This window comes from Morus notabilis, unplaced genomic scaffold, assembly GCF_000414095.1.
Source record: "Morus notabilis unplaced genomic scaffold, ASM41409v2 Scaffold69, whole genome shotgun sequence".
NCBI lineage: Eukaryota > Viridiplantae > Streptophyta > Magnoliopsida > Rosales > Moraceae > Morus > Morus notabilis.
Genome location: NW_010364208.1, coordinates 434,460 through 504,959, shown reverse-complemented (window position 1 = coordinate 504,959; position 70,500 = coordinate 434,460). Strand labels below are relative to the sequence as shown.

Here is a 70,500-nt window from a genome sequence, read left to right as displayed (position 1 = left end):
TAACTGACTCGGTAAGATTCTTCCTTTTTTTTTTAATTTTACGCATGATTTTTTTTTTTGTAACAAATCTGATATTTTTTTTTTTTATTTTGATAGCATATTGATGTAGCCACATATTATTTGCGGAGTGTTACAAAAACAGGCCATACATTAGGTGTTTGGTTTTGGACTCACATTTTTTCATGAGAATTAGTGGCTTATGGTGCTCTAAAAACCAAAAGGATTTTGATTGATCTCGTTTTGATTTCTCTTCACATAGTGCTTTTCAAGATTATGTGTTGGGAGATTATTTATTTTGTAGCTTGCCTTTTTGTGAGGTGGACATTATTCTTGTACCTATTTTTCTTGAGCGTAGGCAGCATTGGATTTTAGGTTATGTAGAGTTCAAAGATCATTGTAGTAGGTTATATGATTCTCTTTTTTCAAAGAGGATAAAGAAGCAAGTCCGTGCTTCTGTGCAATCTTTGGCAGTCATTCTCCCCCACTTGCTGGAATCTGTTGGCTACTTTGATTCTCATGCGAAAAAGTATTTCACAAGTCAATTTGATCATCTTGAACCTTTTGAGATCATATTTGACGATTGTCCAAGACAAGAGAACGGGTTAGTTTGTTTTTTTCTCTTTAAATGTTTTGTTATTTTCCCTTTACTTCATTCATTTTTGCATTTATATTTGTTGTTTCTAATTGTTAGATTTTTGGTGGTTGTTTTTTGTAGTGGTGATTGTGGAATTTTTATGCTCAAGATGGCTGAGATATTAATGGAAGCCAGATCTGATGATTGTTTGAGAGAAGAAGGGGCTGGAACATTGTTCCGCAAGAAGATGACAGTTGAGTTGTTCAAGCATGGCTTGCGGAAGCAGCAATTGGGATATGAAAGTGATGATAACAGGGCTCCAAATGCCCCAAAAATGAATTTTATGACGCCAACAGATGCCATTGAGTGCGACTTGGATGATTATATGGATTAACTTGTTGGTTTTCAGATTCGTGTTTTATTTCTAGTTGTGGTACATATTATATTGGTTTTTAACTTGTTGATGATTATATGGATTAACCTGTTAGTTTTCAGATTCGTGTTTTATTTCTAGTTGTGGTACATATTATATTAGTTTTTTTAACTTGTTCATGATTATATGAATTAACTTGTTGGTTTTCAGATTCGTGTTTTATTTCTAGTTTTGGTACATATTATATTGGTTTTTAATTTTAATTAGTAAACAAGTTTCAAGTTATTTTGCATATTTTTACATGTAATTCTCGTCCATAACTTGTCTGGTTATGACAAGTTATTGACCTAATTCAAAGTTTTTGTCCACAACTTGTACGGTTATACCATAAGTTGACTGTTTATGGTCCATTATTGAAAATTTTTTCATAACTCGTCCGAATATGTATCATAATTTGACGGGTTATGGTGCAAATTTGACTGTTTTTACAATAACTTGTCCGGTTATGCAGCATAACTTGTCTGGTTATGCAGCATAACTTGTCTGGTTATGCAGCATAACTTGTCTGGTTATGCAGCATAACTTGTCTGGTTATGCAGCATAACTTGTCTGGTTATGCAGCATAACTTGTCTGGTTATGCAGCATAACTTGTCTGGTTATGCAGCATAACTTGTCTGGTTATGCAGCATAACTTGTCTGGTTATGCAGCATAACTTGTCAATTTTGACATGTTTTTATATAGATTTTTTCATAACTCGTCCGCATATGTATCATAATTTGATGGGTTATGGTGCAAATTTGACATGTTTTTACATAAATTGTCCAGTTATGCAGCATAACTTGACATGTGATTAGCATAACTTGAAGATAACCTGAACAAGTCAAAAGATTATGATCATAATTCGATCATCATTACCTGACCATAACTTGATAGTGCAGCTGCACTTGTAATTTTCAGATTCAACAGCATGAAATTGATAAACCCTGGGTTTACATTCTTTTTTATTCAAGGAACAATCTCAAACATAATCTAAAATTCTTGTCAATGAATATTAACATTCAATAGATTGTAAGAATTAGTGTAAATCTCAAGTCATCATTTAAAATATAAGACTAGTCTTTAGAAACAGTAGTCATATCATCCAAAAGGTTGTATTCTAATATCATCCCATTTTTACGAGTCTGTGTTGTTAGAACTTTGGGTGAAGAGGATGAATGAAGGAATGCCAAGCTCTTCCATTTTTTCCCTCTGTTCCTTTGCACTTTTTCTTTTGTTTCTCTTCATTGATTTTTCTTCTTCCTCATTTTCTGTTTCTTCATAATCTTGTTCCTGCAGTAATAAGTTTTTGATTAGTATTAATGTGGGTTTTTTTTTTTTTTTTCCTTTTTCCCAAGTAGTATTAAGAAGATTCATACCTTTTTGATTCCTTGAGCAGCAGCTTTTCTCATTGCTATTATCTTTTCAGCTTCTTCAAATGTTCTGTCCAATGTTTGTTAACTGATATCAAACGAGTCTGTGAGTGGAGTATAACCGAATTCTCCCTCATATTCTCCTAGCTCTGCAGATAATTCTTTTTCTCTATCTTCCTGTTCATTGAGGTACAAATTAGTATATCATTAAGGAAACATTGCAAAAACAAAATCAACATTATTTTGCGTTGTTTCATTACCTCAGAGTCTGTGAATGGATTGTTTTGTATTTGTTTGAGAAACAGAAGCACATCTTTTTGAATGGTTCTCATAGTGTCCACAGAATTCACAACCATTGCCTTTATTTCTTTTAGATCCTATTTCATGGCTGCTTGGTTGGCTTCAAAATGTTGTACTTTGTTAAGCAGATTAGTTAGATCAATTTCCATCTTGTCCAGTTTTCTTGATGTTGCTGGTGGCATTTCACTTTGAACTTCATCGTCATTTATTTCTCTCAAAAAAACCATAACTTGACAATGATTTATTTTCGACAATTTGAATAATCTGACTTGCACTTGTAATTTTCAAATTCAAGAGATGACATAACTCGACATGTTATGATCAAAACCTAACCATAACTTGATTTTTGAAGCCTTAAATTTATTCAACATGCTTACTATATGATAGGTTTCCAATTACATAATCTTTTCATTCAAAATTTCAATTCAAGAAAATCAATATTAACATACTCAAATGAATTCGTGATTTTCCAGATAGTGATTAACGGATTTACCTTGTTCTTATGTTACCTTCCATGTTCTTCGATTTCTCGTCTAACGACACCGGCGGACCTAAGAGAGAGAATCGGTGGCGGACCTTCCCTGTTCTTCAGTTTTTGGGACTGGTGAAGGGATGAGAGAGAGATAGAGAGAGATTCAGAAGGAATAGAGACAGATTGCGGAATAGAGACATATCGCATTATAGGGCCGGAGGGAAGAGAGAGTGATCATAGGAGAGCGGCGGAGGGAAGAAACAGTTCGCCGAAGATCACCGGAGGGAAGAGAGAGTGATCGTGGGAGAGCGGCGGAGGGAAGAAACACTCGCCGGAGAGCACCGGAGGGAAGAGAGACAAAGAGAGAGCGGAGGTCGGTGTGAGAGAGAACTGAGAGAGAGAGGTGTTAGGGTTTTTTGAGTGAAAATGGCAATTTTGGAATTTATGTATAGATAAATCTGAATGTATCTTAATTTGGTGGCCTATTTGTTAACTTATGTAAACTATTGACCTATTAATTTTAATTCATCTCAAATATTAGCCTATTTTCCTCCTTCTCCCAATTTTTTATATAAATTTCAGGCCGGCCTGAATAGACCTCTACTCAATCAGAATAGGACCGACCTAGATCGTTAAAAAAAAAAAAAAAAAAAAAAACTGGTGGGTCGAATTGGACCAAATCAGGCTACTGAGATGGATCAGGGAGGCTCAATTTTAAGACTCGAGCCAGCTAAGCTGGGCCAGACGACCCGCTTTCACAATTCGGGCCACCCAGCCGACAACACAAACTACCACCTTAGTAAGAAATGAGTGCTTTTTTTACTAGAAAGAGAAAATTATCAAATAAGTATATGAACATGCATTAAAATGGTACTAGTTTAAGAAATCGCTTCTTTCAAGTGGTACATAAGGAATACAATCTACCAATTCACTCTTAGTACAAGCTTGCAATTTGAGGACTACAAAACACCTGCACTTCTTCAAGAGTCGCCTTATATTGATCTCCAAAAATTGAGTCCTTCCCATCTTTCCTCTTAGCATATGACAATCCTAATCTTGATTTGGCTTGCCTTAGATCCCCAACACCCGAATTTGTATCCGGACCCGCAAACCCGCCCATAACCGGTGCAAGAGGAGGCCCAATAAGTAGCCCATCAGCCCCAAATTGCGGCCCGCCACGAGCATAATCGAAGAGGGCCGCACCACTCCCCCCTACTTTGGGCAGAACAATGGGCTCATCATCAGGATTTGCATTGTCCGCCCAGTACAAGAGAAACGCATCAAAAGTGTCATAGTAATCGTCTGTGCTTCTATAGCCCTCAGGGTTAAAAGCTCCAAACTTGAAGGACTTGTTTGTGTAGCCAATTATCACACAAGGACCTTTGAAATCACAGAAATTATGAAAATCAGTTGCGCTAAATCCATCTATTGTGGCCTTATAGCAACATTTCAGCTCCCTACCTGCTTGTAAAGTTGTAATATTACAACCATGAATAAAAAAGTAACAAGAAAATTAACAATTGAACTTGCACCAATACAAAAAGGAGAGTTACATGGTAGGATTGTCACGGAATCATACATTTTTTTGGGTGGGGCATTATGAACGATACAAGAGAGAGTTTTTTTTTACTAGATATTGATAGAATTTTAAATTTCATTAGTGGGGCACAAGTAGGAATTTTCCTCATAATATGAGAGCATAATTTTAGTTTTAAAAAATATTTTAAGTATATAAACTTAAATTTCAAAAGTTATTACGCCCCACTAAACTATACGTGGTTCTGTCACTGCGGTGGAAGTATTAAAATGTACGATACATATAGGATGAAATCACGAGTGGTTAAATCACATGAGAATCGTGTTAGATTAAAAAAAAATTAAGACAGTTTAAGAATTTGATGAAAATCGGACGGTCATAAATTGTCTCATTTGAATAATAGTAGGGTATTTTTTAATCCTCCGCTTCAAAAAATTTTATTGAAAAACGCTTCACAGCTCGACGACAACAAAATCACAATTGGGCTCATAGATTTTGTGTTGTAAAATGCTAAGAGCAACTAATAGAGAGAGAGGAAGAGCAACTAATAGAAGAGAGAGAGAGAGAGAGAGAGAGGAGAGTACCTCTTAGGAAAGTTTTGTTAACCAGAGAAAGTGAGAAAGGAAGATCAATATCATGGTACTTGGTCTTTGATATATCCTCATTGTTTTGTTTGCCAATGTTCCAGCCAAACAAGTTATAAGGGCTTATTGCCTGTCTCTTATTCTTCCCATGAAAAATAACACTGTTTGAGACGTAGCAAGCCATCTGAATTATGTGACTAAGCCATAACCAAGAATACTAATGTCACTCATCAGCTTCTCACAGTTTATTTATTAATATCAAAGGAGAAGCAGAGCATATATCTTATCTTCTTTTCTCATATCTCTCTTCTCAACCATTGACTTGTGTCGGCTTCTACTAAGTTTATTATGATTAAAATGTATTTTTTTATTAAATTTTATTTATCTGTTGATCTAATAAAAACATTGGGTCCATAGCTCAGTGGTAGAGCATTTGACTGCAGATCAAGAGGTCACCGGTTCGAACCCGGTTGGGCCCTAATTCAGGTTTGTTTTAATTTTGGGGTAGCATAATTCGGTGTTTTTGTCTAAATATTATTTTTGTCCCTCTTATTACGTGTAAATGGATAAAAAAAACCCAACGTTCTTATAAAATTGTACTCAAAATAAAGATTGAGAAGGGTAATTTTGGTACTTTAAAAAACACTAACAATCTTGGTATTATTCTATTTTTTTTAAATGATCATATTTTCAAATTGTAAAAAATTAAATAAATAAAACAATACACAAGCACAAAATCACATGTAAAACAAAAATACAGACAGTTTTCTTTCTCTCTCTCTCTCTCTCTATTTATTTATTTATTTGTTTTCTTGTTGCTTTCTTTCTTAGGGGTGGATGGCTGAGGAGAAGAAAGCAACAATCCAACAGCACCCTTCAAGATCAAAATCCCATGCAAATAAACACAAATAATAAACAATATTTATCAATTTGAAGCCAACATTTTGCGGTATAGGTTAAACTCCAAGATTACCCTTATAATAAAAAAATAAAAAATTCAAGATGAATATAATCGCAAAGCAGGAGGAATTGACTACCCTCGCATATGAGATGTGTCCGTGCCTATATGTACAATTGAAATTGCCAAATAAATATTCATAACATATTCAAAGGGCTCAAGAAATTACCATATCAAAACATTATCCTCCTAGATAACTAAATAACGCTTCCATAACCAATTACCAAAAAAAAAAAAAAAAATCCACAAAAAAAAAGTAAATAACGATACATAACATTACGTAATCAATAGTAATAATAATCCTATCGGCAGGGAAAAAATGGTTAAAAACAGATATTATTTGTTGTGACCACAATCTCAATAGTAAACTATTCCTTCCTCTTGTACAAGACTTTTTCTTCAACTTTGTCGTCCCAATATTCTTTTAAAACTTAAAGGCATTTCCTTGCCCAAGTATACATGAACATTATGAACATTATGACCATTATGACCATTATGAAGGGACACTGGAGACAACAAAGTCAAAGAAGAAGACTAGTTTGGGTTGTTCTTTTGCATTTTTAAGTTAGGGTGACTTGAGTGATGATCTTGAGTTGAATTTGAGTTATAACTTGAGTTGAAGTTGTAACTTGAGTTTGTGTTTAGATGTGCATATTTGAGTTATGATTTGAATTGAGAATCTTTTTGAGTTTGTATTTGGGTGGGTCAAACTTAAATTTGTATTTAAATAAGTATTTTACTAAAAACTCAATGGTAATAAAAAATTTTTAATAGGGTATATGAGTGGAGTTTTATTCGTCTTTTCGTTGTGAATGCATAGAAAAAATCATCTCAATCAGAATTAAAATGAAAAGGTTATGGCATTTTTAAGAATGAAAAAAATAATGTTCATTAACTTGAGTTCGAGTTTATGAACTCGAATTGAAAGGAAAACTTGAACTCGAGTTTAACCCCAAACTCGAGTTCAAACTCGAGTTCAAATTCAAATTTTATAAAAAAACATGAACTTGAATAAAGTTGTAATTCGAGTTCAAATTTTTTCTGAGTTTTGTTGCAAAAGAACAACCCTAACTTTTAACTAACTCAAATCACAACTCAAACTTTTTGCTACAATATTTTCTCTCACAAAAATTCAAATACAATTTTTTTACTATATTGTTTTGTCTCACATACTAAACTCAAATTCTTTAACTCAAGTTCAAAAAAATAACATGCCTTAATTTCTTGAAAAAAGTGAATATGAGAATGGGAGAGATTTTTGGTTTAGGGAGATTTGTATAAAGGTGGCTATTTATGATCAAAACTAAGTAGGCATGTGAATGTGAGTTGAATTAGGTTAGTAAATTATATTCTATATTTTTTTAACGAAATTAAAATTTGACCTTGATGAGGCGAAATTAATCCTTCTTTCATTTTCTCTTTCTTTATTTAATTCAAATATGACTATAGTTCAGTACTTAATCAGTTAGGACTTACGTATGGCCCCGGACTAAATAACGAGAATTTGATTTTTATTTTTCTTTTTCTTTTCTTTTTAAATATATTGATCCATTGCTTTAGTAAAAAAAGAAAAAAAATGAAAATTGATGTATTTTAAATATTGAGACGTGATAGACTTGCAACATCTCTAATAAAATTTTCCAATACTATTTTTTGTTCTTTTAATGAATATGGTAGAATTTTAAACATTTTTAAAATATCAAAAACATTCCCTGTGTCTCTTTCAAAAAAAAAAAAAAAACCGTCAAAATATCATCTTTCTCACTTTAAAAGAGAGAATCCGTTTTTCCGGTGGTGGGGCCCCCTTCCCGCCGTTTTGTTGCATGTTTTTTTTTCCCTGTTTTAATTTTTTTCTTTTAATTTTTTTTTATTTTCTTCTTTTTCATCCGTTACCTTCAAATATCTCCCCTACAAATACTTATTTTATGGTTATTTAAAAAAAAAAATTTTCTAATTACCTTGCTAAATTTTTTTTTTTTTCAATTTTATCCATACATAAGCATCATTTACCAGTGATCCTTATAAATTACAATTTCAGTTGCGAAACATATCACATAAATTTTTTTCTTAAGTTTTTTTGGTCTTTTTTACATGTATTTTGCTTCTTATATGTTTCCCGCTTTTGTCTTTATTTCTTTTATCCTTTCTTTTCTTTTTAGTAATTTGTATAATTGTTGTTTTAATTGAATCATGCGCACTTTGCGTACATTTTTTACTAGAATACCATGCGATTTTTATAGTCCCGGAAAATTAAAACAACATCCAAGAATATTCCGTTAATTCTTTCCAGAAAATTTTGAAGCTAGCAAGGGGACTAAATGGACTCATATAATTTATTAGTGTGTGTATATAGCGTGTTTGTAAATTTCAAATTTTCAAATCTATACTAGTATACACATTTTTTTTTTTGAGGAACATTAGTATACACATTTCAAATTACTGAGAATTAATAAATGGACAAATATGCCAAAACATTAAAATACATCGTGTGTTGCGAGTTCTTCTTCAATATAAATGGGAGAGAGAAAGGAAAAAAAAATACTCCTTTGTAAATACTCAACTGAAAAATAAATCAATATATATCGTTTAATAATTAATTGTAAGGATAAAATCATTTCGATAACCTGTGTTATAGTGAAATATGTTTTTGGTATCCTTTTGATAATATTAAAACGGTACCTCAATGTTTTTAAAAACACCTTTTTGGTACCCTACACTGATTTTAAGATGTAAAATGACCTTAATACCCTTTTATTTAATCAATTAAAAATAATATATCTAGAAAAAAATCATGAACTTTTTTATTTTGTTATTTTCTTTTGAATATTTTAATGTTTTAAAATACTTTTAGATTTTTTTTAAAAAAAATACCTATTTCTATTTAATTGATAAGAAAGGTAGTTTAGACATTACATCCTAAAAATGAGCTTTATATTACTAGAAGATGTTTTTAAAAACCTTAAGGTTACATTTTAATATTATAAAAAAATACATAGTACTGAGATTATGTTTCGCTATAATATATGGTACCAAAATGATTTTATCCCTTAATTCTATTACAACATCTTACCCCCTTTTTTGGTGAGTTTTTTTCTCATCTCACCTATATTTATTTTGTGACTAAAATTTACGGGAAATTATATATGTGGGGAACATCCTACAATATGGATAGGGACAGATGAAACTAACCTTAATATTAAATTATATGACATTCTAATGAACATCCAACAATGCTTGTGCTTCGGGTTTTAGTTTTAATCTAATAAAAGCGTCGATATTTTCATCTAGTTTTAATATTATATTTATAATAATAGAGGTGGTTCTTTCACCATTTGAATTTATTTGTGATCCATTAGATTTATGTCTTGGCAAGTTACAAGTTCCGTTAGCTATGAGTCTATATAAAGATGTTGATAGTCTTAGAGCTACACGTTACATGCTCTCGATGGATTAAAAACTTCCATCGATTGTAGTGGTTTCAAAAAGAGTCTTATGCGTGCTCAAATTGATATGTCGGGGAACTTTCTCAATATCGGATCTTGTCTTAGATCGTCTTCCTTGTGCTTCATCAAAATTGACTGATTGAACCGATTTTTATTGAGTGTTTTGTATTGTATGCCACAAAATCATCCGCATTATTATTTATGTCTATAAGACCTTTTAATTGAATGAAATTTTACCTTAAAATCATGCTCATTCTAATTAACCTACACTATGAATTATTTGATTTTAATTTCACGGTTTTGATTAATGACCTATAAAAAAAATTCAAGATGAATATATTCGAAAAGCAGGAGGAATTGACTAACCTCACATATGAGATGTGTCCATGCCTATATGTACAATTCAAATTGCCAAATAAATATTCATAACTTATTAAAAGGGTTCAAGAAATTACTATCAAAAACATTATCCTTCTAGATAACTAAATAATACTTCCATAACCAATTACCAAAAAAAAAAAAAAACATTCCATAACAAAAAGAAAACGTAATAACTATAAATAACATCACGTAATCAACAGTAATAATAATTCTATCCGCAGGGGAAAAAAAAAGTGGTTATGGTAAACAATAATGACCAAAACCATATACACAGCCAGAAAAACATATATTATTTGTTGTGACCACAATCTCAATAGTACACTATTCCTTCCTCTTTACAAGACTTTTTCTTCAACTTTGTCATCCCAATATTCCTTCAAGACTTAAAGGCATTTTCTTGCCCTAAGTATACATGATCATTATGACCATTATGAAGAGACACTGGAGACAACAAAGTCAAAGAAGAAGACTTAATTTCTTTAAAAAAAAAAAAAAAGTGAATATGAGAATGGGAGAGATTTTTTGTTTAGGGGGATTTATATAAAGGTGGCTATTTATGATCAAAATTCAGTAGGAATGTGAATGTGAGTTGATTTAGGTTACTAAATTATATTCTTTATTTTTTAACGATATTTTTTACCTTGATGAGGCGAAATTAATCCTTCTTTCATTTTCTTTTTCTTTATTTAATTCAAATATGACTATAGTTCAGTACTTAATTAGTAAGTATTTTCCAATTAGGACTTACGTATGGCCAGGGGCTAAATTAAATAACGAGAATTTGATTTTTATTTTTCTTTTATTTTTAAATATAATATTGATCCATTGCTGTTAGCAAAAAAAGAAAAAAAAAAGAAAATTGATGTATTTTAAATATTGAGACGTGAGGAATTTTAAAATAGATTTGCAATTTTCATAATAAAATTTTCCAATATTATTTTTTGTTCTTTTAATAAAAATGGTAGAATTTTAACATTTTTATAGCGAAGCATATCGAAAACATTCATGTCTCTTTAAAAAAAAAAAATCCCTATATCTAGTCAAAATACCACAACCGATATAAAACACTCCCCATGTCTCTTTGAAACTCGGTCATGAATAGACACAACCGATATAAAACTTTATAGTTCAGGGGCAAATTAAAATTGGTGCTATAATTCAGGGGAAAAAAATAAAATGAAAAAAAGGGAAAAAAAAAAAAGAACAAAAAAACAATGCAAAGAGGATAAAACGAAAAAAAAAAAAAAAAAAAAAAAAAAAAAAAAAAAAAAAAAAAAAACTTTATAAAAGCACTACACGCACAATACCCCATTTAACAAAAATTGCCCAATTAAAGTACGCAAAAACTCCTAAAAAACCTATGAAATGGGAAGGGAAACAAACCTGATTATTATTCTGGGAAAATTACTCTCGGTGTCTCACAAGTTACTCTAACTCTATGATTATCATTTTCATTGTTATTATTATTATTATTATTATTATTATTACTCTCATGATCATGACCACCATTAATGCTACCACGGCTACTTTGGAACTCCTTGTAATAACGAGCCCTCTTTCCCAACACCTCAACTTCGTCAATCACATGATCGAGCTTGACAACCGCCTCCACAAGCAAGGAAGCGAAGGCGGCCAGCGGAAGCGCCTCCGAGAATTCGAGGCTCGTCACGGCGATTCTGCTCGGCTGCTTCTTCAACATGATCTTTCTCTCGCCAGCTGACTTATTGTTGTTGTGATCATGATGATGATGATGATGATCATCACCCTTTGACTCATCATGAGGCTGATGATCATTTGGCGGCGGCGGCGGTGAGGATTTCATGGCGGTGTTGAGGTCTCGCAAGGCCTCGTGGAGGTCGCCGGAGAGGATCTCCGGAGAGAAGCGGCGGCGGCTTCTTATGCTGCTGGCTAGCTCCATGAGCACCCTTGAGACTTCTCCTGAGAGACGAGTGCAGGGGTTCTTGAATAGAGCTCTAACGGGTCGTGGGGTCTGTTAATTAAGATATTAATGGATCAGTTGATCAGTTGAATGTTACGCTTGGTCCTAATTAACAAATAGGAGAATGCTGTTTGAAAAAATTATAATAATAATAAATAAGAGAATTTTGTGGTAGAGTATGAAAAAAAAAATGTAAAACCCCTAACACAATTCTAAACAGCCAAATGACATTATAATTATAAAAAAAATGTCTCTAGATAGACACCTCAATCAGTGAAGCACTTGTAAAGTTTTGCGTTCGTCATTGAAACATCGCTCACATATTCATATATAGTCTGACACTTATAACATTGAATGTTACACTTAAACAAAATATATAATCAAACACTTATAATATTGAGCGTTAAACAAATTGAGTGTTACATAAATGTATGAAGAATGTTCAAATGGCGAATGAAAAATGTTATAAATACTGAATTGGTCAAAGTGCCGGAAAAAAAGTGATTTGATAAAAAAAAAAAAAAAAGACCGGTTTTTATTAAAATAATGACCATATTTTGGGCCGAAAAAAGCAAAATTTTCAAATTATATATATATATAATAAAACTACAATTTTTGTCAAATTATATATATAATAAAACTAATTAACACATTTGAGAAAATATCATCTTTAATATTTATTGACTAAAATAATTAATAAATTTAAGTAAATATCAAATTTACTGACTAAATTAATTGTTAAAGCTCATATTAAATTAAGAAAATTATACCATGTATTCAAACAAAAAATAGACTATTTAATATGATCTCTTTTTTCAAAAAAAAAAAAAAAAAACCAGATAGAGAGAGGAGTTTGCTTTTAAAATGGGCGCTATAATGTAATGTTTGTGTATTTACCTGGATTTCGTTTCTTAAACATCCATGTAGAGCTACAACTGTGTATCCAAAATTGCGAATAGCACCTCCAAGTTTAACATATTGCTTCCATGGATATTTGTAACAGTGTCTTGAGTGCCTTGGTTCCCAACTCGCATGCAAAGCCTTCTCAAATATTTAAAGCACCAAAAGGAAAAACATCGGTCATCTCAAAATAATAAGCCTTGAACAAAACTGAAAAATTATCCAATATTAAAAATGACAAATTACTAATTATTACCAGTGTCTCATCATTAGATTTGGAGTCTAGAACAGCCTTGTAACCTTCATATATGAGATCCTGATCATCATCATCACCATCCTCTGTGGATTCATCGTCAGTTTCTTCCGATTCAATGTCGTTGAAATATTCATCGACACAAGCTATAAAACCACATTTTTGAATCATATTTTCGTTAATTATATCGATAAAAAAATCGCTCGCAAAAGTTTAACAAAAATCGCGACACGTAAGAAGGCGATAAGTGATGTCGGACGGCAATAATATTGTTATAATCGTTCTTCTTTTATGCTAAAAAAAAACGTGAATAGTGGTGACTGCTGAGTAGTAGTGGTCTGATATCATGTTATAAAATTCCGACTAACTTGTAAGCGTAGGAGTACCTTCAATGGATTTGGCTAGGCCTTCGAGCTTCGACGCTGTAAAATTGTGCAAAGTCTCCCCCGACCAGTGAGGAAATATCAGCAGGCTCATGAGAAGGCAGGTAACGCAGCCTATTACAATGGTGTAGAAGCGGTCGCGCGCAATCTTCAAGATGTTGTCGACTCGGTAACTCGTCACGGTTATCAGATTAAACGTCAAGAGAAATATGATAACACCATAGTCGTAGTTCTTCTTTATGTGGGGAAAGAACCTAAGGTATGCGCTTGCAGCTCCTGGCAAGGTTGAACACATTGGCACAAAGTTTGGAGTTCTAATTTAGAAAAATCATACATACATCATGAAAAAAAAAAACAGTTCTATGGTGTCATAAAACTAAAATCTAACAAAAAAAAACACACACACACACACAGGCAAAACATTAATTTTACTTTTACAGAAATCAAGTACTAAAAACTCTTATCAATTTTTGATTAACCTCATAGCTTACATGAATTCTTAACATTACTATGATACAGAATATACCCCCGAGTAATAAACCATCCAGGGACGCTGGTAGCTTGGCAGGTTACCATCAGTAACCTATCAGACCACTCAGGGATTATTAGTAATCTGCCAGGTTACGTATTTTCTCAATTGAAAGGCTACTTTACCTATCAGAAAAACAGCAATTCCAATGAAAATGGCGTGAAAAATCCGATTGGATTCGTTGACGACGTACTGTATGTAAAACCCCAAAGATCCTGCTAGCAGTGTCCCCAATCCTCTGTTGAATCCTTTGCATAATGTTGCCCCTAAAACAACCATACAATGTAAGAAATGGTTTTTATAGGCCATGTTGTTTTTATTTGTCATAGAAAAATGGCCTGTTCTAAGGAGATCAAATCAACAAAACTTACGAAAGCAAAAATGTTGTCAAGAAACTAAACCTGCCGTGAATTCGAGAACGAGAACGACGGTCATGACGGCCCAAATGGTGTTCTCTCCGATCCCTTCAAACAAGGGCTCCATCAGATACAACAATGAAGCCAATGTGAGAGACACGCCAACTTTCAGTGCATAAATCACCCTCTTTGGATCCTCTTTCCCCACTTTCCATGCTGTTCGCCACGCCGAACCCGGTAACCTTTGCGTTTTCTTGAGAAAATTCTTCGTCTTTCTCCTTCCTTTCCCTTTTTTAACTTTCCCGGGATTCGCTTTCCCAGGCAAGGAAATTTCCACTTGATCTGTTTCCGCATGAACTTTTGCAAACATTTCTTGTTATGTTCAATATAAAGAGGAAAAAAAGAAAAAAGGAACTAAGATGTAAAATGATTGTGTAAAAGAATGGCTGGGGAATTGAAAATATGATATATGAACTAGTAGTTTTTGTTTCTCCCATGAAAGAAAACTTGATGGTGCAAAGAGGTTGATATAGCTTCTAAATAGGAAAGGACTAATGGTGATCATTTGCTGCGTTTTTTTTTTTTTTCTTTTTCTTTTTTCTTCCTTTGCATAATTACCAAAACATCCCTTTAATTGGCAATTTATTCTAAAAGACATTTTTTCCCCTCTCTCTCTAAGGTTTTGGTTTTATTATTGGAAACAGCACTTTAGTTACCATTCTAATTTAAGAATTCTTAAATAGACATTTTTAAAGTTGTCTGAACCAGGGAAAAACATTTTAATAAGACCGTTACTAATACAATAGTTACCTCTAAAACCTTGCAACACTATTGTGCAATAAAGACACATAATTAAAATCTCAAAAACTTTCACAATCTAAAATAATTGAAAATATATTTTGTTTCCTCCATAATAAATAGCGGGTAATAAATTAATAACATGCTGTTTGTATATTTCTACACCTGGAAAATTTGCCTCCGCACATTTTTACATATTCGACTCAATAATCATCTTAAGAAAGAAAAATTGTATACAAATATAAAATATCAATAATAGTTTAAAGAAATTGACACCTACAGAAAAGCAAAATCACTATTAGTGTTGTAAAAAATTTCGATGCAAGTGTACGTACACTATCGGTAACAAATAATAAAGTGATGAATAGAGTGTCGAGCACGCGAGAATTGTGTTAATTCTATTAAGTACCGAAGTTAGTTAACCTTAAATATTATTTGAAGGAGAAAATAACTTTATTTTATAGAGTTATCAATTATTATTATTATTATTGTTGTTGTTGTTAAAATTACAATACAGTATGTAATTCGAGACGAACATCATCTCATTTTTCAGTCAATTGAATGATGGAGAAACAAACGATCTGAATCATTGAAAAATAACCGTCAGTCGTTACGAATAAAAGCTAAAACAAAATTTCAACGAATATATAGAAGATTGTTTTTAAGCCTCCTTCAATGACTAAAATTTGAGCTGCATATATCATCCCACTATTTTAGTCAGTTCCATGACAAGGCAACTGATTCTGAACAACATCTATTCTCGGAATCTCACAAGTGACACTAACATTATTTGCATCATACTCCTTAAAACAAGCCATTGCTCCCAACTCCTCAACTTCCTCGATCACATGATCAAGCTTGGCCACAGTCTCCACTAACAAAGAGGCAAAAGCCGCCAACGGAAGCGCCTCCGAGAATTCGAGGCTTGTGATGGCGATTTTGCTCAGCTGAGGCCTCAACATCTTTTGCTGATTATGGTTCTCCCTCTTTCTCTTCCACTCCATTAAGGCCGAGGAGTCGGTCTTCACGCTTGATAGCGCATAGTTCTTTTGTTGGGCGGCACCCGGCTGCACTTCACGCCTCCCCCGCGGAGGATTCTCAGTGGCGGCGGCTGCATGGGCTGCGGCTAAGGCCAGCATGGAGGAGTGGCCCCCGCCCCCTTTTCCTTCGGAGCCAAGGAAGAGGCGGGGCTGCGACTTGATGGCGGTGTTCAGGTCTTGTAAGGCCTCGTGGAGGTGGTCGGAGAGTAGCTCCGGCGAGCAATGGCGGCGGTTTCTTATGCTGTTGGCGAGTTCCATTAGTACTTTTGAGACCTCGCCGGAGAGGCGGATGCAGGGGTCCTTGAAGAGAGCTCTTACTGATCTTGGGGTCTGTATGAAATAAGATGTTTTAATGTGCTAGTTTTATGATTAGGAAGAAAATAAGAGATAACGAATTGATAAAGTTGGTTTTATTGAACATTTCACCAATATGTTTATAAGTTTTGGCCACCAACAATATGAAATTAACTTATCAATTAAAATATAAGACAGAAATAACTAACTCAAATTTTATAAATTAATGATAACATGATAAACTAATTATCACATCAGTTAATGGAAAAGACTGTTAAAAAAAATGTTGACCGTAGTAAAGAAGTGATTTATTTTTATTTTTCTAATTAAAGAAGGGTTGTGAATGAATGTATGTGGAATTTTTTTTTTTTTTTTTTTTTTTTTTGACGTGGAAAAATAGAAGTAACAGAGCAAACAATCTATGGTTGGCTATAACAAAAGTTTTAATTACAAAAAGTACCCCTTTATTTTTAAGATTTTTCACAAATAACCTTTTCTTTCTGAAAATTACATTGAGGTACACATGAATTTCAGTATATAAGTTAGTGTTATTTATACCTGAATTTCTGTTCTCAAACACCCATGTAGAGCTACAACAGTGTATCCGAAATGGCGAAGAACAGCTCCCAATTTTACATATTGCTGCCATGGATATTTGTGACAATGTCTTGAGTGCCTTGGTTCCCAACTTGCATGCAAAGCCTGCTCAATTTGAAGAACAAAAGAATTAAGCAAGTATTAGTGATAAAACTCATATCTAAACTTCAACAATGAAACAAAAAGTCACAAAGAGTTTATTAGTTGAAAACTTGAATTAAAAAAAACCAAGTATTTACTTACCATTGTCTCATCATAGGATTTGGAGTCCAAAACAGCCTTGAAACCTTTGTATATGGGGTCCTGGTCTGGTGATATGTTCTGAGTTTCTTCCATTTCAGTGTCATTGAAATATTCATTCACACAAGCTGCCAAAAATAATAACCCGTAGTTCGTGTAAATTACTATTCAGTACTTTCTACTCTGGTATCATATTAAAAATTCGGCTAATTAGTTGGTTACAGACTAATTTTATTTTTAAGATTATTTTTATTTGTGCCCACAAATTTAAGGGTCATTCCCAATTTATCCTCAAACTTTAAGGCCCTTACTTTGTCCCCAAATGATGTATTACTTCAACTTAACCCTCTCTGTTATAATTATAAAAAAAAGTGAATTAAGTGTTGCCATGTGGTCTTATTGTTAGAATTTATATTAAAAACAAACGGAAAAAATCATATGACACGCTTAATTCAGGTGCAAAGTTGAAATTTTTTTAGTTTGAGGGGCAAAGTGAGAATAATTTTAAAGTTTGGAGGCACGAGCGAGATTGATTCGTATTTTTATGTTTTTAATACAAATAAAAAAAATTATTTTATTGTAATTAACCACTTCAATACACCTTCTATGGATTTGGCTAGGCCTTCAAGCTTCAAAACAGTGGAATTGTGCAGGTCTTCCCCTGACCAGTTTGGGAATACCAGTAGACTCATAAGAAGGCAGGTACCACAGCCTATTGCAATGGTGTAGAACCGTTCATGGGCGATCTTCAACACGTTTTCGACTCGGAAACTCGACACGGTTATCAGATTAAATGTCAGGAGAAATATCAGCACACCATAGTCATAGTTCTTCTTTATGTAGGGAAAAAATCTAATGTATGTTGCTGCAGCTCCTGCCAAGACAAACAGTAGAAAATTCAATAAAAATCAAAGATCAAGACAGTTTTGAATTCGTATATTTGATATTGATTTGTTAAGGAAGTTTTAAGGATTTTGAGAGAATATTTGGGAGTACAAAGATATATAATTGTTTTTCTTATATGGGGTTATTAGTACAAGAATCTTACCTATTTAGTCATGACAAATATCAAATGGTGACAATATTGTTTACCGAATACAGAAAGTGTCACTAATAAGATTGCTTAGTTTACAGAATTCTAAGCTCACCTATCATGAAAACAGAAGCTCCAATGAAAACAGCTCCGAGAATCCGACCGGATTCATTAACAACATACTCGATCAGAAATGCCAATGATCCTGCCAGCAGAGTCCCCAATCCTCTGTTGAGTCCTTTGCATAAAGTTGCCCCTATATGACATGGCTTTGTTGATCATATTTGTCATGAAAAAGAAAATTAATAAAGAGTTTTTAGAAGGGAAAAAAATTATACCTGCAGTGAACTCTAGAACAACAACAACAGTCATGACAGCCCAAATGGCATTATGTCCAATCCCTTCAAACAAAGGCTCTATCAGATACAACAATGAAACCAGTGTCAAGGCCAAACCAACTTTCAGGGCATGGATCACCCTCCTTGGATCCTCTTTCCCGACTTTCCACATCGTCTGCCATGCCAAACCCGGTAATCCTTCTGCCTTCTCGAGAAAATCCATCATCTTTTTCCTTCCCCTCTCTTCATTTTTCCCAGAATCCCCCTTCCCAGCCATGTCCACTTCCATGCCTGCATGAACTTTTGGAACCATTTTTTTTAATTGATGTAATGTTGGATTGTAGGTGAGGATATCTCTACATATATATATGGCTGGCCCAATTGCAATGCACCAAGTCTTTGTTTTTCTGATGCAAGAAAATTTTAAATTTATTCAGCTATGAAACAAGCATGATATACTGATGTTGGTTCTGATAGAGGACTAATAAATGGTGATCAATATGCTAGGCTGGGAGCTTTTTTTTTTGGTTGTGTTATGCAAAACCCCAACTTTCTCTAATGGGCTTGAGTTGGTATTTTATAGATACAATCAACAGGTGTCTTGCTGTATTCACATGTCTTTTTTATTAAAAGTAGACCATGATAGTAATTGTTTGTGGGTTGCTTTCACAAATGGCCAAGAGTCAAAACAAGTGGAAAAAAAAAAAAAAAAAAACCCCAGCTTGATTGATGTAAAAGAATTTGTTTAACTTTTTGATATATAAATAAAAATATTTGTTTATTGATTAGCCGAGGAGGTTTCTATTATCTCCTAGTAAAAAATTGAGATTATCATCAAGTGATCAAATTGTTTTTATTGGGATGCCTAGTAAGCAAAAGATAAAGCTCACAATATTTTAAAAAATAATAAAATAAAAAAACTAATGTTATCTTACCTTCAAACAGTTTTTGTTTTCAGAATCTATGGTTTTCTTACATGATATGGTCTCACCCTTGTACCTTAATCATATGTATTACTTGACAAAAATCTTATAGAAACAAAATTTAGTAGTATTAATTAACATGCTTGACATCCCTTTCAAAAACAAAAAAAAAATAATGATAAAAAAAAAATAAAAGTTGACATGATTTACATTAATGGTTCATATCTGCCACTAATAAGCAAACCATCCCTGTGATTTCGATAGGTTTAATTTCACCTACTCATAGTAAATGGCATGAGTGGGTTTTGTTTTTCTTTTTTAGAAAATACACTAAATAACATATTTTAAACATTATTTTGAAGAAGCATATTCTTTACTATAATTATCCATGTTAGGGTTTCAGAGCCTCATTTATTTTATTAATTTAATTTTAAATTTTAAATTTTATTAGAGTAAAAAAATTTTAAAAATAATTATATTTAATTTTAGGCGAAATGTTTTTTAGGCTAAATGTATAGATAATCAAACTAGAGAAATAATATAGATAATCAAACTAGAGAAATAATATAGATAAAAAAATAATTATATTTAAAAAATTGAGTTTGTTTTAGGCGAAATGTATAGATAATCAAACTAGAGAAATATAATAATTGGAAATTACAAAAACCAGATTACAGCAGATACACAAACAACAAAAATAATATAGAAATTTGAAAAATGTAATCAAAATTTTGGACGAGGAAGAACCCAGAACTGCTCTCATACAAAACATGTATTCGCACCTAGAAATACTCTTATACGAAACATACATATTTCCAAAATTTCAATTAACAATTAATATTATCTAAAATTCCTTTGGTAACGTTTACGTAGCCTAATTTTCTCGACATTTTGCTAAGAAACGTTGCAAGAGATAAAGCTATATATACTCATTTTCAATTATTGATGAACGTAGATTTAAGATGATTCTACACTTTATACTAATTATTAATCAACAGCAGAAAACAAATAACTGTTTTTTTTTTTTTCTTTTTTGCTCAATGAAAACAAATAATTGTATTTGCATGTGATAAGACACATCAAAAATTGGTTTTTTTTTTTTTTTTGGTCCAACTAACCAGGAGAAGATCTAAGTAGTGGCCGTACCGATTTTGACACATTGACATGATGTTCATGTGACATGGTTAGATGAGCAGTACTGCAGCGTTTGCTGACCAATAATGAACCCCACAAAACAAAGTGGTGTCGCAAACTTCTCATGCATTAAAAAACTGCAGCTTATAAGTATGAGGAGTTACAATTTGTCAAGGTCACGGAGTTTCGGTTATAGGCCAGACTATGACTTTCTTCTTTCTTCTCGTAGAATAACTTTAAGATTCGATATTTTTTAACTCTATAAGGATTTCGTCTTGATTAATAAATTATGAAGGCGTCATTCAGTTCACAGATTTGAATTTTTAATTTAAGTTGAAATGTGATTTTATATAAGAATTTTTAACTGTATCGGAAAAAATTAAATGTTACTTTTTATGAGAACTTTTAACTGTAATAAAATTAAAATTAAATACTTAAATCGGTAAAATGAACGAAGCCGAAGTATTAGCTTGTAGCTTGTGATAATCATCAGTACCACATGTGCTCTATAATAGTGAAACAAATCTTTTGAGTAGAAGTAGATCAAATTCTTTTTGTTCTATTGATGAGTTCTTAGATTTCAATTAAAATGAAGAGAGGCCTGAGGAATACGATGATTTAGGGTCTGTTTAGTTCGTTGATTTGAGTTTTTAATTCGAGTTAAAATGTGATTTTATGTGATAACTTTTTACTGTAATAAAAAAATTAAATGTGACTATTTATAAGAACTTTTAACTATAGTAAAATTTAAATTCTAAACTCAAATCGATAAAATGAACGGGCCGTTAATAATTCATTATTTTTTTTTCTTGGAAAGAAAAATAGGTGAGTAAGTAAAATACCGTGTGCTTTGCTACAAAAGGAAGTAAGAGCTTTGTTGTTAACCTAACGTTTTTTTCATTGACCACTTTTTTTGTTACTTTTTGGCGATCTTTAGCTTTGGGCATACATTGGCTGTTGTTCTCAAACAGCTGGGGTCTTTGATTTTTTGAGTTGCAATAACTTGCATCTCCCGTGCATTCTCAACTTCTTCACTTGGGGTCCAACTTAAGCCACGTGGCACACCTGCCCACAACTATTGCTATTGGGGCACTTTTTTTTTTTTTTTTTTTGGCTAAAGATTTTTCTCCTTGACACGGTTCATCAAGATTTTTCTCTTCTGGTGGGTATTTTTTAATTTGTTAGTTTTCCAAGTAAAAAAAATGCTACCACAAAAATCCTCTTTTTTGTGGTGGAGAATATAGAAATGAAATCTTCAACTTTATAAGGGCCAAATTTTTTTTTTTTTTTTTATGATGATGATTTTTCCATAAAAACATGGGAACCTTTTGCAAAAATAAATAAGAGGTGATATTTTTCACGAAATCAAGAATCCAGGAACCCAAATGGACTAAATTTATGGTAAATCAGATATGCATATCAGGATTTGTGGCTCTAATTATTTAAATGCCATAGAATTTCGGTGGAAAAAAAAAAGACTAAATAATATCCACCAAAATAAATCATGAAGGAATAAACAAAGTAAGGTTAATTATTTGACAGATAATAAATCATGAAGGAATAAACAAAGTAAGATTAATTATTTGACCGATTTCAAGTATCCAATAATTGCCAAACATTATTAAGGTTAATTATTCTTTCTTGATGCATATCATATGCATGTACACTTATAGTTTCAAACTTAAAGTAAATAATTGCAATGTCTTTCTTATAGACCCTAAATATATTTCCAGAAAAAGAACCCCCAGCCAGACATATAACTTAAATGTTTTGATTTATAATCCTTCAGTATTTGCCATTGAATTGCATTTAACCGGAGAAAGTGAATCCATTGGAATTACATTGCTTAAGAATTATTATTAGAACACCTAACTTTTTTCTGCACAATATCGTTATTGAATACAAAATAGTGACAGTCAACTCCAATTGGTAACAAAGGTTAAATTTTAATTAAGGATTAATTTTATAAATGCCCCCTGGACTTTGTACCTTGTTTTAACATGTCTTTAAATTTTAAAAAGTATTCATTTCACTCCTTAAAGTATGAAAAACGGTTCAAAATACCTTTTGACCTAATGTCTTTTCATAAATACCCATTGAACTATTGATTTTGTGTCAACTTGTCCCCTGATCTTTTAAAAAGTTAGAGGGTAAGTTGACACAAAAGTAATAATTCAGGAGGTAATAGTTGACTTAAAATCAATAGTTTAGGGCATATATAAAACATACATAGTTTCATGTCTCATTTTGTTAGTTTTATAAATATAGAGGACATTTTGAGTTGGGGTACATGTTTCAGAGCGCGAAATGAACCATATTCAAAGTTCAGGTGGCGTGTTGAAACAAAGTACGAAATTCATGCGGCATTTTTATGAAATTAGTCCTCTAATTAACAATAATCTTTTAGCATTCATTCTCCCAGAAATTCTCGTAATTCGGCAGTAGAATTGCTTCTTTTGTTTTTGGTAATTTAATCCATGAAATAGTCATAGAGTTTCCTTCCGTTAATAATTAGGGTTAATCCAAAGAAATTGCAAAACTAGATCCAATCACATTTAATATGTCCGGCACAAAGTGTTTAGAGGATAATCCTAAGTGCTCTATTTCATAATATCAATATCTGAATATTCTCCGTCGATGAATTTTCTAAGCTCCTTAACATAATAGTCATCAGAAGCAGAAGGGACAATATCGACAGAAGCGCGAGCGGTAGTATTAATAGAAGCTCTAGCAATATTATAGAGGAGCCAGTTACATCCTTAAAAATGCTAACATTAGTTATGGGTAAGGGAGGGGCTTACAATAAAAAAAGCTAAACTTAGTAGAGACTTACAATAAAAAAAGTTAAACTTAGTAGAGACTTACAATAAAAAAAGTTAACATTGTGTTACTGAAATATAATGCTAAAACCTTTAAGTGTTCTTAGAGTACGTTTGCTTCATGTATTTTGAGAGAAAAACACTGTAACAAAAAAGTTGAATTTGAATTAATTTTTCGAGTATTGAAATTCCTGAATTTCATGTCATAGATTTCACACACACTTTCGTATTTGTATTTTAAAAATTTTAATATGGTTTTTAAATGTCATTGTATATCAAAGTTTCAGCTGACATTTTTCTTAAAAATGAGACAGATTTAGATTAGTTGACGATTTTCAAATCATAAGAGCGTAATGAGGCTTATGATGCTTCGCCATAACACATACATAAATAACATCAGCTAATTTATAAATTATACGAGAAAAAAAAAAAAAGAACATATGCATGTATATATCAAAAGACTCGGTCCAAACTTTATCTAACATATGCATGAAAGAAGGTTATGCCCTCACAAAGAGAATACCTGAAATCCCTAGGAATAAAAATAAAGACACTGACAGTTAAAATGAAAAACAAAATACACCCACAATACAAAATATTTGTTTGCACACTCTCGAATACCCTTCAGACAAACACAACACTAACATATCTCGCTATATATAATACCTACATAGAAAACAATGTAAACAAAGGAATGTTCAATTTGCGTATGAGTCACATATATGGTTCAAATATGGATACTCCTGCAAAGACGTCTTTTGTAAAATCATGCTTACTTCCAAGTAGGTTTTGAAAAGCATTAAGTTTAATACAAAAAGCATTTTTTTTTTTTTTTTTAGTTATTCAATATAGGATTTGCTTCTAAATAATGGGAGGTAGAAAACATATCAAAACAGTCTTATCAGAAACCTCGGAGTAGTGAGGATCTAGCTAGATTTGTCACCGCTTGTAACAAATATAAAAGTTATTAGTATCTTAAAGGCCTCTTCGTTCTCAACAACGTCATAATAGGGGCATCTATTTGACTAGCCTAAGGTGTAAATCTGTTTGTCAAAATTGAAAAATTTTGGTTGTCCAATATGAGGCACACGTGGATTCTTTGGATGCAAAAACTCTATTAGATCTCGTACAAGCAACATCTTTTTGTGTAACCCGACTGATTACTGAGCGGTAATCCGACGTAATTTTGTCGACAAAATTTCACCGTCAACACGAACCAAAGACTGAGATGGTTCAGTATGTCAAATAGTCGACCACTGAGTTCAGCATACGGATGCACTCCTTGAAACAATAGACAGTGCAAAACACATTTTACCCTCATTGTGCGGGCTCCATCCCAAATTTTTCACAGCTACAAATTTTTTCTTTTATAAAGAAACATAAGAATTAATAGGTAATAATTTGCAAAAATTAATGTAAAAAAGCCATAACATAGCATCAGAAAACTATTGAGAAAATATCTAAACTATCTTTATGACAAATATTGCATTGGGAAGTTTTTGAAAGGATCTTCTGGCAAAATCACACAAAAAATTCTACTTTGTCATAGTAAATATTGGTTCTTCATTGTTCCTAAGCTCCAACACTAGATCATAACCTGTTGGAATTCTTTTTTTTTTTTTTTTTTTTTTTTTTTTTCAGGAGGGGGGTTGGAAATCCTTTTTCATCAACCTTTCCCTAAGTTCTCTATTTTTTTTATCTCCTAAACATCGTCCAATCTACCAATAATTTTGCCCTTAATACGTCATTAAAGATAGCTGTACCAGTTTGAATAAACCTTCAAGACTTGTTCGTTAGAAAGAATGTCAAAAGACTCAAAATCTACCTTTTCTTGCATAAGGAATTTCAACTACTTTACATGCCTAATCCGCAACAAGAGATACTCTCGTATGTAAAAATAAAAAATAAAAAATAAAAAATAAATCAACACGACATATTTACTACATGCGGCGTCAAAATTCCCGACTTCTTGATCAAATGTAAGGAAGCATTTCTTATTTTCCCATATTCTTTTTGATATATTGACTGACAGATTACAATTCTCTTATGATAATTGCTTTGATTAAATCTTACTGTCATAAACTATAATTCTCTTACGATAGTTGCTCTGATTAATTATCCTTGACATAGACTAATTCTTATCCATGAGTTTTTACTTCCCTTGTAACTTTTCTAAGATAGCCTGTGCTTTCATATTTCCTTCTCTTTCCTGACAATTATATCCATCTAAATTTAGGATTTCAGTTTTCTTGTAAGTTACTACTTCATGCTCTATGACCTTTAACTCACATGACTGTTATCTTAGCAAAATTTATTTATGTCTAATGATTCCACTTAATTTATTATTATCAAAGTCTATTTTAATAAGAGTTTAAACAGTTGTTACTATCAAAGTCTCTTTTACAGTCAAAGTCTCTTTTAATAAGAGTTTAAACAGTTATTATTACCGAAGTCTCTTTTAATAAGAGTTTAAACAGTCATATATATATATATATATATATTCATAAAACAGGTCTTCTCTTTGTAGAAGTTTAAATAACCATCATTATAGTCATAACTTTTCTTTTATCTCTAATATTCAATTAATCTTCACTCATTATTTTATAATCTACAATATGTACCCTCTTTCTACTAAAACTACCATCTGGACCCCTTGTTTTCCTAATTATTATATTACTTATATCTTTTCTTCTTCATGTTTGTAAACTGTATTCAAATTTGTCAATTCTAAGTACACAATATATAAAATACTTCATCAATTGCTCTGTTATTCTATTTTTGATCTCTATGTTTCAAATCCGTATCTAATTTGAAATTTTGAACTGATTTCTTATAACTACTTTATACTTGAAAATAAAAAATAATTGCGAATTCTCACTTTTCTCCACACAAAAAAAAAAAATGCTCTTACACTTATTCTCTAAAGACACTCGCATCTATTTCAAATAATTCTCACGTTTCAAAATAAAAACTATTCTTACGGTTATTCTCTAATCACAATGACATGCTTAAAAACTGTAAAAATTACAATTGTAATTTATCGCACGTGCTTCTACCTGTAAATTACGGTTGAATTTCCTCCTTTATAGCATGTGCTTCTTATCTTCCCACCAGCATAATTCATTTTCACTTGTGGAAACGGGTTACGAAACCGAACTAAGCACTTCAATTTCATGAAATCAAGGAGGAATAAACCTGTTCTTCGACGCTTTAAAAAATTAATCACCAAGTTTTCCAGGAAATGTAATCGTAGTTATTCCGATTGACTGCATAACAGAGCATGAATCATCTGATTCGGTTATACAATCAGCAAGTATGCCGATATTCCTAATCTAATGCACACAGATAGAAAGAGAAGAGATGGGTTAGACAAAAGAATCTACATATAAACACTTTTAGACCACAGCAGACCTTTAGAAACGATTTCCACAGAGTCGGCATGCTTCCGTTTCCGATGAAATCACGGTCTACTGTCCCGTATGGGATTGGCAAATCAGTTTCAAATCTAAGCATGGCGTACCAGTTTCTTCCCAACAAGTGAACAATTTGGGCCTGAGCAAAGTGATGCATTGATAATTTGCTGAAGGTTACAACAGAGGCTTTTCTTTAGCCTTGCTGCAAAAGAAAAGTTCATTTTTGCATTCTTAAACCAGCAGACAATGAGAAAGAGATGACAGGTTGACAAGATTCATCCCTTCTTCAAAAACTTCTTCGCTTTACTCGAGAAGTTTCTGGTCATACTTCTGTCAGCGAATGTCAGAGGTAGCTCTTCCTCGATGGCTTCTCTCTGATCAGACCATCCTGTGGAACCACTTTTGTCTTTTGAGTTACTTCCATTACATTCTTCGTGTGAGTTGGAATCTTCGGGATCTTCAGGTATATCTCGATACAAGTGTTTTAATATGAACAAGGCGGTATCACAATCCCTCCAATAGTTTCTGCGGTCCAGGATGCAAAGCTTGAAAGAAGTCGATGGATGTATATAATCTTGAAACGGCAGTATGCATGCGTGCACATGCACATTTTCTTAATAGAACTGGAAAAAAAAAAAAAAAAAAGAAGCAAAATGTATACGTACGTATGTGATCCAATAGCAGATATATATGGATGTCGGAATGTTTTATCCTGTATGATCAACACAAAAGCTCACATTGAGGGATCAAGTGTATGCTAATAATATTACCAATAACAAGTGATAAAACCCTAATCCTTATTTGCAGCTCGGACATCTGTTTGACCATATAGATAGAGCTTGCTTTTTGAAGGCAGCTGAGCCAGCACCACAAGCAGCATCAGCTCAAATCTATATCCTTGGTTTGATAAGAATAATGCAATCAAAACACGAATAAAATCAAAGAAGACCATACCAACTTAAATTCATAAGCATTCAAATTTCACCGAGTTAATTTATTCATGGTTCGTGATATACAGTGACATCTAAGCTCAAAAAGAAAAGGGTAAAACAAATTGATTATGCATACAGGTCATATTGTAAGATGAAGTTACAACTCTGACATGCTGTTGAAATTGAAGTTTCTCCTGCATGACTAAACCAGTGTTACAAGTTTCTGTTCCAGATATAGGGAGAGGTGCATGGATGTCATTTTCAAAACCAAATTGATAACTTCATTAGTAATAAAAGTCCACCACAGTAACGGTAAACATGCAAAATTTTTGCAAAAAGTTAGTTTGCAGGGTAGATAGATAAAGGAGCATATAAATGAGTGAACCAGCATGAGCTCGTGTGGGTGAAGCTACCAACCTGAAGCACATAATCAAACCGTCCTGTGTTTCCAGTTAATCTTTCCATCATAAGAGAACCATAAGATTGCTCTTCCTTTTCTTGCACAATTTCATTTTCATCTGCAATCCAACAAAAGAACAGGGCACGCTTAAAAAATAGCTTTATCTTTGACCCCGCCGCGCTAAAAAAAATGAGGTAGGTAGAAGAAAAGATGGTTCATCTTTGCCAAAGCAAAGGTAAATAACTAGGTACTAGAGCAAAGAGAATAAAGTAACGCGGAAAATAAAGCATGATAGCTTAAAGGATAAAGAATGAAACTACCATCCATGTTATCTGCGTTTCTCGACTGACAAACCGTGAGAACTTTAACCTGTTCAATAGAAGTTATTTAGTACTATGATAGCTGCTCGCATATTGCCAGAAATTGAAGCGCAGTTCCCTTACGGGTCACATTAGGGCTTAATAAATAAAGTGAAACATAGGTATCATGGATAGACCGTACCAGACTTGAAAACAAAATAATAATAATAATAATAATAATAACAAGAAATCGCAGAGAAGACCAATAATGCAATGTATATGACCAGAAATTTTGAAACAACTACTGCATCAGATGTAATCAAAGATCTTTTAAATATGTAAAAGACAAGAATTAATTCATGAACAGGACCCTACCCTTATGGAGTATAGACTGTCCTTAATAGCTTGAGACCGAGCAGCTAAATCTTCAGTAAATTCCTACAGCATTCAGTGTCTTCAGAGAGAAGCAGAGAGCGGAAAGAGTGACAACAATATATGCTTCAAGCGTTTTACCTGAAATCCAATATATAATCTCTTTCCACCCTTGTGGTAAGGTACAATAACAGGTCGTTTGCTGATGTATTCTTTACACACAAGTGGTTCTATTCTGTAGAAAAATACAAGAAAAATATTTTTCTAAACAGAACCCAGAAAAGAGTATACAAGGAGGAAAGTAATCTATGCACTGTATGCAAACGTCTTATAAATTGGCTATGTGTGCAAAAATTGGCCTCTAATAATTTTTTAGCACTATATTAAAGATTGTAACGGTTATGAGCAATTTGACAGGCCACCAGGTGGAGCTTTCGCTTGTGTATTACAGAGTGAAACTAATAGAAAATAAATACTTAAATCACGTGAAGGTTAGTAATGGTACTATGATGCCTTACGTAAATCAATATGCAAAAAAACGAGCTTACACCTCCCCTAGTTGATAGGGAGGAATGGTAACATCAGCAATGGAAAAGTATTCCACCCGGGCATAAATTTAAATGTTAAGCAATCCAATTCTTAGAACATGAAGCTTAAGTGTTACATCCAACGGAGATGAAATTGACTAGTTATCTATCATGTCGCTGAAACCCATATAGCTAAAATCATTCTAAACACAAGTAGAAGAATAGGCTGTTGGATTAAGTTCAGACTGGTTAACAGAAGTTCAACTCTTTTATATGGTAGGGCTGCCTACTTCCTTTGACACTTACCTATTATTCACCTTTCATTAAACATAACTTTCTTTTGTCACTATTCTTATATAAGATGTCCCTTAGCATTAAAACTTTGTATAACCAAAATCCTCTTTGGTCAAAAGAAGATAAAAAATAAATATTTGCATCACGAGAAAGAAGCCAAGTATACCTGTATGCCACAGGATCGAAAGGGTGAAAGATGTTGAACATTTGCCGGCAAGCAGGCATTTCTTCATTGATCTTTTCCTCGGCCCAATATTCTTGCCCCTTACCTGGAATAGAAAAATAAAACATGTTAAATCTGGTAATACGAGTCTCAAAATCCAAAAGCATATTTGGATCTCTACAAATGATTTTTTTATTTTTTTAAATTGAAGACAAAAGGAAGTACAAAAGTAAAGACACAATCATAGATAAATGCACCAGACACCTTGAAACATCCGTTAGCTACCCATATTCGTAATTCTATTTTAAAAACAAAACTCTGTTAATTCTAGCTTTCTCATTTTCCCAGATAAGTTAAACTCTGTTGCTTCATACAAAACAAAATTACTGTTTTTGTAAGACTTAAGTAATTTGGTTGATATAATACATATAGACCTACGTACTCCTAAAGGAGAAGCATGAATAGCACGTAAAGAATATAAAACTCCAGTCCCAACAACTACTATTACCAAACAACCCTCTTATGAAAGCATATATTACCAATCCCGATTCGAATATTGCGAAGAGCAAGGAAGACTCCAAGAGGTGATCCAACAGCGAAAAAGGTGTCAACCTGAAAATGATTTTCAAGAGAGAAAAGTCTTGTGATTCACATGATTTACTAAGAATACGCAGAAAGTTAGAAAAGATCCGACCAAAGTAATTCACGAGATTGTATATGCTCTAAAAAATTTAATCCTTTTCCACCTTAAATTCAAGTTTTGTGTATCTGATATAAGGTGTATAGCTCTTTGATGAATCATCTTCCTCAGGTGGCAGCTGCTCAGATATCGGATCCTTTATCATAGCTGAAAGCACCTCCTTCTTTTCTGTTTACGTTTTAACACCAAAAAAAAAATATATATATATATATATATAGATATATTATCAAGTGCATGAAAGCCCGTGCCCGTAGGCTAGGCCTAGAACAAGAATGAATGAAAAAAGATATAGCAAAAATCAGCAATTACCTTGGTGTACTTTTCTACTACTGTCTCCATCACCACATTGTGATTCTAATTCTGCTATTTTGACTCCTAGAGAATTAACCTGAAAGAAGCAGATGTTCGTTCTGTAAGAAATATAGACAATGCCAACGAAAGCTATAAAGAATAGACAACATGAAATATTTAACCTCTTTCTGCAGTAAGTGTATCATTTTATCTTTATCAGTTATATCTTCAAAATCTTCTTCAGCCATGTTTCCTAAATCGTCATTAGTGACTCCACCATTGATGCTTGTTGCTTTGTCCAAACTATCACCTTCACATGGAACCTTCTCGTTAGAATTAGAAACTGACTCACGCACATCTTCCTCATCACCTGGTTGCTTGGGATCGATAACCCTTGTAGTGAACTCATCAAAATCAGACGTAACAGGACTCGCAACAGCAGAAGCATCTCCGTTAGTTTGTTCAGATCCATCTTCATCGTGTACGAAAAGAGTTGCTTGTGCATTCCTCTTGCCATCATCATCATGGCTCACCATGCCCTCAATTTGACCAATTTCAGAGGACCCTTTATCCCCCAGATTATTTTCAGAGTCACAAATGGAAGCTTGATCATTCATATTGGAGGAAGGTTTTTCATCTTTAGGTTGTTCATTGTACATCCACTCCATTGGAAATGGGGAGGACAGATTTTCCTGATGGCAAAGAATATCATAGGAGAGGACACTCCCTAAAGAATGACCATATATGGAAACCTGTATCATTGGCAGAATAAGATAAGGATATTTACAGCAATTCAGAAGTTGGTCATACCATGAGCTTAAAACAAAAGTAAAAACCTCTTTCAAGTTTCAACCATGCACCTTTCCATTATAACCAGGATTTCTCTTGAGAAACTTCAGATACAAGCGATTCAGCTGATTAGATACCTGGTCCGAATGAAACTGTACATCAGTTCATGAGACATTGTGATCAATGACTCTAATGAAGTGCGGCATATTTCACGTCAACATGCACAAGAGTGCACCTAATAACCAGAGACCGATGATGATTAAAAAAATTGACACCAACACCTAAAAGACATATATCTTCATCACAAAACCCAATATTGCTCTTTGAATATATCGCACCATTCAAAATTAAAATCAATAATTAATACCTCAAACCAAAACCACATCTACTCTTAATTTTCAATTCTTAATTCTTCGACGTCTATTACATTTCAGCCGCCACTAATTGCATAAGCAAGAGTGAATATATATGTATATTATGGGGAAGCCAACAGAAATACTTTATGCAAAAACGCTCTTTCATGAAACAGTGCTAAATAACAAATTTAGACTACAACATTAGTTTCCAATAACATCACTGTTGCCCCCCTTTGAAGGCAGGCAAACTGACCTATTTGCACTTCAGTCAAAGTTAAATACAGACGCCATCAAGAGATTTATTTCTTTGACTCTGATTTTATGTTATCCCTTTGTTCATCGAATCGTTTTCTTGCAAAAATTAATCAAGAGAAATTTTAGAAGGTATTTCTGCCAATCAGTAGATCTAGAATAAATGGAAATTTATTCATGAAAATTTTCAGTTGTAAACTATCCTACTAAAAAATAACACAAACAACTTCATTACGTGGAAGAGACAAGAATGAAAGTCACTAGCGTGTGTGCACACATACACCATAGACATATATGTATAATGAAGCTTTCATCTTCATCTAGAAAAACCAAAATTAAAAAAATAATTGATTCTACAAGAGATTTAAAACAAAAAGGCACATAAATACATAGCAGAACTAAGAATGCACTACCGAGTTGATAATATCCTGACAGTAGATGGGGCTCATGTAGTATAATACATCATGAACAGTTGCACTCAGCATAACACGAAAACCCCTCACACCATCTAAAGTAATTTTCTCGACTGCACTTTCCCCGCTGAGTTTCAAACCCTTTCTCCACTGAAACACAAAAGTTTGGATTTAATAGTCACAATTGTGTACGTCATAATGCACAGAGTAATACATAAGTTGATATGCATGAATCCGTAACACATCGTTCAAATATGCAAAAACCATAGCTAATCAATCACCCAAGTCAGAGATGGGAAAACAAAAACAAAGCAGCTGGCATTAAGCAGATTATCCAAATCAATACATATGGGTGGTTTCTCATAGATACACATGAATTCTTAGTTAGACATGTTATTGTTAACATAAGCACTTCGCTAGCTCCCTCTTTAAAAATCTGCCACCGTCAGCTTATCTCCATGACTAGAAAAGTACTTACAAAGCAGCCATATTAACCATCTAGAGCCGACTGTGAAATCAAACCATACAATTCAGAACTCTATGTTAATAGCTTCAATAATATTGTTGGAAAATAGGAAAGAACCCGGATATTGGAGATTAGGAAAGAATCCGGATATGTTTTGTATGTTTTAGGAAAGTAGATAGTTGACTTCCTATAATTGATGTGTAATTAATTCCTGTTTTGAATAGGTGATTTGTTTCCTTTTTTCTGCTATAATCACAGCTGTAATGACAGCATGTATACCGTATATCCTTGTGTATATATAGCCATGTTTTTGGCTCAACTAATACAAGAAATTTTTCTCTCAAAACTACATGGTATCAAAGCCATCATCGGCCTTCATAGCCCTTGCTATTTCCAGCCTTCATTACCAGAAATTCCTACCAATTTGCTGTCTACAGCCATTCGTTTCTGTCAGTTTTTTCTTTAGAAACCTTTGTTATTTCCAGCTTTCAATTCTTCCCTTAGCCTGAACAACATGTCTGAGGTTACGTCTTCCAAAACTGCTGCACAATCTGAGGAGTCTACAATGCAACAAACGTCTGGAGATCTTCAAAACATGCAGGCAGCGTATAGGTTGAACGGAAGAAACTACTTAAAGTGGTCTCAATTTGTGCGAACCTACTTGAAAGGGAAAGCATCTTCTCAGGATAGGACCAAAGGAGAATGACCAGAGTTTTGGAGCATGGGATAAAGCGGACTCTATGATTATGTCTTGGTTATGGAATTCCATGAATCCAGAAATCAGTGACACTGTCATGTTGTTCTTATCCACGGCAAAGGAGATTTGGGACGCCATTCGACAGACATATTCGAAGGCTCGCGATGCAGCACAAATTTTCGAGATCAAAGTCAAGGTTAGCGGAACAAAGCAAGGTAACAAAACTGTGACTGAATATGCCAACTTGTTGAAAAATCTGTGGCAGGAACTCGACCACTACCGGTGTATTGAAACCAAATGTCCCAAAGATGCAGCAATCCCGAAAAACTTCATCGAGAAAGATCGAGTTTATGATTTTCTTGCAGGACTTAATGTTGACTTTGATCAAGTTAGAGTTCAAATTATAGGCAAAGAAGAATTGCCATCTCTGAATGAAGCAATCTCTCTAATTCGTGCCGAGGAGAGTCGCAGAGGGAATACGCTTGAACCTCAAAAAGTGGACGGATCTGCAATGGTAAATTGCTGCCGAACCACCATCAAGGGAGAATGGAAAAGCAGAGTTATCAAGGACCCGAAATCAAGACAATAAAGACTATGGTGTAGTTACTGTAAGAAATCGAGACACACTAGAGAGAACTGCTGGAAGTTACATGGCAAACCGCCAAGCAAGGAATGGAATCAACGAGGAGCTCCACAGAGAAACTAGAGTCAAGCCAATACCACTGTGAATCAAAATCATACCAGTTTGGAAAGGCACCCGAGTCCGAGAAAGATTAGAGAGGAGATAGACAAACTGAGAGAACTCTTGGGTTCCCTGGAGAAACCTACTAGTGCGTGCTCTCTTGCACTCTCAGGTAAGTTTTCTGTTTCTCAAGGATTAACTGTCTCGATTAATAGTATCAAGGATTTATGGATTATTGACTCCGATGCCACTGATCACATGACTCATTCTTCACTAAGTTTCAGCACTTATATACCCTGTCCAAGCATTAGAAATATAGCTGTCGCAGATGGTTCCCTTGTTGCTGTAGCTGGTCTAGGGGATATCCATATTTCTCCATCTCTCACTCTAGAAAACGTGCTTCATGTTCCTAAACTTTCCACCAACATGATATCCATACAAAGACTTACCCATGACATGAACTGCAACGTACTTTTTCATCCTTCTTATTGCCTATTTCAGGACCAGGTTTCGGGGAAGAGGATTGGACTTGCTAAGGAGAGAGACGGACTATACTATCTAAAGGAACCAGGCAAATCTAATAATGTCAAGAAAAAAATTTTCTTTTTTGTCACTATCAATAAAGAGACCATTTGGCTCTATCATTTTAGACTAGGACATCCATCTTTTGGAATCCTAAAAATTATGTTTCCATCCTTGTTTAAAGAATTGGGCAATGAACACTTTCATTGTGACGTTTGTGAACTTGCAAAACATAAACGTGTACCTTTTCCAATCAGAAATGAAAAATGTTCTATTTCGTTTTATTTAATTCATAATGATATTTGGGGACCATCGACAATACCAAATGTTTCTGCTCACGATGGTTTGTTAAGTTTATTGATGATTGCACTAGGGTGTCTTGGATCTTTCTTCTTAAATCAAAATCTGATGTTAGCAGTGTTCTTCCAAATTTTCATAACATGATTCAAAACCAGTTTGGGGTTAGAATTTAAAGATTTAGGTCAGATAATGCCAGGGATTACTTCAATCAAACCTTCTCTCCATACTTTCAAAAAGAAGGCATTGTTCATGAATCTTCGTGTACTAATACCCCTCAACAAAATGGTATTGCAGAAAGAAAAAATGGTCACCTATTAGCAACCACTCGAGCTCTTCTTTTTCACCAAAGTGTTCCAAAAAATTATTGGGGGCAAGCTGTTCTCACAGCCGCATACATGATCAATTGACTACCCTCGAGAGTTTTGGGGTTTAAAACACCATTGGAAATTCTTTCTAAGTTCTATCCTAATCTCAGAATCACAAATAATCTCATTCCTAGGATTTTTTGGATGTAATGCATTTGTTCACATTCATAGCCACAACAAGGGAAAATTAGAACCAAGAGCCATTAAGTGTGTTTTTGTGGGATATTCTTCAACTCAGAGAAGGTACAAATGTTTTCATCCACCTACCAAAAAAACCTTTATCTCTGTTGATATTACATTTGAGGAAAACAAACCATATTTCACCCAACCTTTTATCTTCAGGGGGAGTCATTGCCATCTATGGAAGATAAGGACATGGACACATTTCTGCTCGACCTACCTCCTACTTCCTTGCCTCCTACTTCTACTTCCTTCCCTCATTCTCAACCTAAACCTCCTAAGTCAGTCGAGCCAGTAGCCGAGTCACCTAGGTTATCCCAAACAGAACCTGAACCATCTCATGAACCATCTCAAACAGATCAAACTCCTCCACCAGTGACTAAAAATGAAACACTCCATGACACATTTAGGTTTGATCAAGTTTACTCTAGGCGTAAGGCTCCGGATCCTACTCCTGCAAGTCCAAGAATCACAACCCACTCCTAAAATTGAGGTAAGTACAGCTCCAAACATTAATTCTTCTCAGATATCCAATGATTCTCACCTTCCCATTGTTGTTAGGAAAGGTACAAGGGAATGCACTAAACATCCTTTGTATACTCTAGCAAAATTTGTCACTTGAAAATTTTTCACCTTCACATAAAAATTTCTTGGTCAAGTTGAATACTATTCATATTCCTAATACTATTTCCGAGGCATTATCTGATGAGAAATGGAAAGTTGCTATGAGAGAAGAAATGCAGGCACTTGAAAAGAATAGTACATGGAGGTTGTTGATCTGCCGCCGGGGAAGAAAGCCGCGGGATGCAAATGGGTGTATACAATGAAGTACAAGTCAGATGGTTCACTTGAAAGATACAAAGCCAGACTTGTGGCAAAGGGATACACGCAAACTTATGGTGTTAACTATCAGGAGACATTTGCTCTAGTGGCTAAAATGAATACCATCAGAATCCTGCTATCACTGGCTGCCAACACTTCAACTGGTATTTAGATCAGTTTGATGTAAAAAATGCTTTTCTCCATGGTGAGTTAGAGGAGGAGATATACATGGAGATTCCTCCAGGATTCAAAGGGAATATGGGAGACAACAAGGTGTGCAGCTTGAAGAAAGCATTATATGGTCTCAAGCAATCTCTTATAGCCTGGTTTGGAAGATTCTCAAAATTAATGCTGGCCACCGGATACAGACAGAGTCAAGGAGATCATACACTATTCATCAAGCACTTAGATTCAGGGGGAGTAACAGCTCTCTTGGTCTATGTTGATGACATAATTATAACTGAAAACAATGAGAAGGAAAAAGAAGCCTTGAGAAAGTGTCTAGCCAAGGAATTTGAGATGAAGGAACTTGGTAGACTAAAGAATTTCTTAGGAATTGAAGTAGCTCATTCCAGTGAGGGGATCCTTATTTCACAGCAGAAATATGTCACAGAGCTCTTGAAGGAGATGGGAAAGTTGGCATGTAAACCAGCATCCACACCGGTCAACATAAATCACAAGCTGGGCGAAGCAGGAGAAAGTCCAGCAGTAGACCAGGAAAATGTACCAGAGGCTAGTTGGGAAACTCATCTATTTAACACATACGAGACCAGACATTGCATTTGCCGTAAGCATTGTGACCCAGTTTATGCAAACTCCCAAGGAGGCTCATTTGCAAGCAGTAAATAGAGTACTACACTACCTGAAGGGAAATCCTGGTAGAGGTATTTTATTCAGAAGGAATGGTGGAATGTCATTTGAGGTTTATACCGATGTAGATTATGCAGGCTCTCATATTGATAGACGATCTACCTCGGGTTATTGCACGTTTCTTGGACGTAATCTCGTGACATGGAGGAGTAAGAAGCAGAATGTGGTAGCAAGATCAAGCGCAAAGGCAGAATTCAGAGCAATGGCATTAGGGATATGCGAGTTACTATGGATCAAGATAATCCTAGAGGACCTAAAAATCAAATGGGAAGGACCTATGAGATTACTATGTGACAACAAGTTCGCAATCAGTATAGCTCATAATCCTGTGCACCACGACCGAACAAAGCATATCGAGGTACATAGGAATTTGATAAAGGAGAAGTTGGATAGTGGACTGATTTGTACTCCATATATCTTGACTAAAAGTCAACTCGTAGATGTACTCACCAAGGGCCTGGATAACATAGCATTCCAAGGAATTATCTCCAAGCTAGGAATGAAAGATGTATACTCTCTAGCTTGAGGGGGAGTGTTGGAAAATAGGAAAGAATCCAGATATTGGAGATTAGGAAAGAATCCGGATATGTTTTGTATGTTTTAGGAAAGTAGATAGTTGACTTCCTAGAATTAATGTGTAATTAGTTTCCTGTTTTGAATAGGTGATTTGTTTCCTTTTTTCTGCTATAATCACAGCTATAATGACAGCATGTATACCGTATATCCTTGTGTATATATAGCCATGTTTTTGGCTCAACTAATACAAGAAAGTTTTCTCTCAAAACTACAAATATGTCCCAAAATAATAATAAAACAACCTAACACAGCATCTGGACCCTGTAGGTGGCCCAATTTCCAATGCCTGAGCATTGATATTGTCCTGATCATGGTTTGTTAATAGGAAATGCCAAGGGACTCAGAATCGAGGAAACTAGCTTCTCACTCTTCAACACACGAATCATTTAAGAGAAAAAGACTGACCAAAGGGCAATTGCTCATTTCATCCATCATCCAAATAAACATTATGAACATTTAAAGACACATGAATTCACCACGTTCCCACCGTGTTTCCATATAACTTGAGGCCAAAAGTTGCAAACAAACAAACTCACAAGATTCAACATCAAACGAAATAATTTCATACCTGGCATGGGATATAAAGGACTCTCTGGGTGCTGCGTTGGTGTGAAGTAAGGTGTAGCTCAGCAAGACTCGCCGTAATATGGCGAAAATTACCAACGTCATCAACCAAATTAGATTTCTCTAATCTTTGACCAATGCCATGAACCATAAACACAAGGTGTCGAACAGGAACCTAACCAAAATACACAATTTTTAACATTATATATCCATGAGGAAAAACATTACGTCAAATAAAGTGGTCCACTTGTGGAATTACTAATGGAGAATCTCACACAATGTCGGGAAATATGACATGCACTGCAGGTTTAGCAATGTAAACAGTGCAAAATAATATAACAATAAATGGAAATGTTACCGCATATACCTGTGAACAGTAATCATGCATTTCCTCTTCCTTCTGCTGACGTAATTCATCCTAAGTGAAAAGGAAAAAAGAAAAAAGAAATTAATAGGAGAACGTACTGTCTCTAATCATGTCTCTTATTGATAAATAACGGATTAACTTCACCAATCTGTAAATGAATTCATACTCTCCCGTGTCCTGCTTATTGACAATACCTGTTTAACTTTCCTCCTATTAGGTATGTGAAAATTGGCTCTATCATGTGAAAATTACAATCAAGTGCTTACAAAAAGAAAGCTAATGGAATGATAACTCAAAATGAAAAATTTTAAGCTAAAAAGAACCTCTAGGTAGAGTCAATAATTCAACCAAAAAGAATAAAAGCTAATCATTGCATTGAAAAGTACGGATCGACCACAAGAAAATGATGAGGGTAGCTGTAGCATTAACCACAACCTGGGTTGGTTTTGGTGAGTCAGATTTAGAATATCCACGTCGTAACTTGACTCCATTTCCACCCAAAGGAATAACACTAGAAAATCCGGAAGGATCAACATGGAGCCAAGCCTCCCAAGTATCATCTTCTCCAACAAAAAGTGCATGCAATCCCTACAAATGAAATCCAAGATGAATTTACGTATCAGGGTTGATTATAAGAATCGCAAAATCTTAGGCATAAATAAAGCTTTGCACCTACTGGGGTAGATCCTTGCAGATCAACTCGAGCTGCAAAAAGTCCCGAGGGTTGAAATCTTCTACGGTGCCAAACCTGAAATAAAAAACCAGCTAAAGCTCTATGATCTTGTTTCTAAATTAAGAAAAAATAAATAAATAAATAAATAAATAAGAAGAAGGAGAAGGATGAATGAAGATACTAAATTTGATGTGGAAAGATTGTATAGGCTCATAAACATGGCAAGAGTCCACAAACCTGGCCACGGTATGCAACCTCCAACTGTTCAGCTACATCTTCACGAAGTGGAAGCCAATCAAGGCCCCCTTTACGAGCAAACCAATGACCTCTTAAAACACGTCCATTTTCTCCACTCCAATAAACAGGAAAACAGTGCCTCCTCACTAAATCTACCTGCATAAGTTCAGGTTAGAGAACTTAAATCCACTAATTTAAATGAAATTAAAAGGGCTTCAAAGTGGACATTCAGGTCAGAACCAAATGTATTATAACAGAACTGCAACATCATACTAGCAGGTATATAGATCTCATGCGTCATGGTAAAGCATGAAAGATCACTTATGTGTATGTTTGCAGCATCCATCTTTTCGGAGAAAATTGCAAATTGCTTAAAGGTGATCCAAGAACATAAGTAACCATGTGTGTGGTATGGGAAGACTACATTATCAGGTGAGATCTGTCGTAACATAATCTAAAATCCAATTATCAACCTTTCATCTCTGCATGTCAGAAGTTAAGATACCCATGGCCTCCTTCCAATATTGGATTTGCTAAAGTTTAACTTGACCAGTCAGACGAACACAGTGAAAACTGTAAGCAATAAGCATACCTCATAAAGCCCTCCCTTTACAGGCACACCAACTCTCTCTTCTTCCGCGTTGTATAATTGTGCTGACTGCGCACTCTCTGAAGAAGACATATTGGGCTGTGAATCCAACTTCCCACCGGAAATGGGACAACCACTTGGCCCCTCACTACACTCTGCATATTCTTTCCACCAGTGAAAAAGCAACTCCTCCTCCCTCTGTAAACGTGCAATTAACATATAAGTAACTAATCTATTGCCCTGCCTGGTATTTAACCAGAGTCACCTCCATCAAAAAATGCACATTCAAGTCAAAATTTCAGAGAGAGAAAGATAGCATAAATTAGTACTTCAAGCTCAAGCTCAGCTGTCAGTAACAATATTTTTGTCCCGAGTATTAGATTTTTTTTTTCGGTGCAAGGAAAAAGCTTTCTTCCATCTAAGGCAGCCTGAACAACTCGGAATTAGATGAAAGCATCAATAAAGTGGTAGAATTTGAACATATCTACAACTGGGTTATTAAATAAGTTGATAAGAGGAACAAAATCGCAGAAAAACATTCTAGTTACAGAACCTGGCAACGTCTGAGAGATGTGGTAAGAACGAAGTATCAGCTACGGATGTTAAAAGATTTAACAGAAAGCAAACAAAGCTTAAACAAATGACCTGCAAAAAAGATGCCTCAATTGCAAGAGAATCCCTCATACCAAAACGAAAATATTCGCCCTTTCCTACTATCTCCGTGCGAGGGACAGAAGCAGCCAGCTCTGTTTAAACCCATTAAATAATACAAAAAGACTTCAAATTTCTCAGCTTTGAAATCAGATTAAACAGAAAAAAAAAAATAACAAATATGGAGGCGTACCGTTATCGGCCAAAGGGACCTTGCAAAAGAACCACCGAACATCGCCGCCGTCGGAGGGACTCCGAGTCTGCGCGAGGTACTTCCGCCGAGCCGTACAGTGTTCGATCACATCCTCCAATCTCGCAATGTTCGAAGGCGTGTTCTTCAAGGAATCAGGCGACGCTTCCTCGATCACGCCGGCGCCGGCGGACTCCGGGACCGGCGACAAAGAGCCTCCTTCTCCGTCGTTCATTTCAATGTTGGAGCCCGGAGCTTCGCGCTTCGCCTCGGAATCCGCCATTAGAACGGCTCCGAAGCGGTGATTGTTCGAATTAGGGATTCGGTGTTGGAATCCAGAATCGAACTTGGGAATTTCAACGGAAAATCGAGCTTGTTCTGGAAAATTCGAGAAGGATAATCGTTTGCCTTTCTAGTATTGGGAAATGGAAATGTTGGAAACGGGAGCAGTGGAAAATTGCAGAGAGAAAAAGGAAAGGAAAGAGAATATTGTTGGAAGAGAAGAGAAGAACGACAGGTCTGACTGGTGGACGATCTCGAAAGAAAGAACGACAACGCCACGTAGAAATGGCGGTTACGTGCTTTCTCGATTTCTCTCTTACTCTTTCTTTTTTTTTTTTCTTTTTCTCTCTTTTTTTTCATTTTTTATATAAAAAATGTTTAGTTAGAGAATTTAAATTATTATTTAAATTTTAATTTATAATTTATTATAATATTTTTTTTATAAAAATATACATAAATTAAAAATAATTCTAATATTACGTGATTCTAATCTATCAATTAAACGTTTTAAGGCCTCGTTCGTTTCGCTGATTCGAGTTTAGAATTCGAGTTTTGCTACAGTAAAAAGCTCTCACAAACAATCACATTTAACTTTTTTACTACAGTAAAAAACTCTCACATACAATCACATCTCAACTCAAATTCTAAACTCGAATTATCTAAACGAACGAGGCCAGTTATTATGAATTTTGCTGCAATTCCACTGAGCCTGTTTTTGGAATGTCATTCAACAACTTTTTTACTCTCACCTGCCGGTTTTGGTGAAAAAGATACGTTACTTTCACGTATTTCAAGATGGAGTCATAAAGGGTATAATGTTTTGTGTGGGAGGATTGTTTTGTCTTTATGTGTTGAAAATAATATTATAATGTATTAGATTACGTTAAAAAGATACCGGCTTTTCTTATTTTACCAATTTAATTTTTTAATTTTAAATTTTTATAATTAAATATTTTTAAAAAATATCACATTTAATTTTTTTTATTATAAATAAAAAATTTTAAAAAATATTACATTTTAATTTAAATTAAAAATTTTAATCCACAAAATAAACGAACTTAAGGTCCCGTTCACTTCGCTGATTCGAGTTGAGATGTGATTTTATGTGAGAACTTTTTATTGTAGAAAAAAAATTAGATGTGATTGTTTATGAGAGTTTTTTACTGTAAAAAAACTCAAATTCTAAACTCGAATCAGCGAAGTGAACGGGCCATAATTTATCACATCATTTGAATCGACGGGTCAGCAACATAAGTGGAATTAGTGGAAATATAACTTGCGTGAGATTGTAGCTGTCCTCGTAAGTTATTTATGAGAAAGTTTGAACTTTTTTTTAGAGAAAAATGTATTCCACTAAACTGAAACAGTCGTATCAGTACTTACACAATCAATAATACAATTAGAATATTTTTTTTAAAACTAAAAACGATCTTCATTAAACAAAAGAGAAGATTTTACTAATGTGGAGGCAGTCCCATTACTACAATAAAAAATGTGACTATAAAAACTACTATTCCATTCAAATAACAAGATCTTAATATCAGGGAAACTCAAAGGCCAATATCTGTAGCAAATAAAAGCCCCTCACGAGTAGCTAAGCATTCAGCTACAAAAAGGGAATGCAAACCTGGGATTTTTTTTTTTTTTTTTTGACAAAGCTCCAAGTGCTTTCGAGTCTCTTATGAGTTGTTTGGTTAAGAGATTCGTATTCCGATTCGAATTATGGTTCGTGATTCGTTACAATATTTTTTCTCATAAAAAATACACATAAATCGAAAATAATTTTAATCTCATGTTTTTAATCAATGAATCAAACGTTAGTTTAACCTCCAACACTTGTGAAATTAGTGTTGGCTATGCGTCAACATTTAATTTGAGTGAATCTCGACTCGGGGCTTGCCATCTCTGTACGTTGAAACAAATTTTTCCATTTGATGTCGTACTTGAAACTGAGCATTCTGGAAATCATGCAGCCAAGAGCTAGCCGCTTCAAGAGCAAGTGAAAGAAGCAAGAGTTTATACCCATGAGTAAAAGCATTTCTATCCTTCCACACAAACCACAGGACATTAACAAATGGATATTTGAACTTTAGAGTTTGAATTTTTACATTTTTATTCTTAATTAATACATTTTTTTTACTGTATTAGTTATTTGATTAAAATATATATTAATAAAGAGAAAGAGATAAAAATCATAACTTTTGCACTCTAAAAAATATTTGTCTCTTTTTCTCTTTATTCTTTTCTATTGATTTCTTTTACGAGGAATTATATATATATATATAATAATTACATAAATGATCTACTAATTTTAATACCTCTTTGGTAGCTTGTATTGTATTGTATAAAGTTTATTGTATTGTGTTGTATTGTTAAAATATAATATAGTATTTAATGTCATTACGTATTATATAAGAGTTAAATTTAAAATTATAAAAGTTTAAGGTTAAAATGCATTTTTTGAAAAATTTTAAGGACAAAATATAAATGTTGAAAAACTTTAAAATCGAAATATAATTTTACAAAAAATGAGAGATTAAAATATAATTTTTAAAAAATATAAATTTGCATTGTGCCCCCTCAAATTTTAAACAATTATAGGTTTTGGCATAACCCTATGTTAGTCCGACTCGGTCTCCAACCCCGACTCCAACTCCAATCGTGGCAACTCTGACATAGATCACGGGTCCACTATAAGATAATATAATACAATACGTTAAATTTAGTCGTATTCTATAATACGACATAAACCATATTCATTTATAATCCGTATTAGTTTATACAATACAATAATCACACAAAATATCATATTAATGTATTATTATACAATATGATGCTCTAATATAGTAAAACAAACATTTAAAATGTATTTTCAATAGTTTTTCAAATCCAAAATATGTCATGCCAGTTTCTAAAATAAGAGGAATAAATTGAAAAATAAACTATGAGGTATATTTATTTATATATATTCTTTATTAATAAAAATATGTTATATTTTTAATTTATTATGGCCATGTTTTGGCTTGTATCGTGTTATATGATGTGTGTTGTATTATATTGTATTGTTATAGTACAATACTATATTTGATGTCATAACGTAATTTAAAATTTAAAGTTAAAGTATAATTTTGTTTCAAACAAATGTGGAGTCAAAGTTTAATTTTTTAAAAGTTTTGGGGTGAAAAAAATAATTTTACAATCAAAATATAATTTTTTGAAAATAATAAATTTGTATTTTATCCATCAACTTTTAACAATTATAGGTTCCCACATTATTCTATGTCAGTTTGACCCTGACCCCAAGTCGTATCAAACCGTGACATGGATCATAGATTTGCTATAAATAATGGGCCGTATTCTATATTACGACATTGACCGTATTAATTTATTATTCGTATTAGTGCGAGAAAAGAGAAAATTACATATTCTACTTTTTAAAAACCTGACTTACTAAACGTACTTATTTTAAAAAACTTGACCTCTTGACTAGTTCTAATTTAAAATGTAGAAATATATGGGCTAATGATAATGTGTAGAAATAAAATGGGCTTTATTTTAAGGGGTATTTTTAAAAATTATCCGAAAAGAGAAAACAATAGTCACACTAAACATTATACTAATATATTATTATACAATATGATATTCGGTCAATTAAACATATCTTATTTGTATATCGATTAATTTTGAGTTTGATTAATTAAATTAAATTTTAGTTTGTATTAAATGAAAATCTTATTCAATGCTTAATCATAACGATGAAAATGACCAAAATATTTTTTAATAACAATATTTATAGTCATAATTTTGTAGAAAATAAAGATATATTGCTTAAAATTGAAGTGGTATTCCATGAATGAAAAGAAAAAAAAAACCAACATCAACAACAAAGAAAAGGTAGATTGATTGACTAAATAATTCACTTGATTCTATTTTGTTATAGTATTTTTCTCTCATAAAAATTTTAAATAAAAAAGTTATCGTCAATGGGTTTTCTCACAAAATTTGAATTCATAATCAAAATCACAGACTCAAACATGTGAACCAAATGGGCCATAAAATGTAATTATATTTAAAGTTGAGAAACTAAGACCATCTCCAATGCAAATGTTAATGCTAATTGTATATTAAACATCAAAAAGTGTGATATATTGTGTTATTTTCATTTTTACTCTAATGTATAATGCTATTTGAAATGCTAAATCTACTTTTTTTTATAATCATTAAACTTTGAAAGTTGTAAGAGTAAACTTTTATTTTTAAAATAAGGAATAAAATCATTTTAGTATTTTATGTTATAGCAAAACATGCTCTTGATACCATATGTTTTTGATAATACTAAAATGATACCTCAACGTTTTTAAAAACATATTCTTGATACCTTAAGTTTATTTTTAGGACATGTAATGTCCAAACTACCATTCTTGTTAATTAAATAGAATCAATATTTTTTAGCAAAAATATGAAATATTAAAATATTTAATTGAAAACAACAAATAAAAAAAAGCTCGTGATTTTTTTCTAGATTATTAGTTTTTGGTTAATTCAATAGAAGTGTACTAAGGTCAATTTACGTATCAAAAATCAAATTCAAGGTATTAAGAAGATATTTTTAAAAATGTCAAAAATACCGTTTTAATATTATAAAAAACACAGGATACTAAGAACATATTTCACTATAACACATTGTATCAAAATGATTTTATCCCTTAAAATAATTAAAAAATGAAAAAGTTGCAATAATTACATGAAAAGTAAGCATTTCAACAAATAATAATCAAATGTCAAATTTCTCATATGCTTTAGTGAGAAATTTATTACAAAATATAGCATATAAAAAATTTAACACAACAAATAGCATTAGATTAGATAGTATTTTTTACACTCAAATACTAAGCCCTCATTTATTTCACTAGTTTAGTTCAGTTCAACTCAGTTTGAACAGTGAGCACAATTTGAACTGGTGTTTGGTAAGCATGTAGTTTGAATTACATTTCATGTTTGAACTGAGTTAAACAATCCAACTTAGGGCATATTTGGTTCAATGATTCAAATTGTTGATTTGGTTTAAGTTGCAACGATTTGAATTGTGGTAATTTGAATTGTGATTCGAACCGGTGTTTGGATATGCAAATAAATTGTAACTTGAATTAGGAATAAAATTCGAATTGCATTTGGATAAAGTGTTGAAAACTGTCATTAGAGTTTTGTAACAAAGTTATAAAATCTCATTGTAAATGACATCTAAAAATATGCAATATGGATGGGGATTTGTTCCTCTTTTCATTATGAACACATTAAAAAAAACATCTCAATTAGAGTTAAGACGAAGAAATTATGACATTTTTAAACTTAAAATTGAAGAGAGAAAAAATAAAATCAGACTTATTTTCATTTTAGAAAACAATTAAGATTGTTAAAATTTAGGGAGTGATAAATTCTAAAATCAAGGGTTTGAACTATTGTTAATGGCTTGAATTATTCTTGAATTTTTCTCTCCCAAACATCAATTTGAATCCTAAATTACAGTTTGAATTCTAAACAACAGTTCAGATTGTTGAAACAAACCGGGGCTTATAGTTTAGTTTTTCCTCAAGTTCAACCATTCAAACTATTTTTGAACAGTAAGAAGGTGTCAACTCTTTGCTTTTTACCCCCATCAATCACAAATTTAAAATTTATTCCATGTTTAAATTAAAACTTTAATTACACATTCAAATGTCAATTTACATTATAATTTAGACCACATAATTTAAATTTTTTTATTCAAACCAATAAAATTTAAATTAATAAATTAAACAAAATTTAAATTTATAATTAATACATCAATTATAACAGTGAGCGCTAAAAGATTACCGTTAATCTAGTAGTCTCTAGAACCAAAAAGAAAGGAAACGATAAAAAAAAAAAACGAAATTCCTAACTTTCCAAAAAGGCAGCAAAGAAGTCCAAACTCCAAACTCCACGGAGAAATGCCGCCTCTTCTTTCTCCAACCTTTCCCCGGTTCCACACTCTTCCCCTCTCTCTCTCATCATCCTCTTTCTCTCTCCTCCCCGCCAAAACCTTCATACCCGCCATGTCTCTCTCTTCCTCTTCTTCGCCATCACCTTCCACAGCCAACAAACAACGACAACCATCATCAGAAAACGACAATCAAAACCTGTCGCAAATCCTCCATTACCACGACCAAACCAAGCACGCCTTCACCAAATACGCCAGAGGCCCCCACGGCCTGGACTGGGCCAACCAGCCCAACCCATTTCGCCGTTTCCTCTCTTCTCCTCTCCTCCCCCTCCTGCACCTCTCCACACCCGATCAAACCCCTTCCTCGTCCGCCATTGATGGAGCTCAAGCTCCTCTGTATCACTCCGTTTTCCTCTCTCTCCCTCCTCCCAAACCCCTCTCGAAGCCCGCCATTTCGCAGTTCCTCTACGACTCCCTCGCTCTCTCCGCCTGGAAGACCACCGGCTTCTCCACCTGGTCCCTTAGGGTTAACCCCAGCAGCGGCAACTTGCACCCCACCGAGGCTTATATCGTCGCTCTGCCGATCGAATCGCTCTCGAATTCGGGTTTCGTGGCGCATTACGCTCCCAAAGAGCACGGTTTGGAGATCAGAGCCGAAGTTCCTGCCGGATTTTTCGCAAAATTCTTTCCCGAGAACGCGTTTCTAGTCGGATTGTCGTCGATTTTCTGGCGCGAGGCTTGGAAGTACGGCGAGCGCGCGTTTCGGTACTGCAATCACGACGTCGGACATGCGATCGGGGCGGTCGCCATGTCCGCGGCGAGTCTCGGCTGGGATGTGAAGGTTCTTGATGGTCTAGGGTACGAGGATATGAAGAAGTTGATGGGATTGGACAAATTCCCGGAGTTTCGGATTCCGTCTCGGCCTGTTAGAGGTAAAATTCCCGAGATCGAGTTTGAACACCCTGATTGCGTTTTAGCCGTTTTTCCTAGTGGAATCACTGAATTTGGTTTGAATTATGAGGAATTGAGTAAGGTAATATCCGAATTTTCGAGCTTCGAATGGAAGGGAAACCCCAATTTGCTTAGTAAAGAACATGTTTGTTGGGACATTATTTATAGAACAGCTGAGGCAGTGAAAAAACCTATAGATATAGACAATAAAGATAGGTTCTTTGTTGATCCGTTTGTGAGTAGTGGACTTTTTAGCGTAAATGCGTACAAGGGATATACAGTGAGAGAGATTGTTAGGAAGAGAAGAAGTGCAGTTGATATGGATGGAGTCACTGCTATGCAGAGAAATACATTTTATCAAATTCTGCTGCATTGTCTTCCTTCTGGTTGTGGTACCGGAGAGGGGCAAAAACAGCCGTTGGCGTTGCCCTTTCGGGCACTATCGTGGGATGCGGAGGTGCATGCTGCGCTGTTTGTTCATCGGGTGGTGGGTTTGCCTCAGGGCCTGTATTTCTTGGTGAGGAATGAAGAACATTTTGGTGAGCTCAAGAAGTCCATGAGGCCTGGGTTTAAGTGGACCAAGCCCGAGGGTTGCCCTGATGAGCTTCCTCTATATGAACTTGATAGAGGCGATTACCGGCTTCTTTCTCAGCGGCTTTCGTGCCATCAGGTGAGTTAAATTTTAGATGATTTTTTGTCATATTTTAATTTTTCATGGACTGGTGGGGTTGCTCAGGCATGATTACAATATTTAAAAGTTTTTTTTTTTTTTCTTTTTTTGGTAGAAATGTCACAAGATTTGAAAGAGTTACAATACAGTGAATGTTGCAGAGAGGAAAATATTTGTTTTATCTCTCCTTTTAGAACTTAGAGCATAGAGGTGATATTTTGTTTTTTTCCATCTGTCTTTTCGATTGAGCTAATTTTCCAATATAGTGTTCAAGTTAGCCAGTATACCTTTTTTCACTAAAATCTTATTTGTTAACAACTGAGATAGCAGCTTTATGAGAGATTTACTAATTATACTGAAGTTGCTAAATGTTCAAATCATAGATAGTTTTACAAGGATTTATTCCTTTATGCAAGCATCCATTTTACACGAGATATGAAGAATAATCTTGAATGATGGTTAAGGAATAATCAAAGCTCTTGTTAAAATATTCCATCCATATATATGCAGGAAATAGCAAGCGATGGCTGCTTCAGTCTTGGTATGGTGGCTCATTTCGAGCCCGTTTTGCGCGAGAAAGCGTGGATGTATCCGCGATTGTTTTGGGAGACTGGTGTACTAGGACAGGTCTTGTACCTTGAAGCGCATGCTGCTGGCATCTCAGCAACAGGAATCGGTTGCTATTTTGATGATCCCGGTGTGGTTTTCTTTCCATTTCTTATTTCGACTATTTGTTTCCAATTTCCCCGCAACACTCTACTAAATGATTATCCATTATCAATGATGCATCACCGGGGTGATAAATAATGTTACTCGATACAAAATAATCACAAGAGATTTAATCCAATCATGCCGTGAATGTTTTAATGATAAGATTGTTGAAAGTTCTTCTATTATTGTTGCTTTACAGTGCATGAAGTGCTTGGTTTGAAAGGATCGAACTTTCAAAGTCTGTATCATTTCACTGTGGGAGGCCCAGTCCTGGACAAACGGATAATGAGCCTTCCAGCATATCCAGGCCCTGGTATTGATGCTTGATGCATGGTTTTAAAAACCCAGCTGAGACTTGAGACTTGTGCCAACGTGCCCTTGGTTAATCATGGATAAATTTACCAGAAAATGCCCATCAACTCTTTTTTTCCACATTGATACATCTAGACCATGGGATTAGGACTTGGGATTTATGGGGAGGATGAGATGTAGCTTTTATTTTGTAAATTGTCAATGAAACAAAAAATAGTACTTCATTATTTTCTATGGGATTAGATTAGATTTGTAAGGGTTCTTGATGTGATCATATCATCTGACCGTAATACATGTAAAGTGACATTGGGGGTTTGAACTCCATACCTCTAACATTTAAAGTAGGACTTTGATTTACCGTTTGGCTATACTTGGAGCTATCATTGACATGGTTTTATGCCGTAAAGGACGTGTTCATTTTCTTCATTCTATAAAAGTTTGTATACAATATTAGTTATTGTAAATAAACGTTGTAATGTTATTCAAATAAATAAATAGATAAATAAAGACCTGATAACTTGGTGCTTGTGTTTTTTTTACTTGACTCTCCTATGACTGACCTTTATACTACTTGTTACTGATTTTCTGAAGGATCAATAGTGGAATTTTTGTCTGCATGTGGATAGTCCCCAAAAAAATATTCAAAGGCACAAAACGTCTTTAATAAGAAAGTATATCAAAAGACCTATTCAAATCATATTGTGAGAAATAGATTACTTTCCATTGGAAACTGAGGGGTCCAAACATTTATGGCAATTTTTACAGTAAAGATTGCCAACATTTATAAGCAAAAAGATTTCTCAAATAATGAAGAAGAAAGGTGGTGGTTGTTTATTTTTGGAAAGCTACCAACACTTTAACGTAAAATCTGATCAAAATCACATCAAAATAAAAAAATATACAAAACTGACAGAATCAAATTCAAATCTGACAATTAAAAAAAAATGCTTTCATAAAATATTACTGTAGGATTCTCATTATTTTTGCGTTAAATATGATCTACCAAGCATTCTCGTTATTTTGAAGAGAGAGAAGAATCTGATGGCTTGCTGTCTCTATGCCACCCTAATAGTAGCATAGCAACAAATAAGAATCCAAACAAAGCCACTCTTATAGTAATAGAAAACTGAGAGCCATATGCACATGCTAAAGAATTAATGAAATCCGTCGTAAGAATTCCGGTGGAAATGGGGGAAAAAAGCATTGGCCCACTTTGTTGGGGAGATATGGTTGAAAGGAGCTCAATTTTTGAAGAAATGACACCCATGGAAAGGCAGGACCACAGCTCCAATCAACTGAAACTAGTCCTCTAATACTTCAAAGTCGCCGTTAAGTTTCTGATGTTCCAATGCCCCAATAAGCAAAGAAGTTCTCGTACTCTGATATGACTGATATGAAGTCATCCTGAAATAAAATTCATAAAAGAAATCTGTTCTTCCAGTTTCAGGCTCCATACTGAAATGGGACAATTTCTTTCCAGCTTCACCTCCAGTCCACCCCTAAAAGTAGTTTGATCTCACTTTTTTGAGCCGGCTTTTCCAGCTGGTATGATCTTGCTCTTGTTCCAGCAATCAGGTAGTGAGCGCCTAGCTGACCGATCAATTTCTCTTCGATGGTTGGGCAGAAAACAAATCAGCCAACAGCATCTGGTGGAGCCATGTGTCACAAGAAAATTGAGAGTGGATCAAATTCAAAGTTGAAGAGGTTACTGAACCCAAAAACATCATCCATTTCGTACTTGAATGAATCCAGGAAGAGACCCAGGGAAAGCCCAGTTTTCCAATAGTTAAAGACGGTTATTAGGCTCCTCATCTTTTTTAAAAAGGGAAAAGAACCCCTATACATGAGTGCACCAATACCCTCTACAACAACCACAGCCAAGGCAGCAGATAGAATGTCCCAGTCACCTGTTTGCCCGATAACAGTAGCAAATGCAGTTGCGCAGTAAAATCCCGCTAAGAAGAAGAGCAGTTTTACTGGAAAACCCTTCTTTATCTCCTGAATTCTTGCACCTAACCTGGTTTGGATACCTTGAATCGCCCGAATTAGTCTTGTAGTACCATTACCGCCATTTGATGTAGAAGGATCCAGGGGATTACTATCTACACTGTTCCTAATAGACCAGGACATCTTCCTGTAACAATGTCAAGAAGTCGCATCAAAATATTGGTAGACAGGACATTGATTGACACAGCAGGGGTTATGTCCATAACTACGAGGGACGAGGAAACATTTTTCAAGCAAAAAAAAAAAGGTTCAAATAATAAAGAAAATCTCAAACCACCGGTATGGGAAACATGATGGCCATTTAACTTGGTAGCTTATTCAATGCTAACCTAATTGTTCAAGTTCAGAACTTTTCTAGTATTTTTTGGTTTTCTTTTCAGCTATGAGGAAAGGTACATCTTCCTGACACTTACTAATCTTTAAGTGCATCAGCACATAAATACATGAGACTATAATACAACTAGTTAGGAGTTTATAGTCCAGACTCGAGCACTCAGAATTCGATATCCAAGCAACCTACAACATATAATTCTAATCAAACAAAAAAAGTTCCTCTCATGCAAAAATAGCAGTGCAAACCATATTCAGTTATAGGTGGCAACTTACTTGACATTGTTGGCCAACGAAGGTCGGGTCACATGGAAGAAACCGCGCTGAGAACTGTGTTTCCAGCTGAAAGCACTAACAGTTTCGTGAAGACATGTGGCAAGATTGAAAGTGGGAGCTCCAGAGCCGACACACTTAGGAGATGGAAGTATGGCATTTCTTGGACAGTTGGATGACACAACCGTAGTTGCCATTAATGTATTACCTGTAAGAAATAATTCAGTAGGTCATCCACATAATTTATTTTCTAAACCATGATTCTCTAACCCCTAACCTAGCGTACTTTAACAGACGAATACAAAATTAGCGAAGTTCTCTTAGAAAACTAATAAGATTCTGAGGACGTTTGGTTGATGGATTCAGAATCATGATTCAGAACTATTTTTGATTTACGTGTGTTTTTTGTGAGAGAAAACACTGTAACGAATCACGAACCATGACACGAATACTTGAACCAAACGCACTCTAAAAAACTTGGAACATATAAGTCTCAGTACTATTTGTTTTACACATAACTAAAAGCTTTGTCAATATGTGCCCTGAACTTATCAGTGTACGGCAACTTGGACCTCAGACTTTTATATTTAGGTAAATGGGACCCTAAATTTGAAAATCTATACTATTATGGTCCAATAGCTAACAAACATCGTTCATTAGTGACGGAAACTCCCCAAGATTTTTGCATAAATGCACCCAAAATTTTTCGTTGATTGGCAAGTTAGACTCCGAACTTTTAAATTTTCTCATTCAGGATCCTGAATTTATGGCTGTCCATTAGAGATCGGATTACATTGCCAAGCATTGTCAAATGTTTTGTCCTAACCTAAATTAAAAATTTATGGCTCAACTAACAAATGATGAAAAGGTCAGGGTGTATTTGATGCAAATTACCCCATCTAAAACATACAAATAAACAATACTTAGAAACACAAAAAACCCAAAAAGCCAACATATTGTGAATGTTTAGGCATACAAGGTAGAAGTAATTACTTTATCTAATATTTAGTCAAATTGCTATTTCCCACTACTCTATATTCAGAAAATTTTCACCTTGGAAACACGAATTTCACAGAAATTCATATAATCTTTTATGGTTCTAGGCTTTTAAACTGAAACAAACTTACATACAAACACTAATGACAAAACGGAAAATGGGTTCGGAAAACTCAATCAAATAAGTCAATTAGGATCAACATTTCATGCTTTTGCCAAAAGTCCTATATGAAAATAATCGCTTTTTGCATAACCAACTAATACTTTGGATGAAAGAACAATAAAAATTAAAGAGAACCCAGAAAAAGTTAATTCAAAATTCGATCTTACAGAGAGAAATTGTGGAGGAAATTGAGCGCGATTACGATGACAAGCTCAACTTTCTGCTGTCGCTTCTTCTTCTTCAGATATGACCATATATTTGATTCGTCTCTCCTTTTTTTCTTTTTTTGTGACTCTTTTATTCTTCTGTTACTAAGGAAGTATGACAGACGAATGCTTAGTTCGGTAGTATCGTAGATTTTAGAAAAATTATTTTTAATTGTGTTAAAAAAATAAGTAGTTGTTATAAAAAGTAATTGAGTGTTTGATAAATAGGATTGTTTAGTTGGGAAATTCGTACCCCGATTCGAATCATGATTCATAGTTCGTTACAGTATTTTCTCTCACAAAAAATACACGTAAATCGAAAATAATTTTAATCTCATGATTCTAATTCATGAACCAAACATCAATTATAGTAACTCTGTTAATTGTAAAATTAACGTAATAGTGTTTGATAAATTATGAGATTGAATTATTTTGAATAGTTAAAAATTATGATATATAATTACAATATAATATATATTTATTATTATATTTAATATAATAAAAAAATTATTAATATATAATATATTATATAATCATAATATAGAATATAATAGTATTATTAAAATAATAAATAAAATAAATAAAATAACGATTATATTATATTACACTATAATATAATATATATAATTACAATATAATATATATTTATTATTATATTTAATATAATACAATAAAACTATTATTAAATAACATAACTATGATATATAATATAATAATATTATTAAAATAGTTAATATAATTACAATATTATAAAACATATTATAATAATATAATATAATAATATTATTAAAATGGTTAATATAATTACAATATTATAAAACATATTATAATAATACAAGAAATATTAATACTTAGTTATAATATAATTAAAAATTACAACTATATTATAATATAATATAATATATTATATTATATTATAATATAGTTGTAATTTTTAATTATATTGTAACTAAAATATTAATATTTCTTATGTAATATTATAATATGTTTTATAATATTATAATTAGATTAACTATTTTAATAATATTATTATATTCTATATCATAATTATATAATATGTTATTTAATAATTATAATATTATTATAATATCATATTATATGATAAAATAATAATATTATAGTTATTAATATAATTATGATATTATTTGTTACAATATTACTATTATATTATATTATATTATATTACGAGTCTGACTTTTAGATTGGGAATATTGTCAATTTTAAATTTTATTATGGGTATTATAAAAGTTTCATTAATTGTACTATGTTGATTCACGCATAATCTAAAAGGTAAAATTGTCTTTAGACTGTTTCTGATTTTGACTGTAGATTCTTGAAAAATTCTTCAAAAAGTACTTTTGAAGAGATTTACCAAATACTAAAATCAGCTTCTGCTACAAGCAAAAGCTGATTTTGGAATGAAAAAATAATATCAAACTAAGTCGAAAGCCATCTTTTTCATCTTCAAAATGTAGCCATTGAATAATAAGAATTTCTAAAAAATTCAAGGGAAGGAAAAAGTCATGTGTTGGCAGAATAAAAATTTATGACCCGTTTAGTCGGTTGATTTAAATTGATACGTAATTTTATGTATAAATTTTTTATTATAATAAAAAATTAAATGTGATAACTTTTTAAAATTTTGTAATTTTAAATTTGAATCGGTTAAATAATTTTGTAGTGAGATTCGTGAATAGACAACTGTGGGCCAAACTTATTACAATGAAAAATTCAAAGGAATATTCTTTAGAAAATCCAACGACACATCGCTTCCTTCAATAAACGACAACAACTTCAGTTAAACGACATGTCGTTGATACAGGGAAGAGGAACGACATGTAATTTTCTTACTTAAATAACGGCGATCTGTAATCACGGTTAACCACAAAGGGTGAAAAGATGCATTGCTTTCTTAACTTAAATGAGTGCAGAACTTTAAACTTCAAAATGACAGAGAAATTCTATGAGAGAGAGAGAGAACTATCAGACCAAACAAACTATAGGACAAACAACAAGCTGTTTGTTGTAAAATGATGGCATACGTGTAAAAATTGAGCGAGAAGCAAGAAGCGCAAATGTTATGTCGTTTCTTCCGTTAACGACAAAATATATTTCAATTCCGAATGAAACGACATCAACGTTTCATAGAAAAAAGATTTGTCAACTGAACAAGAACGACATCATCTAAAGATTTTTATTTATTTACTTAAAAAGAAAGGATAAAGGTGTAGACAAAAATCTCTTATTTTAATTTTGATTCAGAATAAGTCCTGACATTGTATTGAAAATTTGATTTTACTTTTATTCCTCAAAAGTTCTAATATGGTGCACAATATACAAGATTTTTAATATTTGAAGTTTTTATTCGTATATATACATCACTGTATGTCTACGTTTAGTATTTTCTCAAACTAAAAGAAAATACGTGTATCATTTCCCTACTTAAGTTCATTTGGTATATCATAAATTGCAGAGTAAATACCACACAAAAGCCACCACAATATACATTCTTACGATGAATCAAAACGACAGATTTTACCCACCACAACCAAAATGCATCAAATTCTTCAAGCAAAGTTCATGAAGTTGAGACATTAGAAAAATGGGTGACTGGTTTTTAGTTTAACTTTGTGTTTTTTGGATTACTTGACTGATCACAGCCAAAGTAACCAAGTTTTTGTGTACAAAGGCCATAAATATCCTTTTTCTTTTTATTTACATACACTGATTCCGCAGATGTACACAAAGCACATTCAAGCAGACGATCTCCGATTGACTGTATGCAAATACAAAAAACTGTATAACTCAGTGTACCAGAAAAAAGCTACCCTCTGGGGCTGGCACAATACTTCTTCAACTCAAGCTATGAACTTGCACCAAAAACACAGATTTTCTGCTCAACTGGAACCCGACAACAGGGACAAGTAGCTTTACGCTTTACCCCAAAATCCTCACTGCAGCCTGCGCACATTACTTGATGAGCACATGGCAAGAAAACAACAGAGACTTCGTCCTTAAGACAAATTATGCATTCCCTATCAGAGTTTATTTCTTTCTCCGACAAATCCTCCAGATTATCTAGCTCGCGAAGCAGCTTTGCAATTGTTTCTCCTTGAGGCTTTGCGCCCTCGAAGTTCCCAGCAGGTGGGGTATTTGACGGATTATGTGACTCAGTTAATTGAGATGACGCTTTTAGGCGAGACAGTTCCTGCTCAAGTCTTTGGAGATCATCCTTGTGGCGCTGGAAATCTATCTCTATCTTTAAGCGCAAAGCTTCAAGCTTTCTTTTGCTACTAGCCTCAGCCGCTTCTTTCAAGCGTCTTTCCTCTTCCAATTGTGCCACCGCTAGCTCTTTAGCCTTGAGCTCCTGCCTCCACTTTAACTGTAATAAGAGAATTTCACTGAAAATTGGTAATGTAGTATGTGATGCGTAGAGATAAAGAAACAAAGTTTTAACCGTAACATGCAAAAGTAAAATCCAGTCCGGCCTGCTAAGCAAAACAAATACCACAGAAAATGCGTTAATAAAGATGAAGGCTCATAGAAGTGAAAGAAAGAGAAAATAGAGTGTATTGTCTTTGTAGGAAGAACAGGAGGATACACCCCAATTACCTTAATACTAACTCGATTTGGGTGATCATAAAACCACCAGATAATTCCAGTATGAACCGTCTGATGCATAAATATAAATCTCAAATGATATACATGTAATTGTTCTAAATAGGAAAATTTAGGTTAAACAGGAGATAACATTTCAAAAACCAGTACTGCATCGACTGATCATATGAACTCCTGATAATTTAAATTAAAAAACTAGGTGCATCAGAGAAAAACTAAATAAACATTTTCAACAAAGTGTAAAACCAATTAAGAAATACAGGTTTATAACACACCATAACATACGACAATATTTGAAATATAAAAAAGCAAATCAATTCTGCAGTGGCATCCTCAAATGCGTTTGAAGACTATTTATCTTCTTAAATGGGGACTAGATAAAAAACAACGATAACTGATCTATGTCACCGTGGTGAGCATATTAGCCAACGACCAAGAAACACTAGCACAGTTGGGTAAACTTAACAAGGCTAGTTCAAAACAAAACCATCTTAGTCCATAAGATAATAATTGCATGGATATGGAATTCAAAATCAATTGCATACCATACTAAAAATGAAAGAACATATCTAATGAAAAACAAGTACGTTTTTCCATTGAATAATCCCGATTGTTGGACTTCCAAACTACAAGAGTAGAACGCCTCAGCCTTTTAAGCATATTTACACTGCATTTTCAACATGTTTACACCACATTGAATAATCCTCCTTCTCATTAGCTTTACTTTGCGTTTATATCAACTCTGCACACTTTTTAGGGAAATCCCTATGCACAGTTTGGTGGAGGCTTAAAACATACAATTATGTTTGTTAAGATATACTGTTTACGGAATGAAGTGACTACTTCACTTTACTACAAACTAGTAAAAATTAGGTCTCTTTTAAGCTATTTCACATGTAAGTCCTGTGCAAGCTTTTTCAAAATGATAGTCTCACTCCATCATTTTCTTGAGTAACTCTGCATGAGTCTTTGTGACCAGGCAAAGAAAGGAGATAGATTATAAGGAAACAAGCATAAAATATGAGTAAACGCACCTCAGCAACTTTCTGAGACTGCTTGATGCGAGAGAGAGTTTGTTGCAATTGTGTAATCTTCTCTTTCTCATTTTCAATCTCCTCCTGCAACCTAGCTTTCTGTTTCTCCCAAGCCAAAAGCCTCTTCAAGCACTTTTTCTCTCTCTTTGCAAGCTCCAAGCAGGTGGTGACTGACTCAGCAGCACTTAACTTAGAGGCCTCCATTTCTGCTCTGATTTCAGCATTCTCAGTCTCGAGACGTTTCACAGCGGCATTTGCCCGGTCGACTTGACCACTGGCTTTTCTTAGAGCATTTTCCATCTCTGAAAGTCTCTTCATTGTCGAATCCTCGAGAGTTTGTTTCCCCTTCTTCAACCTCTGAGTCTCCTCCCGTTCCATTCTTAAAATCTTCAGCTCTCTCAGATCATTACTAAGTTTTCTTGCAGCTTGCATTGCCTTTTCGTGAGCCCACTCCTTCCGCTCCTTTACTTGTTTCTCGAGCTCCTTGATCTGGTGAATCAGAGTAACTATCATTTCATCCTTCTGATCTTCGGCCACTAGCTCCGAGTTTTCATCGAGATTTAGATCACGGAATTTACTCAATACTAAGTTTACTGCTTCCTGGTTCTTTGTATTTTGGGACTCCTCACCTTTCTCCGCAGGAACTTCAGCAGCTGATCCAACCTGGGAACTCCTATTTGTCAAAGTATTCAGGCAAGCTTCTGATTGTGTCTGAAACTGTTTCGAGTTTGCTCGGAAACCGGCTGCAAACAGCGCAACATTCCTCTTCAACAATGACTTCATTGAAGGAGAAAGATTAAACCTTTTCGGACACTCAATTTCTCTTTGCAAAGCAATCTCACCACCATAAGAGAAAAAGCCATGAATTGAAGATTCGGAACCTCCCCCATTCCCAAAACCCCAACCACTATGAAACCTACAAAGCGTCGGGGTCACAACACCAACCGAATGGTTTCCACTACTTACAATATCCGCAGCATTAGTAGCTACGGCAGTTCCACCACCATTTCCGGACGATGGGAGAACAGGAATTTCCATAGTAGTTGCCCGACCCACATGAAGATCACTCATAAGCAAACACCACATGGCATCCCCTTTACTCAAATAAGGCCTTACTTGTTGCAACAAACAAACCATACCCGCAAGCGAATACTCCTCCAACTGCCTCAAATCCGCAAAAACGAGCTCGGACTCCTCCGAGTTCTCATTGCTACTACCACAACTACTATTCAAATACGCCAAAGAGTTATGCAAAATGTTTGTCAGCACATCCATGCCCCCATAGCAATGCCCATTTCTCAAAATCGCTTTAAGCGCAACATCCTCATTGTAACCCAACGCAACAAGTCTAGATATAGCTTCATTATACAAAAACTCCAAGTTTTTCAACAAAATCTCCTCCAATTGATCTTCCGTGCAGTATCCCCACCCACTATCGTCACAATTGGAATTGGGGCTAGCACTGGGGTTAGGGTTAGAGCTAGGGTTTTGGGTCGAATCATTGGAACCAGAATTAGGGCTATTCAATGGCTTAATAAGACCCGATTCTAGTATTGATTTTGATATAGACGCTTTGTCCAACAATGAACACGGATCAATTTCATGTTTCACCGATCGGAGCCTCCGGTTCGTACGAATATGCTTATCTCTCACAGTACAACCCATGAAAATCTATACAAAATAAGTTTATATATACATATATGTATATCAAAACAATCCCAAAGAAAAATGATTATTAACAATAGAGAGAATCGAAAGAGAAAATGGATTGGGAGTGGAGAAAGAAAAACTCACTGAAAAATCGGCGACGATCGGTGTTTGGCTGCTGAAGCTCTTTGAGAGGGAGTTTTAGAGAGAGAGAGGAAGGGACAAGTGGAGGCGTGCGTCGGAGCTTCTTGTTGTTGTTGTTGTTCAGGCAGGTTCACTGTGTCTTGTGTCATTGTGTGTAACAATATATTAATAATGTGTCTGCGCATGTCCATTTCCCGGAATTCTCGTTTTGGGCTCATATCCGACGCCAATCTAGCCCAACTGAGGTTATTTGGGCTGCCTGAGATCCAGCCTTGTTTGGGCCGCTTGGGTCGAGGCCCAAAGGAAATAGTTTGGTGCTAAGGCCCAATACACAAAAGTGATGGATCATCGATTAGTTATGCGGTTTAACGAGAAACGGACACAAATACTCTTTAGAGTTGAGGAGTTTTAAGGTCTGTTCTTTTTGGCCCCGTTCATTTTACCAATTTGAATTTAAAATTTAAGTGTTATTACAGTAAAAAACTCTCAGAAACAGTCACATCTAATTTTTTTACTACAGTAAAAGGCTCACGTAAAGTCACATCTCAACTCAAATTAAAAACTCGAATCAGCGAACTAAACGGATCCTTAGAGTGTGACTTGAGTGTAGTTTTTGAGTTATAACTTGAGTTTCTGTTTGGTTGTGTACATTTGAGTTATGGTTTGAGATAAGAATATTTTTGAGTTTGTGTTTGAGTGAGTCAAAACTTGAATTTGTATTTAGATAGCATTTTAATAAAAACTCAATGGTGATGAAAAATTTTAATAGGGTATATGGGTGTGATTTTATTCGTCTTTTCGTTATCAACGTATAGAAAAAAAAATTATCTCAATCAAGATTAAAACGAAAAAGTTATAGCATTTTTAAGAATAGAAAAAATATTGTTCATTAATTTGAGTTCCAAGTTTCTGAACTCGAGTTGAAGGGAAAACTTGAACTCGAGTTTTAATCCCAAACTCGAGTTCAAACTTAAAAGAACATGAACTTAAATAAAGTTGAAACTCGAGTTGTATTTTTTTGAGTTTTTGAGGCTGCCGAACAAGGCCTTAAATTTTTACTTCTTACTTTTAGTTAATATTCTTTCTTTAAAAATTATATTAGTCAAAAAAAAATTAATTAAGAGTAAGAGATAAAACTCTTGAACACTACACTTTTAAAGGGTAAAATCTGTAATTTATTTGTGTTGTTTTTAATCTCATTTTACGAACTTTACCTCAATCTCACTTTGCTACCTAACCTTTTAAACGTTCCAAACTTAACCTGATTAATCAGTTTATTTTGGTTTTAGCTATTTTGTGAGTCGGATGTTAAAAAGAGGACTGAATATGTATCATGTTCTGTTAGCATAGTGTTGTTTTTTTGTCTATATAGCACGTGTATTTTGTGTTCCGTTAGAATAATACCATTCTATGCTAGCATCACTTGCATACTTTCTATTTTCATCATAGGAGTGTTATTTTTCCTTCAAGATCACGTGTTTATTTAGTCCCTTTTTTTTTTAACTTATAACTGAAATGAAAAAGACTAAAACTAAAGCGAACTAATCAATAATCGGGTTTAAGTTTGAGACATTTTAAAAGGTAAACACTAAAGTGGAATTGGGATAAAGTTTGGGGAGTATTTGTAGATTAACTCAAAAGTTTAATTATAATTGCAATTAACTAGTGTTATCATATATCCTCGCGATACAATACAAATTCCAGATCATTGCGTGCGATACATATGTCTATACTGATAATGTTTAAATTCAAATTTTTTTTTTTTTTTTTTTTTTTTTTTTTTTTTTTTTTTTTACACTAAATGATCATGTAATGGTCGGGCCCCAGCTAATGACTTTGTTGTTTTATTGTTAGATGTTTCTACTACAAAACAAGTTAATAAGAATAGGAATTGTAATAAGGGATTTTACTGGTTTTTTTATGGCAATATATGCCATAAAAAATTTTATGGTTCTTTTTCTGCTCAGAAAGCCGAATTTATTGCTCTTACTTTAAGTTTGGTTTTGGCAAGAGATATGGGCTTAAGTCTCCAGTTCGTAGAATTGAGCATTAACAACTGCACAAGTTTTTAAAATTTATACCTTTAATTGTAAAGAGTTTGGTGTTTTATTTTTATATGTTTTTTATTTTTTGGATTTACCATGTATTTAGAGAAGCTAATAAAATAATCCATTTCTTAACTTCTTATACTCTTATATAGAAGACGAGGTTATTTAATTTGAGGACTCTCCTATTGCACTAGATACCTTTTTAATAATAACAAGTTCTGATTCTCAGAAAAAAGAAAATGTTACATGCTACTTCATTGAAAACAAACTATTTATAAAAGATACGCTTCATTAATTAAAAATGAGCTGCTAATTCGTTTTTAGAAAAAATTCGATATCCTTGTGGGAATTTAAAGGATCTTGGGGGAATTCAAACTTTAAATTATGGATTTGCAACTCCGTTATATGCCTACAATCACATCATGCCATTTATTTTCTTTTTAGTCGCTTAATTATTTTCTAATGGGACATTTCATCCGAATTAAGATAGAAATGAAGTACTACAAGAGAATGTGAATGACTCTATAATACAAAGCACAACTCCCAATGTAAACCAGTTCTACCAGCACAATCTGATAACTCTCAACGAATAGTACATATGTCATATGATCAAAAAGAGGAAGAACCTCGACACACTAATAACAAACTCACATAACGCTATTTTTGATAATATCTCGATAATCGAAGGAAGCATCCCATCAATTAAGAACCACAACATTGTAGTGCAAAGGCCACCATCCACAATACAGACACATTGAACTCTGCAAAGAGTGAGCTCTTGTATGTTGGACACATAACCATAATCAAAAGTTGAGGAGATCACCTCTATTATGACAAAATGAAAACTCAAACACAATAAAAATAACAAAAAAAAAAAAAAAAAAAACAAAGCAGAATCAAAGTCTCAATACCCAAAAAACCATCGAGGCCAATCCAACCAACGCGAAGAGAGAAACGAAAGAAAAACAAGTGGAGAACGATCTGTAACCATCAATCCCCATAGCTTATTTATCTATGCCATGTTCAATAGCAAAGTAACCCTAATTTTTGTCAAACATTCCCCCGTTCGTTGATTGATTAAAACCTCCAATAGTTTCTGATATTTTTCAACTTCAATCCTAAAAGATACAAGATGTAACTATAACCTGCCCTTAATAACAAATATTGATGAAAAAGTACGCATACAAATAGTTAAAAGAAAAAAAAGGTATTTGTTCTATTATTTTAGTTTAAAAGTTATATTTAATTAACTCCTTGTGAAACAAAATTCTGAATATTAATATATAGAGTTCTAATTCCCCACCATAGTCAGGAAAAAGTAAATTTAGTAAAGTTTGTGCAGATTACCACAAATAGGATATAATTTCTGGATTATTTTTCCAACAAAACTGAACCTGCAATCAATATATCAGCCGCAAAATGGGAAGCAGTCCCACGTGGGAGTTTCCTCTACCTACAAAACATATTTGTCCAACATGGACGCATGGCTAGCTATTAGATATACCCTACTTGGTTGCAATCTCTTGTGACACACTCACATTCTAAGTTCCTAAAGTAATGCAAATGAATCTTTTTTTTTTAAATTTAATTTTAACAGAATATAAGAAAACGAAAAGAATTCTAAACGCACCTCAGCCAAGGCACTTGACACCCTGGTTCCTGTAGTATTAACTACGCTAGTTTTGCACATATTTATTGGAGATTGCTGCCATTATCTTTAGCTTGCTAGTAGTGTTACACAATTCACATAATATAATAAATTTCGTCAATTTTTAGTCACTTACCCTGTAACAATCTTTTAGCTACACAAGTTATTGTTACATTTTGAACTCGTCATTTGAATGGCTTGGCTAAGATTTTTTTCCTACCAAAAAAAAAAAAGAAAATCGAGATGGGAAGATTTGAAGTCTACGGAGCCTGACAAAGATTTTTTAATCTGTATAACTTTTCATGAATTATCAAAAGCAAAATTAGTAAATTACTTATCCCTAAAACATGCATCGTTCGTTTCGCTGATTCGAGTTTAAAATTCGAGTTGAGATGTGATTTTACGTGAGAGTTTTTTACTGTAACAAAAAAGTTAGATGTGACTGTTTATGAGAGCTTTTTACTGTAGTAAAACTCGAATTCTAAACTCGAATCAGCGGAATGAACGATGCCTCTTGCCAAAATTCGTGGGATAACATTCATTTTTCTTTTTTTTTTAAAAAAACCTGGGATAACATTCGAATGAGTCTCTAGGTTGGTCGAATTCTTATTTCTTTATTGAAATAAAAATGTAAAAGTATCAGTTTACTTATATAAGAAAGTAAAGAAACCAAGAAGTCGTGGTAAATAAATTCAAAGCAACAAAAAATAAATAAATAAATAAAAGAAGGATGGTTATCTTATCGAGAACATTCGTGGATGGACAGGCTCCAGGTCTTTTAACTAACTAAGTACAGATTCGCCCAGTGCTGACAAAAGAATTTGAGCCCAGCCCACCATTTTAGAAAAAAAGACAATGATAATAATAATAATAATAATAAATGCAATAAATCATAAAAAAAAAAGAGAGAGATTCTTTCTCAAGTTTTGACTTTTCAGGGACGAAAAGCCAAAAAGAAAAACCAGAAAAAAGGCACTGTAATCAAGTCAACGATAATTACCTCGTCATTAATCTTCTCATCATCACCCAAAAAGTCATACACTTTCCTACGTGGCCCTTAATGGGCCTCTTGAACAAGATGGGATCAAACTGTTGGACGTGTGGTTTTCCTAGTTCAAACTCCAAGAAAAAAAAAATTATCCACTAAATACAACTCAATAAAAAATTTAAAAAATAATAAAATACTAATTTGTGAACAACAAGAGCATCTGATTTTAGACAGCTAATTGGGCCATAAATTATAACCAACAACAGATCCAACTGTCACCGATCCATCACACAGAAGCAGAGAAGAGAGAATCCCATGCCTCGTTAGCATTGTTTCCCATAAATGCAGCTATCTAAGACGGTCGTCATCACTTACAAAACAGCTGTCTAAAGCTGAAAACAAGCCAAAAAACGCTGTATGCATAATATAATTGTATATACATACATACTACAAAGATTGTACACATATATAGAACAAGATTTTTCCACCAAAAAAGTGTACATAATTGAACAAGATAAAATCACAACTCAATATATAGCTAACGTCAGCTTATAACTCAATGGATTGGATAAATGATCAATCCAGCTATGTAAGATATGTTGTCTTTCTTTTCTCTTGAATTTCGTTTCAGGAAGGAAAAACAAATTTTTTTTTTTTTCCATCAAAATAAAAAAGGGTCAGATTTGTTTGTCTCCTTTACCTCGGACTTAGGTTCCAGCCTAAGAATGACGAAAGGACTTACCTGGCAAAATCTGGAGTGAGAAGAAGATTGATAAGAGAGATTATATAAGTTAAAATTCAGTCACGATAAATCTGATATATATGTATATATATATATACATATAAATATACACACACATAGTATTTGCTCATTCATATATCACAATCTAACAAATGCCCATTTGAGGAGAATAGTTTGTTTTCGAGCTTCGAAAAACTATGAAGGTTATTATGTCATCTATTAACATACTTTTGACAACTTTCAAACAATTGCATACACAACAGATATCTCTGTACCGTACAGGATCATGTAATTATATACATGGTCTCTCATTCCATTTAATAAACAAGAACAGAAGTTGATTTTTTCTTTTTTTTTTTTTGGACTATATAGTTGAATGATTTGAACAATAGGGGGGAATTGGGAAACAATTGAATTAAGCAAGCTTGTGATGACTATGTGCTCTTGGTGGACTTACTCCGAGACAGATCGGGGCTTTATGCAGCACATGAACCAAGATCCCTTCTTTTGCAATGGTTTAGTCTTGGAATCTCTCTTAGCGACATAATCGGACATGAACTGAACAACTGCCTGTTGATTAAAACGATTCAATTAGTATGTTGAGACGGATGAGCATGGAAAAAAATAAAATAAAATAAAATAAAAAAACCAAGGAAAAGTAGTAAAATCTTGAGCCATTTACCTGGGCACCGAGTTTTGTTACGTGTCTAGGTGGAATTTCTAGAGGCGTCTCATCAGCGCGGAAAACTCTGAGTTTCAATAAGAACCTGAAAGAGTCTGGCAAAACTGTAATCTGGTCATCACTTATATCCAACTCTTCAAGCATCTCGAGGTTTCCAATTGATCGTGGCAAGGATCGTAGATCTGCAAAGTTCTTGCCGACGTTCAATTTCCGAAGGCTTGTTGCGAAACATAGGTTCTCTGGCACGCTTTCGAGCTCATTGAAGCTAACATCAAGCTCCTTCAAGTTGGTGAGATTACCTATAGTTGTTGGTAACCCTTTAATTCTATTATAGTGAAGACTCAGGATCTCCAAGGATACAAGCTTTCCAATTGCCTCTGGAAGAGCTCGTAGCTGATTGAAATCTAATCTTAGTTCCAAAAGCATGGTACAAGATCCAATTGAATAAGGTAATTCCTCAAGCTCATTTGTTTCAACACTTAAACTCTTTAAACTGGTTAAATGCCCCGTTATCTCAGGCAAATGGGTTAACTCATTTGAGCTCAAATCAAGGTTGATGAGTTTTTTCAAGTTCCCAAAAGAATCTGGCAGTGATCTTAACCTGTTTGCGTGGAGATCAAGATCAGTGAGATTGATTAGGTCACCAAAGGAGTCCGGAAGATTAATAAGTTGATTCGAGTGGATATCCAGCTTCGTTAAGGCTCTGAGACGACAAATAGTAGGTGGAAGGGACAAAATTCGGTTTTCAGACAAGTCTAATTCAGTGACATCTGATAATTTCCCAATTGATACAGGAAGCCACTCCATTTGATCCGTCAACTTTCCTTTAAGGTCAAGTACTACTGATCCACTTTTGGCAGTGTTTTCAATTAGAGCCGCCACCTTCATCAGACTCAGCTTTCCATTGTCCCCTACAAACACCAACAGAAGGCCAAAACAACATTAAGAGATTGAAGAAGACTTACATTGCATTATTTGAAGTAAAAGAACTATTTTCCAATACAGAACATAAACAGAGATAGATATGTCCAACAAAAAATTGATTGATTGTCAACATGTACCATTCTAATAGAATGTACTGATCCTTTCAGTGATTTCCGTCGTCAAAATAAAACAGATGGGTTGGCATTGGTGAAATAGTCAGTTTCTCATAAAAGAAGTAGCAAGGAGGCATACAGGAAAACCAAAAAAGACTCACTAACCAAACTTCAAAGGATGAATTTCACTTTTAAGTCACAAAGTATAGTGAACCAGTATATTCCATAATGGTACATGTGTAATACAAAGAGAATAAATGAACTTGACTGAAGCAACATTTGAGAGGAGGTATATCGGTAAAAGAATACAACAAAAAGATATGTAGAGAGAGGGAAGAGATGGTGGAGTGTGTGAGAAGCCTCTAGTTTGGTATTGATAACTTGTTCTAAACATCGATTAATCAAATGGCAATTGACATCCCTCGCTCCATTGACACTCGGGATATTGTCTTCTATCATATCAAACTGAGCATTTTCCTTATAATTGATTAACTCATAATTACTTTTCACATAAGACGGGCTACTTGTCTTTATCTTTTAAGCATCCATACCACAAATTAGCTATCTCGTAGTCTTATCAACATAGGTTGATGGTAGACCCTACAGTCCTACTAATATTAGACGGTAGACCCTACAAATATTAGGCAGTAGACCCTACTAATATTATGTCTATAAAATTGCCCCTTTGCAGATTTTGTGCCCATCATATCTAAAGATTTCAATATACTTAAAATTCTTGACCAAAGAAAATTGGTAACAATTCTGCTATGGCTATAATAATCTAGCAGCTGGGATGAAATCGTCCCTTGTTGGCTATAGATAAGCCTCCTCTCTCGCAGCTACAGAGAGCTCTAATACAACTTACTGGACCCCAACCATCTGCTTAGCTAGTTGAAGTTCATTAGCATAAGTTTTACTAATTGAAAATTTTTATTCCTCCAACTACTAAAGGCATTCGAACAAGCTTGCTAGTAATTAGACCGCAAATTCAGTGCTTCTTGGTTGTCTGCCACCATGTGAAGCTCATCCAGAAATCTGCACTTGGCTGTGTCACTTAGTACCAAATTGTCAAACAAAATGCACATAATTATACCCATTACTATGTTGTAAGGAAACTTTATATACACAAGTGCAGTATTAACCTACAAATAGAAGAAAAAGAAACTCACATACTAGCTACAATTTAAGTATAATAAGTATAATACTTTGAAAGCAAGGATAATTAAGTGAAAATGAAAGAAAATCTAGAGCAAGAGTGACTCTTCTAGAGAGAGAAATGGGAATTATAGGGGAAAGGAATAACCAACCAACAAAATTGTAACAGAGAAGAATTATGATGGTGGAGATCAAGAGAAGCTTCTAGAGTGAGAAAATAGTAGGGTTGACTCTCTCAACACAGATATCTCTCTCCTTCCATCAACATATCCAAGCAAAAAATTAACATAGAATCACAAACAAATAACTGAATCACAGTTTTCTTCATAAGCAAACATCAATTCACATGAAAATGAAGAAAGAAGAAAGATCTAAAAACAACCGAAGCATTAATATCTTTTCCTTAATTGACACAACTAAGACAGATTATCCATTCATATATAAATCCACGTTTATCCACCAATTCTTTCCATAAAAGAAAAAAAAAACGAATTCCGAAACCGAAATCAAACCACGACTTTTCAATTCCCGAACCTGAATAGAAAGATGCCTTAGCGGAAGAACTTCTCTCCAAAGCCTTGGCGCCATTTCTCTCCGACTTCTCAACTTCTCTGCCGCCATAATCATCACTCTTCTTCGCTACCAGGCTCTCATCGCCGATAACCGCATTCGGAACCTCTCTGGCGACCTTCTCAACCGGCTCGGCGGCGGCTGCGCCCAAATTGGCGCGCTTCTGCGCCTGATTATCGCCGGAGACGATCCCGGAGGCTCTCTGGATCAGATCATCGAAGATCTGGAACATTCTATCGAGTTCGATGACATGAACGGCCTCGCGCTTCTGCTCGTAGCTATGCGAGAGGACGACCTTCCTTCTGACCTGCTGGAGAATGGAGAAGAGCTCCTGAGGGACGTCCTTGGGGACCTGCTGCCGCGAAATCTCGTCGAGCTTGGCCTGCTGGTCGGCCTCGACGGATTTGACGACGGATGTGGCGGCTTCGACCTCTTCAATGGTGGGGCGGGGAGGGAGGGACTTGTAGGCGCGCATGATTTCCTCCACGGTCTCCACGACTTGCTCGGGTATTACTGCCATGCTATGGAGGTTCTCGAGCTTTTTGGCTATGGCCGCTTGGTTCGGACAAAGGAGAGATTGATTATTGATTTACAAAGAGGGAAAGGGGAGGAGGGTGGTGCTGCTGGCAGTAAGACGGGGGTTTTGAATTTGTCTGTGGGCTATTATAATCTTTATATGGCCTTTCCTTCTAGATTAGACTATTATATATATATATATATATATAAATAACATACAGACACATATATATACAAACACACACCC

At 34.0% G+C, this 70,500-nt stretch overlaps 8 protein-coding genes and 1 non-coding gene across 13 annotated transcripts; 2 read left to right on the top strand and 7 right to left on the bottom strand.

The window, feature by feature from the left end:
• Positions 1-3,947: 3,947 nt before the first annotated feature.
• On the bottom strand, positions 3,948-5,543 carry LOC21406065. Of its 2 annotated transcripts, none has more exons than XM_010106043.2 (2): positions 5,252-5,543; positions 3,948-4,591 (listed from the first exon to the last, which is right to left on the bottom strand). In XM_010106043.2, exons 1-2 carry the CDS (start codon positions 5,433-5,435, stop codon positions 4,065-4,067), a joined length of 711 nt encoding a protein of 236 aa, XP_010104345.1. In that variant the 5' UTR covers positions 5,436-5,543; the 3' UTR covers positions 3,948-4,064. The 2 variants fall into 2 exon arrangements, with proteins under 2 accessions (XP_010104345.1, XP_024026527.1); XM_024170759.1 differs by having other exon boundaries at positions 3,948-4,510.
• A 115-nt stretch (positions 5,544-5,658) lies between these two features.
• Positions 5,659-5,730, top strand: TRNAC-GCA. The gene has a single exon. It is a non-coding gene; the product is annotated as a tRNA-Cys (tRNA).
• Positions 5,731-11,423: 5,693 nt separating this feature from the next.
• LOC21406064 (aluminum-activated malate transporter 14) lies at positions 11,424-14,763 on the bottom strand. The gene is made up of 6 exons (XM_010106042.1): positions 14,439-14,763; positions 14,163-14,303; positions 13,512-13,784; positions 13,129-13,271; positions 12,870-13,013; positions 11,424-12,023 (listed from the first exon to the last, which is right to left on the bottom strand). The coding sequence occupies exons 1-6, from the start codon at positions 14,761-14,763 to the stop codon at positions 11,424-11,426; spliced, it is 1,626 nt and encodes a 541-aa protein (XP_010104344.1).
• Positions 14,764-15,815: 1,052 nt separating this feature from the next.
• On the bottom strand, positions 15,816-19,262 carry LOC21406063 (aluminum-activated malate transporter 14). Its single transcript, XM_010106041.2, has 6 exons — positions 18,734-19,262; positions 18,511-18,651; positions 17,964-18,236; positions 17,366-17,490; positions 17,084-17,227; positions 15,816-16,561 (listed from the first exon to the last, which is right to left on the bottom strand). Exons 1-6 carry the CDS (start codon positions 19,044-19,046, stop codon positions 15,905-15,907), a joined length of 1,653 nt encoding a protein of 550 aa, XP_010104343.1. The 5' UTR covers positions 19,047-19,262; the 3' UTR covers positions 15,816-15,904.
• A 7,264-nt stretch (positions 19,263-26,526) lies between these two features.
• Positions 26,527-42,085, bottom strand: LOC21406061 (phospholipase SGR2). Of its 4 annotated transcripts, XR_002902895.1 has the most exons (22): positions 41,565-42,085; positions 41,366-41,466; positions 40,724-40,918; positions 40,132-40,287; positions 39,898-39,969; positions 39,657-39,809; positions 39,222-39,272; positions 38,859-39,029; positions 32,811-32,960; positions 31,861-31,926; positions 31,183-31,752; positions 31,019-31,097; positions 30,756-30,877; positions 30,549-30,621; positions 30,013-30,115; positions 29,167-29,260; positions 29,029-29,091; positions 28,675-28,723; positions 28,372-28,472; positions 27,688-27,734; positions 27,021-27,547; positions 26,527-26,875 (listed from the first exon to the last, which is right to left on the bottom strand). XR_002902895.1 is itself a non-coding variant. In XM_024170736.1 (21 exons), exons 1-21 carry the CDS (start codon positions 41,842-41,844, stop codon positions 27,298-27,300), a joined length of 2,946 nt encoding a protein of 981 aa, XP_024026504.1. In that variant the 5' UTR covers positions 41,845-42,085; the 3' UTR covers positions 26,527-27,297. The 4 variants fall into 4 exon arrangements, 3 of the variants coding, with proteins under 3 accessions (XP_024026504.1, XP_024026505.1, XP_024026506.1); XM_024170736.1 differs by having other exon boundaries at positions 26,527-27,547; XM_024170737.1 differs by lacking the exon at positions 41,366-41,466 and having other exon boundaries at positions 26,527-27,547; positions 41,565-41,674.
• Positions 42,086-47,774: 5,689 nt separating this feature from the next.
• LOC21406059 lies at positions 47,775-50,954 on the top strand. Its single transcript, XM_010106037.2, has 3 exons — positions 47,775-49,426; positions 49,937-50,123; positions 50,337-50,954. The coding sequence occupies exons 1-3, from the start codon at positions 47,813-47,815 to the stop codon at positions 50,462-50,464; spliced, it is 1,929 nt and encodes a 642-aa protein (XP_010104339.2). The 5' UTR covers positions 47,775-47,812; the 3' UTR covers positions 50,465-50,954.
• A 447-nt stretch (positions 50,955-51,401) lies between these two features.
• LOC21406057 (ycf20-like protein) lies at positions 51,402-54,497 on the bottom strand. The gene is made up of 3 exons (XM_010106035.2): positions 54,386-54,497; positions 53,063-53,267; positions 51,402-52,583 (listed from the first exon to the last, which is right to left on the bottom strand). The coding sequence occupies exons 2-3, from the start codon at positions 53,254-53,256 to the stop codon at positions 52,112-52,114; spliced, it is 666 nt and encodes a 221-aa protein (XP_010104337.1). The 5' UTR covers positions 53,257-53,267; positions 54,386-54,497; the 3' UTR covers positions 51,402-52,111.
• Positions 54,498-56,915: 2,418 nt separating this feature from the next.
• Positions 56,916-60,987, bottom strand: LOC21406056 (MND1-interacting protein 1). Its single transcript, XM_024170710.1, has 3 exons — positions 60,871-60,987; positions 59,077-60,747; positions 56,916-57,806 (listed from the first exon to the last, which is right to left on the bottom strand). Exons 2-3 carry the CDS (start codon positions 60,739-60,741, stop codon positions 57,288-57,290), a joined length of 2,184 nt encoding a protein of 727 aa, XP_024026478.1. The 5' UTR covers positions 60,742-60,747; positions 60,871-60,987; the 3' UTR covers positions 56,916-57,287.
• Positions 60,988-66,575: 5,588 nt separating this feature from the next.
• LOC21406055 (plant intracellular Ras-group-related LRR protein 5) lies at positions 66,576-70,406 on the bottom strand. Its single transcript, XM_010106033.2, has 3 exons — positions 69,702-70,406; positions 66,976-67,886; positions 66,576-66,863 (listed from the first exon to the last, which is right to left on the bottom strand). Exons 1-3 carry the CDS (start codon positions 70,255-70,257, stop codon positions 66,747-66,749), a joined length of 1,584 nt encoding a protein of 527 aa, XP_010104335.1. The 5' UTR covers positions 70,258-70,406; the 3' UTR covers positions 66,576-66,746.
• Between the last annotated feature and the right edge of the window lie 94 nt (positions 70,407-70,500).

Coding starts and splice junctions, on each gene's coding strand:
- LOC21406065 (XM_010106043.2), bottom strand. CDS start 5,435: ATGGCTTGCTACGTCTCAAACAGTGTTATTTTTCATGGGAAGAATAAG. Junction 4,592..5,251: donor TAACAAAACTTTCCTAAGAG/GTACTCTCCTCT, acceptor CTTTACAAGCAG/GTAGGGAGCTGAAATGTTGC.
- LOC21406064 (XM_010106042.1), bottom strand. CDS start 14,763: ATGTTTGCAAAAGTTCATGCGGAAACAGATCAAGTGGAAATTTCCTTG. Junction 13,785..14,162: donor AATTGCTGTTTTTCTGATAG/GTAAAGTAGCCT, acceptor CAACCTTGCCAG/GAGCTGCAAGCGCATACCTT. Junction 12,024..12,869: donor GTTTAAGAAACGAAATCCAG/GTAAATACACAA, acceptor CTTAATTAACAG/ACCCCACGACCCGTTAGAGC.
- LOC21406063 (XM_010106041.2), bottom strand. CDS start 19,046: ATGGTTCCAAAAGTTCATGCAGGCATGGAAGTGGACATGGCTGGGAAG. Junction 18,237..18,510: donor AGCTTCTGTTTTCATGATAG/GTGAGCTTAGAA, acceptor TTGTCTTGGCAG/GAGCTGCAGCAACATACATT. Junction 17,228..17,365: donor AATCCTATGATGAGACAATG/GTAAGTAAATAC, acceptor CAAATTGAGCAG/GCTTTGCATGCAAGTTGGGA.
- LOC21406061 (XM_024170736.1), bottom strand. CDS start 41,844: ATGGCGGATTCCGAGGCGAAGCGCGAAGCTCCGGGCTCCAACATTGAA. Junction 39,273..39,656: donor ACTCACCAAAACCAACCCAG/GTTGTGGTTAAT, acceptor CTTTTCACTTAG/GATGAATTACGTCAGCAGAA. Junction 32,961..38,858: donor TCCTTTATATCCCATGCCAG/GTATGAAATTAT, acceptor TTTGTGTTTCAG/TGGAGAAAGGGTTTGAAACT.
- LOC21406059 (XM_010106037.2), top strand. CDS start 47,813: ATGCCGCCTCTTCTTTCTCCAACCTTTCCCCGGTTCCACACTCTTCCC. Junction 49,427..49,936: donor AGCGGCTTTCGTGCCATCAG/GTGAGTTAAATT, acceptor ATATATATGCAG/GAAATAGCAAGCGATGGCTG. Junction 50,124..50,336: donor TTGCTATTTTGATGATCCCG/GTGTGGTTTTCT, acceptor GTTGCTTTACAG/TGCATGAAGTGCTTGGTTTG.
- LOC21406057 (XM_010106035.2), bottom strand. CDS start 53,256: ATGGCAACTACGGTTGTGTCATCCAACTGTCCAAGAAATGCCATACTT. Junction 52,584..53,062: donor TCGTTGGCCAACAATGTCAA/GTAAGTTGCCAC, acceptor ACATTGTTACAG/GAAGATGTCCTGGTCTATTA.
- LOC21406056 (XM_024170710.1), bottom strand. CDS start 60,741: ATGGGTTGTACTGTGAGAGATAAGCATATTCGTACGAACCGGAGGCTC. Junction 57,807..59,076: donor AGTCTCAGAAAGTTGCTGAG/GTGCGTTTACTC, acceptor CTCTTATTACAG/TTAAAGTGGAGGCAGGAGCT.
- LOC21406055 (XM_010106033.2), bottom strand. CDS start 70,257: ATGGCAGTAATACCCGAGCAAGTCGTGGAGACCGTGGAGGAAATCATG. Junction 67,887..69,701: donor TAAGGCATCTTTCTATTCAG/GTTCGGGAATTG, acceptor TGGTGTTTGTAG/GGGACAATGGAAAGCTGAGT. Junction 66,864..66,975: donor TAACAAAACTCGGTGCCCAG/GTAAATGGCTCA, acceptor TTTAATCAACAG/GCAGTTGTTCAGTTCATGTC.